At 40.7% G+C, this 71,148-nt stretch overlaps 3 protein-coding genes, 1 long non-coding RNA gene and 1 other non-coding gene across 7 annotated transcripts in view; 2 read left to right on the forward strand and 3 right to left on the reverse strand.

Annotated features, from left to right (window-relative positions):
* Positions 1-4,176: 4,176 nt before the first annotated feature.
* Positions 4,177-5,829, reverse strand: LOC138722342 (skin secretory protein xP2-like). The gene is made up of 2 exons (XM_069860403.1): positions 4,805-5,829; positions 4,177-4,243 (listed from the first exon to the last, which is right to left on the reverse strand). Exons 1-2 carry the CDS (start codon positions 5,827-5,829, stop codon positions 4,177-4,179), a joined length of 1,092 nt encoding a protein of 363 aa, XP_069716504.1.
* Positions 5,830-19,605: 13,776 nt separating this feature from the next.
* Positions 19,606-45,762, forward strand: HYCC1 (hyccin PI4KA lipid kinase complex subunit 1). 2 transcript variants are annotated; one of them, XM_069860291.1, is made up of 11 exons: positions 19,606-19,688; positions 20,609-20,710; positions 24,499-24,678; positions 27,552-27,632; positions 28,049-28,164; positions 28,506-28,601; positions 29,655-29,771; positions 30,519-30,606; positions 31,103-31,262; positions 40,163-40,457; positions 41,315-41,519. In XM_069860291.1, the coding sequence occupies exons 1-10, from the start codon at positions 19,638-19,640 to the stop codon at positions 40,429-40,431; spliced, it is 1,260 nt and encodes a 419-aa protein (XP_069716392.1). In that variant the 5' UTR covers positions 19,606-19,637; the 3' UTR covers positions 40,432-40,457; positions 41,315-41,519. The 2 variants fall into 2 exon arrangements, with proteins under 2 accessions (XP_069716392.1, XP_069716391.1); XM_069860290.1 differs by lacking the exon at positions 40,163-40,457 and having other exon boundaries at positions 41,315-45,762.
* A 15,080-nt stretch (positions 45,763-60,842) lies between these two features.
* Positions 60,843-66,722, reverse strand: LOC138721711 (uncharacterized). Of its 2 annotated transcripts, none has more exons than XR_011337605.1 (4): positions 66,608-66,722; positions 63,543-63,579; positions 62,422-63,067; positions 60,843-61,442 (listed from the first exon to the last, which is right to left on the reverse strand). It is a non-coding gene; the product is annotated as an uncharacterized lncRNA (long non-coding RNA). The 2 variants fall into 2 exon arrangements; XR_011337606.1 differs by having other exon boundaries at positions 62,422-63,162.
* On the reverse strand, positions 63,206-63,293 carry LOC138722379 (small nucleolar RNA SNORD93). Its single transcript, XR_011337693.1, has one exon. It is a non-coding gene; the product is annotated as a small nucleolar RNA SNORD93 (small nucleolar RNA).
* A 1,613-nt stretch (positions 66,723-68,335) lies between the features above and the next one.
* Positions 68,336-71,148, forward strand: part of TOMM7 (translocase of outer mitochondrial membrane 7) — a 5,841-nt gene continuing 3,028 nt past the window's right edge. Inside the window, exon 1 of the mRNA XM_069860292.1 lies at positions 68,336-68,520. Within this exon, the coding sequence (XP_069716393.1) occupies positions 68,418-68,520 (103 nt within the window). The 5' untranslated portion in view covers positions 68,336-68,417. The remainder of the gene's footprint in view (positions 68,521-71,148) is intronic.

The raw sequence follows: 71,148 nt of genomic DNA on the forward strand, positions 1-71,148 counted from the left end.
TGTGCTCCAGGACTCACGGGAGGTGCTGTGTTGTAGTGGACCCTTGCTACCTTTCCCCACCTTTCTCCTCCTAAAAGCAGCCTTTCCTGTTCTTGACGCTGTCGTGGTGCTGTGTGTTTAGTTGTACCTCTCAGGAGAGCAGTTTCCAAGTAGTTCTCTCCCCTTACCTTGAGGGTTTGTTTCTAGGATTCTGCATTACGTGGCCTTTGGTGCAATGGTCTTTCCCAATAAACAAATAATTTTTGTGAACAGCTGCTGTTACAAACCTGCAAATGTGCTTTAAACCTCTGTATTTAAAGTGCAAGGAAGAAATATACAGGGTTTCCTAGCTCTCATGTAGTAAGAATAGTTTGGTTTGTTCATGCTTATTATCATTTGGCTCCTATTGTTTTTTAAACTTTTCCTTAAATTAGTGGTACAGTAAAAAAAGCTTTTTCTGTTATTAAATCCTCATAGTAATTTCTCTTGAAGATGTTATTAAAATTGAGAGTTATTACATTTTATTTGCTAGCGTTGTAAGCATCATCTTTCAGTGCAAAATACTGATATGGAGCATGTAGTTTAGAAAACTAGCCTTCAAGAGCAAGTCAAGTGTGTTTTCACATTTGACTTACATGAATTTTAAACTTTTGGGAAACCTTGGAATAGGAGAATAAATTAACTATTTGCCTTTAGTTCTACTGTACTTCTGTAATAACTATTTCTCTGTAATATTAGCAAATCAAGGCATAGTGGTGTCATGCTAGCGTGTTAAATCTGGGCAAGAAAAACTAAGAAAGTAAACTTCAGGTCAACTCAGGATGCAAGGAGAACTACAGATCAGTATCAAGTATATGATAAAAGCTGTCTTTAGAATAAATAAAACTTGTCATAAATTACGGAGTGAAGGAAATGGCTTTTTTATAGTTCTATGCCAATGTATGATATTTTAAAATGTGAAGTTCTATTAAAAGGACTTTATTCAATCAATTGACTGACAAAATGTTTATGGAGGCCGCCTTCCTTGAACATTTTCCTTTAAAGTGTTTTGTGGTAGTATGAGAAATCTCAGACTGAGATCTTCAGTGTTTCAGAGTCAGACAGATGTTAGTGATTTTTCACTTTCCTGGAAGATCTGGTAAAGAGCTTTCTGCCAGAGTAGTTTTCTGTCAAAACATAAAACATTGATAAAATGTAACTTTTTGTAGGAAGAGATAAGTTTCATTTATGTTTTCAAGAGAAAGTTATCAAAATATTTTATTTATGGTTGAAACTAAAACATCAATAAGTCACAATGAAGCAGCTGATACTGTCAAAATATTTTATTTGCGAGTTTTTTCAGAGCTCTTGAAATAAAAATAGCAGAATTCGGGGTTTTTTGCAGAAAGTGTTCACTTCCTATTTCTATTTGAAAGGAAATGTCAGAGTATCTGGGGTTTTGTTCCTAGGTAAGCATGATTTTCTTACTTTTTTTCACCCAGTTTTTTTATATGCTTTGGTTACTGAGACTGTTTTCATGGAGGGTGTCAGACCAGGAATCTGCAGAGCCTTCTGCATTTGATATGGAGCTGCTGGAACTCTGCTGACTTGAAGAACAACTCAATGCTTGCTTGTAGTCCCAATTAGTGCAGTTATCAAAGACTCCATAGGAGAGCAATGTGAGTGCTGGGAGTCTTTGAAAACGTTAGCTGAATTTCAAATCAAGGCTACGGACAGCTCTTAATTCTAAGCGAGCCTTACTCCATCCCGACCGATTCAGAAGGGCTGCTCCACAAAGGCACCGCAGCCCATCTCGCAGCTTGTGCAGTTGTTACAGTCACAATTAGCCTGGCCTTAGCTGGCACTAGGACAGAGGACCAACAAAATGTCACTTCTGGGGTTTTCTCCCTTCTCAGTGTCTTACAGCCCACAGATTTGCTATGAGATCAGATGACTGGAAATATATGCTATTTTTTTCCCAAGGTCCAGATGTACTATCTTTTAAAAATGGACGGTGGTTGTGGTCATATGACAGAGATTACAGTTGTTAAGTATTTATTTATCGAGGATTTCTATTTTAAAAGAAGCTTACAACTCCATTATAGTTTGCAATCTAAATATAAGAACTTATAATGAAAAGACACAGGCCAAAAATGATGAAGCAGGCAGAAGCTGTAGGTTCCAGATTATGTTCCTGAGCAGTGGGAACGTTTAATGAAATCTAAAGGAAAATTCTTCCTGGAAATTCTGATTCGGAAAAAAACACTGTGCAGCCCTGACTGCTGCTGGGGAAGTGGAACACAAGTTCTGGTTCTTTGTAACCCTTCTCTTACAGGGCAAATTGAAATGGATTGCTAATGTCAAAAACCTGCCATAAACACACGACTAAAAGGCAGTAAGTGACGTGTGCATCTGTGTGCAGAAATCTAAACACAGTAAAGAGTATGTATTCTATACGGTTTTGTGCCTTTAGAATATTTAAGGCCAACATTGTAAGAATGCCTGAAACACTAAAATAATTCAGGAGTTATTAAAATCTGTGGAAGTAATATAAGATGAACCATTTTCTTTTGGTAATGTGACCTGACATTGCAGAGCTGTTGATGTTTGTCATTGCTGCATGTGATGAATTCGCCTGCCTTTTGTTTGTGGATGACTCATTACTTTTACTAATCATTAGAGTTGTAACACATCAATAAGAGTAAAATTAATACCTAATGACAGTATGATTTCAGTACATCTCTTTGCAGTTATCAGGGTCACATAGCATGTCATCTTTGTCATAAGCCACATCAGCACTCGGTCTCCCTTTTGACACTGTATGTATACTGGGTCTGAAGAGGCTGGCTTACAAACTCCTCATGCATGTATCTTTGCTCCCATCACTGGTTTTTTGGTCTATGCTGCACCCAGAACTGCAGGACTGAGCAGTAAACTAGCTCAGGGAACAGAATCGTTAAAAATGAATTGATTTGTTGTTTTGTTTAACTGTTGGATCGCAAAACCCAAGAAGGTCTCAGAAATAAGTGCAGTCAGCACTTACCCTTGCAGTGTTGTTGCCTGAAACAGTGGTGGAAATACAGAGAAACTCAGATAAAGAGCTTGAACCTCAAACCATTAAGTAATCTGGCTGTGATTCAGGTGTATTTTCTTTCTAAGGTAGAAATTTATTATCTTGCTCGTAAAGTTCCATTTGGTTGTTCCTGAGATTATGGCATTTAATTGTCTCTCTTTGTCTTAGTATAACAATGAAGCTCTCTTACACCTTTGTTGGAACTAATATCATCTTTCTTTTCAGGAAAACAGACCTATTTTATCCAGTGTCATAGAAACTGAAGCCAGAATGAATTTAGACTGTAATACAGTGGGAGTATTCTAAAGACAAATGTCTTATAAGAAAGACATTTATATTCTAAAAGCAGGGGGGGTTATGTATTATGATTTGTATTTTAAAAGATCCTTGAAAAATAACCCATATATTTTATTGTCAATAAATTAAAATTATATACTGGATACCTATGGAAACGAATGGTACAATAGCAGAAGTCCAGATACAGCTCAGACAAGAAGTTACTGGTGTACATACACAGGATGGACAGGACATGTTCAAGAAACACCTTGAATCTGCCATTTTATCAGGTTTGAGGCTTCTGGGAAGTCAATAAACTTTTGCTTGAACACATTACCTGTCATTTAGGAAATTAAGACCGGTAAGGCACAGAAGAGCACAGCTTTTAAATGAGTCGTGGTATGGGCCGAGGCTTTGTGACTGTAAGTGTTGGTGGAGCTAATTTGGGCTCTGCCATTACGTGGCATTTGACACTGACTAAATCACAACCTCCCTGCCTCTGTTTCATCACACAGCAATTAGATTACTGATTAATTTAATCTTTATTAATCCTGAAGCTTACCATAAGCGTGTGCTTCTGAGGATTAAAACTTAATCCTCAAAGCATACTTGCAAAGAAACTGTGGTTCTAACAAACAATGTAAACCGAATTTAATGAAAACAAAATGTAGTTAAATGTGCAATACTCAGTTTTATTTCAAGCTCGTTCTTCAGAGCAACCCAAGGATGAAATCAGTAGGAAAAAACTGCAAAGGAAAAAGAAAAGTAGAATCATAGAACAGACTGTTGAATCACTAGGCTGGAAAAGAGCTCTTGGATCATCGAGTCCAACCATTCCTATCAAGTACTTGTAGCTAAAAACAAAAGCCTTAGACTGCTGTGGAATGAGACTTGCCCACAATAGCTCCACTTGGAAGGCCGGTAAGAATCCAGTATCTAAATAAGAAGACAGGCCGGATAAAAATGAAGACGTGTTCGGTTACGAGACATCTTGGCTTGGATCAGAAACGGCGTGGCCAGCAGGGCCAGGGAGGTTCTTCTCCCTCTGTACTCGGCCCTGGTGAGACCGCTCCTCGAATCCTGTGCTCAGTTCTGGGCCCCTCACCACAAGAAGGATGTTGAGGCTCTGGAGCGAGTCCAGAGAAGAGCAACGAAGCTGGTGAAGGGGCTGGAGAACAGGCCTTATGAGGAACGGCTGAGAGAGCTGGGGGTGTTTAGCCTGGAGAAGAGGAGGCTGAGGGGAGACCTCGTTGCTCTCTGCAACTACCTGAGAGGAGGTTGTGGAGAGGAGGGAGCTGGGCTCTTCTCCCAAGGGACAGGGGACAGGACGAGAGGGAATGGCCTCAAGCTCCACCAGGGGAGGGTCAGGCCGGACATGAGGAAAAAATTCTTCACAGAAAGGGTCACTGGGCACTGGCAGAGGCTGCCCAGGGAGGGGGTTGAGTCACCTTCCCTGGAGGGGTTTAAGGGACGGGTGGACGAGGCGCCGAGGGACACGGGTTAGTGTTTGATAGGAATGGTTGGACTCGATGCTCCTGGGGGTCCTTTCCAGCCCGGTGCTGCTGTGGCTCTGTGAGGCGTTCTCCCGAGGTGCCCGCAGCACCCCTCGCGGCGCCGTCAGCCACTGTAACCGCCTCTTTGCGAGGGCTGGGGAAGTTGAGGACCTCCTTCTGCTCCACCGGCCAGCCCAGCGCGGGCTCTTCTTTTATTCCCAAGCGACGGCAGCCGGCTGAGGGGACGCGGGAGGGGGGCCGGCAGCCGGGAGAGGGGGGCCGGCACCGCGCAGAGCCGGCGGGGCTGCCGGGTCCCGCCCCTCGGGGCGCGGCGGGCAGGGTCCGCTCGGCCGCGCCATTGGCCGGCGTGACCGCGCCGCGCGCTGCCATTGGCGGGGCCGGGCCGGGGGGCAGCCCCGGCGCCGCGGCCAGAGCGGTGAGTTGGGGCTCTCGGCTCCGTCCGCCCCGGAGAGAACTTTTTCCCCGTGCCGGGGCGGGGCGGGGGGGTCGGCTCGGGCTCCGCGCCGCGCGGTCGCTCGGCGGGGGGAAGGGGCGGCGGGAGCGCTGCCCGCGGGGGGGCGGAGGGGCAGGGCGGCGGCGGCGGGTTGAGAGGAGGAGGAGGAGGTGTGGGGGGGGGCTGGCACCGGCTCGGTGAGCCCCGCGTCCCTCCTCCCCGCCGCTCGGCTCCTGAGGCGAGACGAGGGGCGCGGGCGAGACAAAGGAGCCGCTCCCGCTCGCTGCGGCGCTCTCAGCCGCCTCCTCTCCGCGTTCTTCCCTTTCCCCGGGTCGGGGGGGGATGCGAGGGGCGGCGGTCGCCGGGGGCGTTAACTTCACACGCCCCTCGAATCGCGGCGACTTCCCGTGCGCTTCGTGCTCCGGGGGCTCGGCTCCTTCTCCCCGGAGCCATCGCGTGGGGCCGAACCCGAACTGCACCCCGAAAAAGCTCCTTTCAGCCTCGGGAGGCGTTTCACAAGGGGAAGATTCGTGCCCCGCGGGGGCTGTTAGCTCTTGTTCGCCTTGGGCTGTCATCGCCTTGAACGGCGCTGCGAGCGCGCGGCGGGACGGCTGCAGAGGAAGAAAACGCGAAAGTTGCCTTTAAATGATCGCTGCTAGGTAGTTTTCTGAGCTGCAAATTCAGATTTGCCCCCTAGGTGCTCTTCTAAAGGCGGCTGGAAGGACTGGCGCTGCAAAGAGGCGAAAAGCGGGTTTATGGAGCGAAGCGTGGTAGTTGGTGCTTGATTTTCATTGCATCTAAGAGGCTTTTCTGCAGTTTTCCTCTCCAGTGGTGCAGCTGGATGCTACGGTGTCTCTTCAGAAGCTTGTGCTCTTCGCAGAACGCCTGCCTTTGTGGCAGTGCCTCGCTTTTGGTGTGCTCTCCACCTTCCAACAAGCTCTTTTACATCGCAGAAAGTAAATAACGTTACAAAACTTGGTCAAATTAACTTCCAGTTTATCTTACAATGAAATAGTCTGGGTGAATGCAATGCACTTTGAAGTTAGTTTTAGATCCATTTGGCACTCTGCTTGCATGTGTCTTTTCCTCCAGAGTGAGAAGACAATATGAAAATGCTACTTTTGAAATGCAAAACTCCGCTGCTTCTCTTCTGTGATAATCTCCTTGTGAGACAAGGTACTTTCAACAGGCCTTTTATCAGAGGGGTGGCAATTTTGAGGAAGTTCACTATTGCCTGGGATGATTTATTAACTGTAGCAATTCACTTCCTTTCAGTGTTGAGCTGCTTTAAAAGTACAAGTTAAATTTATTCAGAATGCTTCCTACAAGGAAAAAGGCTTCATGTTGAACCTCTGCCATATTCTCCTGAATGGGAGGGTTTTCTTTTACTTGGGAGAGTCCATGGTAGAAGTTCACAGGCATAGCTGGGTAGTTAAGTCACTTAGATTCTAATTTGGTGAGGACTTGTGTTGCAAACAAGCGTGTGTGTGAGCTGTTGCGTGGCTGTGCAGTGCAAATGGAATGTCATCTAAATTTTACTTAGCACGATAGGGCTGAGCTGTGACAAGAGACCGTTTATTAATGCGTGTGTTGTGACTGTATCAAATCGAACAGTAAATTGCTGAGTTAAAGTCTGGTGCTTAGTACATATCAGTGTAAAACCTCAAATCCTTCAACCTTCTCTGCATGTTTGTGTCAGAAAATGCATTTTCATTAAATCCTGCCTTAAGGTGAATATTAGGTTCTCTCTCAAACTCTCACTGACCTTAACGTAAGCAATGTGAAAATTGACTTGTCTGGTCTGGAAATCTGTATGAAATCATCAAGTTATCAAATGTTGACTTATGTCTGGATATTTTAATTAGAGAATAAACATACATTCTGTGGCCCAAAGTGACACTATTTTGGTTTGAGTTGTGAGGAAGATACATACTTTGAGAGATCTGCACAGAAGTGCCACAATTCCAGGCTTTCTTTTGGGACAGAGAGCCTATGGAGTACTATATATTTGAGACTTTCAAATGAAACTTTCATGAGGCTTAAGTGTTTGTGTTGATGAGAATATTAAAATGCTGTTAGCACTTGGACTCTTAATAGCTGGGCAGTCTGCAAACAGGCAAAGCCTGTATCAGGAACAGTTTAAACTTAAATCCGTTAGGTGGATTGCCAGGTCAGGTTTCATTCGCAAGCCTTCAGTTGGGCAAATACGTAACTTGGCACGCTCCCCCTCTCGCAAATGCAAGATTGGGTACAGAGCTTATACTTCAGTCTGCCATAGGATTTGTGCGGGTGGTTTTGTTAGCATAGACAGTGATTACACGTATGAATCACTGCACTTGTGTGTTATTTGCAGTGTTACCAGTTACCAAGCAGCCAGTCTTCCAGGAGCAACGTGCATGATGTTTAAGCAGGAGATCCTATCGTACTATATAGGAAATGACAAGCCTGATGATGTGACCTTCACTGTGTGTATGCTCTGCCTTCTTTGAAGTTTGGAGAACTAGAGGAAGAATCGCTTACCCTTTAGAAAAACTGAGACTGCAAATTTATATTAATCTTCTGAGGTGTAGTACCTTGATGACCAGAGTGACTCTGTAATCTCCAAGACTTCTTCGGTATTATGAAAATGCCATGTGCTTAAAACCTGCATTTTATATGCAGTGTGTTGGGTTGTACTTGGCAGGATGTATGCAGAAATATTTCTTGCTTAACAGAAATCTGATATTTTTCCTGCTCCACAAAATTACAGCTTTTGGTTTGTTAATGCTGTTCTGTGTAACTCTGTGAGTATTAAAAAAAAACTCCTACACCTTTATTGGAATTGTGGCCATCATATGTTTTCTTTAAATCTGTATTTTCATTCTTTTGCAAAAAAATGGCCTGTTTGGCAGTTTGCTGTCCTCAGCTGCCAGGATTGAAACATGTACCTTGGGGAATGGAGAACATGTTGGAATGAAAGCCTTGTTTTAGTAGCATCAGTTAATTAGGAACTTAAATTGGTTTAGTTTATTTGAACTGCTTCTTGAGATGGTCTAGGAGGGCAGGAACAAAGCGATGTCAGGTTAAGGACTGAAAGCTGTGTCAGATCAGCATTGTTGACAAGGAACACTGAAGTATGAAAATGGTTTGAATGCATAGCAGCTGCGTATTGCTGCAGGGCTGTGTTTAAAGCTTCTAGGCTCTGTGTGCCATTAAAATGCTTTGCTAGTTTCTCCATTAACCAGAATCTTCCCTATACCCTAGAATCATAGAATGGTTTGGGTTGGAAGGGACCTTAAAGCGCATCCAGTTCCAACCCCAACTCCTACTAGCTCGGGCTTCCCAAGGCCCATCCATCCCGGCCTTGAACCCCTCCAGGGATGGAGCAGCCACAGCTTCCCCTGGGCAACCTGTGCCAGGGCCTCACCACTCACATGGTGAATAAATAATATATGTTATAAGTGTGTGCACACACTTTTAAGATGAAGTACTTCCACACACTGTCAAGTTTTGTTGTTTTTTTTTTTATAAATAACCGAGACTTAAAATGTTAGAGGTTATTTGAAGAAAATGGTGACTTTTAAGAAGTTTTCCGTGAGGCTGAGGGGTGAAAATCTTACGCATTTATTTGTTCTTGTAGTAAATAATCAGATTTTTATCAGAATTTCTGCTGGAACTTGGTTTTCATGAAAACTCAAATACTCCTGGATTAAATTTAAGAAAAAATAGCACCATCTGAAAGATCCAGCAACTATAACAGTTTTCAGTTTACAGCACATCTGAAATAATGCAAGGTATGAAGTGTTTTCTTCTGTTTCTGGGGAAGCTGTTGTGAAGCCTTATTCCTAATTAGGACCGTGTTCAAGAGCAGCAGAATAAAAATAGAATGGTGGCTTAATCTGGGAGGACGACTGTTATTTACAGCGATTTCTTTAGACACATCCCCACGTGAACTTAGATGCTTTGATAACAACTGGAAAGGTAGTGAATGAAAGCAGTGTAACTTACAGCCTGAGTGAGTACTGAAACTGTCTGCGTGCAGCCTTTCCTTGTCATTGCAGTGCCAGAAATGGGAGGTGGTTGTTGTATATTTGTTTATGTGATGAATTAAGGGCTTTACAGAAGGCTTCAGTGTAACTTCTGAATGGTGTACAAATTAAATACAAGTGGGCTCGATAAATAGTTGTTACCAGGAGCATTATTTATTAGAACTGGAATCAATAAACCATGTGTAACTTGGACAGATACTTAATAATCATAACTCTTTATGGAGAGTGCCATGTAAAGTGCGTGCATGTATGCATATATATTTCTCAAGTTTAATTTAAATGACCAGCATTGCTGGAGAATCGTCTGATTATTGAGAGGAGGACTGGAAATGAGTTATCTCTCCAAAACAGATGTATGTTTGTGTTCTTTGTCTCTAACCCCCGATGATATGAAATGCTGTGTGGCAATCGAAGCATAACAAAGAAATTTAGGTAAAAACAATATTACCTGAGTAGTAAAACATGCCTATTGCTGATGCAAAGTCATTGAGTATTTTTTTTCCCATTCTGCTTAGCATAAGAACTCTCATTCTGAATTTAGTGACAGAAACTGGATGTTCTGGGCGCTTTTGATAGCTACTGAAGAGGACTTTCTTAGATAAGATATCCTTTACATTTTGTTACTTGTTTCTATTTGGAAGCTAACCTTTAATTAAAAATAGCATAGTAAGCTCTGAAGCTGTACTGGGTACCAATTAACTCACTTCGGTGCTTAAAACCATGCCGTCTCCTAAGGTTTCCTGCTGTTTGCACTGGATAAATATTTATGCTTCAGCAAGGCATTAACTTCAACCTGATGAATAGTGCATACAGCTTTAATATTTTTGTTAATACTAAGCACTGTGATTCAGTACTATTACTAAATTCTATTGCAATTCCTTTATTTCAGAAAGGGGAGAAGCAACCTGTTACACTTTACACATGCAATGGCAAGTTAAATGTAATACTCAATAATTAAGCTGTCTAGCAGTCTGAGTGTTGTATAGAAGCTAGTGCTGGATAATATGAGGTCTTTGTGAATGTCTGGTTAATGAACAAGACTTGATATATTGTTATGGTTCATTTTCAGGTATTTTAATCTGGTTCTCCTATGTAAAAACCCAATAGTTTCGTATTCTAATTTCTTTTTAATCTTAATGGTATTTGCTGTATTAAAGGAGATGAGTGGAATATGTGTAAAGGCATTAAGCTGACTTTAAAAGTGTTAAAAAACTGAATTCAACAGGTTTTTAGAACCGGCAACCATTTCTCAATATTCGGATACAATGAATAATTTCAAAGAGTCTTATAATGTAGACATCTCTGTCTAAGGAAGCAGGCTATAGGGTCTTCAAGTACAAAAATGAAAGCTTTTTTCCTCAGTAACGCTCCTTCTTAGTGTTTGCTGCCTGAAGGAAATGGTGTTACTCTCCCAGAGTTGAAGTAGGCTCCAGATCACACTGCAACATCATATATTTTGTGTTAGGCTGATGAAGGGAAATTCTTTTGAAAGTCTGAGGAGGTGTGATATTAGGGGATTCCTTAGCTCTTGGTATTTAGTGCTAAAGCAGCAGTTTTATTTTCCTTACAGTAACTTTACACTGGATTTTGCTAGTGAATTTCTGAGTATTCTCCAGTTTGTGCTTAGCAGCACATCTGGCTGAGCCAATTAATGTCTAGTCAGTTAAAATAATACCTTTCTTACTGCCTTTTTTGAGGTCGTGCCAAAATACCTACCCGCTTCATGTCACCTGCTGCAGACATGCTACTGCTTTTACTCAGTTACAGCATTTAGGCTCAACTTGCTGTAGTTTTTCTGCTCACATCTCTCACGTTCCCAATTATTTTGACCCCATATGTCAAGTCTTGAAAGATTAATAGGCTCCTGCATTTTTTTTTTCTCCAGTGCAGCAGCCAGAGGAGCAGGCGAGAGGCTTTTGATTGTAATTCTGCATGTCCACTTACACTTGTGTTCTGTAGCTTTGCCAGTGCTGGTATAGCATTTATCAATTTCTACCTGTCTTGAGAGAATGTGATTTGCATTTAATGGTAAAGCTGAGGAAAAAATGGCAAGTTCCTCTCCCCTCCTCCCTGTTTTCTCAGCAGGCTTTTGTGTCAGTACCGTAAACGAGGGATATTTTCTCCACGGTCGTGGTGTGATGAGATACTGTACTTCAGACAATCAAATTTGTCATTTGACTTAGCGAAACACAACAAAGGGAGCATCTGTTTTACAGACTACTTGATTGTACTGCTTGAAGTACCAGAATTCTGTTGTTTCAGCTAGAAATGGCTAAGTTTTGTTGAATTTTTTAGTTGTGCATGTAAATATAGCAGAACTCCTCTTCCAGCACTTTTGTATCATGTTAGAGATTGAGTAGATGGACAATCTCTGCTACTTTGTTTTTTTCTCTCTGCCTTTGTAACTTTTGTTTGGTGTACCTATTTTCAGTATTATTCTTTTTGTCATATGACAGAATTTGAGTGTCTGAAGCATGTGCATTTGCACTGGTTACCAAGAATTGTTACTAGAATGTAATTGTTATTTGTGCAATGATATTTTACACAAATTGTTGTTACAGGCAAGCTGTAGCTGTACAGGGAAAACTGGTAAGGATTTTCCACCTGAATCTTAACGTATTCAGAGAGGATATCCAAACTGTGCAGTTCCTTGGAATACTAAAGCATACATTAATTCATTAATTCCTTAGGAAAGTAATGAAAATCTGTGATTAATTCCCATTTTCATAGTATTTAAAATGTCTTGAATGTTTTGTCCTGTTCTGGTAAAGAAGTGGATGACAGTTCCCTTGTGTTCATAAAGTTGCAGCAATTCAGTGAAACAGTGGCAAGGACTGACTAACTTAACCATATACAACTGCTTTTCACTGTGGTAAAAGTCCCATATAAATTAAATAGCAGCAGTAGGATGTGGGTATGTGGGACATAAAAAGGAAGAAGGAACACCAAAAAGAAGGTCTCTGCTTGTACAGTAAACAGAGGAACTGCCAAAAGTGTGAGTAGGAAGTTAAGTCAGTGTTGAAATAGGAACCAGATAGTACCTCATTTACCCTTGAAGAAATTCCTTGAATGTGTCTATTGATTTTTAATGACAGTTGTATGATCTTTTTTGTGCCGTGCAGTTATTAAGCTGAGTCTTTTTCCTTCTGCTAAGTAACTGCTAAACTACTTGTCGGATGAGTGCTTCTCCACTTGCTCTAGCTGCAGCTGCCTGCTGTAACTGTAGAAGGCACTGGAATTATGCCTCTAATAGTTGATGCTCAGAGATCTGCTCTACAGCTTCTGCTCAAGTGTCCACAATGCTTTTAGGTCATACTCAAGCTACAGTGCAGCATGTCCTTATGTGTGCTTTACACCAACGGTCTTTCCAAAATCTGAATTACCTGACATCGTTCTTTTTGATATATGGCTGCAAGTTCTTAATAAACTCTAACTTGAGATGACTTGCAGTTTTCACTTAAAAAGGAAAACTTGCTTTTTTTTTTTTAGCTTGCAGCAAACAGACTTCACAAACAACTATATTAAACAAATGACTGTTTGTAAAGGTAGGCTATTGTAGTACTTGAGTTTGAGGAGGCCTGGAACTAGATGCCACAGCAGTCCTACCATAGTAATGCTCTGTGCTCTTGAAAAGACCATTAGTTGGTTCGAGACTTGTATGCCACACTGAAACGAGAGCTGCAACATAATTATTCTCTTGGCATAGTTTATTCTATTTCACTCTTTGAGATTTAAGTTGTCTTTGGGTTTCAGAGAAACTTCCTGACTTCATAGGGATGTAGTGTACTTCGGGAAACTAGGACGTGTGAGATGAGAAGGTTTGCTTGGGGTTCTGTAGAGAATGTTTCTAAGTGGATGACTTGTGCAGCACTGCTTTCCTAGCACTCCTCATGTACTGTGCTATTGCCTGCTCATAGATGCTCTTGAGACAAGTTATAGGAGTGCCGATACACAGAAAACAGATGAAACTTCTAAAGTTTTCTACTTCGTTCTTATCGCAGCATGAAGACGATACCTCTATTTTAATACTGTGGGGTTGTGTGACTAAAACAAAAACTGGAAAACCTGTGTGGATTAGGTCACTTCTGTAGTATTAGCACATTGTTCCCTTTTATGCGTTTCTTTTTTGTTGTTTCAGTTATATTTGGTTAAGCTTGTGGTTGCGATCACTTTAATGTTACTTTAGTTTAAATTCTCTTACTTTATAGTGCATATAGTTGTATAGTTAAACCTTGACTTTTTTTTGTCTGTTAAATGTAACTATATTAATCCAGAATAAGTAAGAACATACTTTAAGGCAAGATTTTTCAACTACATGTTTTTTATTTTATCTGAGACTAGGCTGTTTACATCTGTTCTTTCTTAAAGATTTAATAAGATGCAAACAATATAATGTGCATGGAATAAAACAAAAGAGGAAGCAAATATATTCTGTCTGCTAAGAAAATTAGTTTTGAAAGTAATAGCTCTTACTTCATCTCCTTATAATGAATGTAACTGTTGGTATCTAACAGATAATAGCAAAGGCACCACTTGACGACGCACTGCAAATGAAGTAGCTTGAAAGCGAGCAGGGCTTCTACGAGCTGGAGAATGGAATGTAATCAAAGTAAGTTGGCTTACAGGTAGTTTTAACTGACTCTGTGGTTAAGAATATGGCAGTTGTACTTACAGTGTGGTTTTCTGCAGAAGACAGCAAGGAAAAAATAGTAAAGTGGATTAATAAAGAAACTGAAGCTGTGGAAGTTGCTTCATCTTATTTCTGTTTGGCATCGTGCTCCTAGGGCTGCTTTTGTATTGCTTTAACAACATAAATCTGATTTACTATGGCTTGTATAAATTCAAGTGAATATATCAATGTGTAAACCCATATCTCAGTGAGTTGTTTAACGGACGTGAGTCATCTGGTTGTCTTAAAAGAGTTATCTCCTTGCCGGTTAAGGACAAGGTTAGTTGTGTACAAAGGTGACTTGTAATTGTTGTTTGCTGATCGGAAGTTGAGCAAATATGATTGCCAGGAGTCAATGATCAGGATTAAAATCTCCAAAAGCCTATGCTTATAGGGATCCTACCATCTGCTCAAGACTTTTTAGAAAGCTTCATGGGGAATGTTTTGGGTTTGTTCCCTTATGACTATTTGTCAGCATTGTAGACGGTCTTATGATTTCAACTGTGGGTGGTTTATTGTTATTTATTTTCCTGTTGAGAGAATTGGAATGTTAGAGAAGGCTGAGTTATAGTCTGATACGCCAGGTATTTTGTGTGCAGGTTTCTGGGCTGCAAAGTGTCAGTATTCTATCTTGCTGCATCCTTTGCAGAAAAAACAGTTATTTATAGTTTTCATACAGTCTAGTTTATGTACACTCTTTTCTTTAGACTATTTTTTCCCTTATTTGCTGTCGTCAAAACTGAATTGAGGTCTGTCATCTGTGGCTGAATACAATTAGCTCTACGATTTAAAAAAATTGTAATGGCTATAATTCAGGAGGACTTTTCCATTTGGGCAAATATCCATAAGTTTGTGTTCCAAGTGTAAACTATTCAAGACACACATATTCACAAGATCAGAAACTCTTATTTAAATCTGTATCAATGAACAGTCCATTGAAAAGACCCCTGACTCTTCAAGGCTGGTGTTCCACATTGCGATCTAAAGTGTAAGCTGCAAGTACGATGGTTGCTTTGAGTACTGACAGGGCAGGAGGGATGCAGCAAAACAGAAAAAACATCCTTGGCAATATGAAATTCAAATTGATGGCAATTTCAGTTCCTAAGGTTCGATAACGTTTTTGCTACCCTATTGTGAAGAAGACTGCAGTAGTGACCGGTTTTGAAACCTTGTGTCTGACAGTGGCTGTTAATGGAGGCCTGGAAAGGAACTGGTAGGGGAATCTGGAGGAGTGTTCTCAGGGAGCAACTTCTGACTTAAACTTTCTGAACTGGAAGAGGTGCTTATATATTTAGTGGCTGTGGATGGATACTTCCGTGAATGTGTCCAGCCTTTTTTTTTTTTTGCTGTGCGTTTATGTAAAGTTCTTGTACTGGGGCTTGACATTCAAACACCTACTTCCTTGACATTGTTTTTGCTGAGTCCTTCTGTTTGTCTTGATCCTATCACCTATAGTTTCACTTAATGCTTGTTAGTTCTTCTGTTAGAAAACAATGAACAGCAATCTCTTGTCATTTTAGGCATTTGCTTGAGCTTGAGTCAATGATGCTTGGTGTACTGTAGCTGTCTTGTTGATGTTGCCTGATTTTACACTGAAGATAGCAACTATCAGGAAATATTTGATACTGAGTCTTTGAGCACTACTTGCATTGTGTATTTGAATGGAGCATGTGACTGTTTCAGGTTTAGCACAATGGGGCTTTTGTTTCTTTGTGCAAGCTTGAAAAATGTCAAGAAGTCAGATCTGGCCTTTGTGGTTTCTGAAACTTACCAGGGTGGTTTTTGAGTCCACAGTAGCAGCAGTTCCGTTTCTTGAGAGACTTCGAATGATTTGCTACCCATTACCGCACCTACAAGTATCTGTTTGAACAGGAGAGCTTGACCATATTCAAAACTGTATAGTAAATGAACAGATCACTGTATCACTAGAATGAGTTGTGCGTTAGCGTCAGGAAAATATGTTCTCTTCTTTGGCTATTTATTCAAGAATACACTTGTCTGAGCGCTGTTTCCTGTTCTGAGGCTTCCAAAGGATTGTGTCTTTGTTTCAGAAACAAGTTGAAAGACAAAAGGTTCAGCAATATGCATTTTAAGTGTAGACTGTAGTCCTTAAGTGAACTTGATGTGTGATGTAGATGATAAGGTTTTTAATACTACTTGTACCACTTCAAGGGGTAAGAAAAGTTGAGTCTTAATTGGCCCTTGCCTACTGTTGTATGCAAACTACTACAGAATACAAGATCAGCGTGTGTCAGGGACTCAGTCTCTTATGGGTCTGGTACATCCTGACAGAATGCTCACCAGTTTACTTTGTTCCTTCTCTGGGATGAGTTGACAAATTTGGCTGAAGGTTCATAAGTCTCTTAACTTTCTGATCTGTGTTTCCCTTGGGCTAAAAACATTTTTCTTAGCAAATAGTACAAGCTTCCAAGCAGATATTTTTCAGATTAGGTAAGGACACAGTATATGCCTTCCCTCCTCTTCCAGCAATTCCTGGAGGACAGGACTTTAGCAGTTTTTGGCTCTTGGTTTTGTTTTTTCCAGCGACTTCCACTAGCAAATGCCTAATACTCTGGTTCCAGAGGTCAGTTCTGCAGAACTCAAGAGTTCATTCTTGATCCAAGTCCAGCCTCCTTGTACTTGATCCAGATTTTATTTACACGCATGCATTCTGTGGGTGAATTCTAAAAGGCTGGGTAGCATTTAGGACTAGGATAGCCACCTATTGTGAGCCACCTATTCTTTTGGAAGAACAACATATGCATGTGTTGCCTGTGATTTCATTCAAGGCTATGATTTGACATTACTGTATTTGAAAAGTCTTGAGTGACAGATATGAAAAAGTGAAGCCATTTAATTAGGTGGATCCATTAGTAAGTTTGCCAGAGAATACATGTTAATTCATCCTGGATCGCCCTCCACCAGCTTGGTGCATAGCAGCTTTTTCATGCTCTTTAGTTAAAACCAGTAAGTTCAGTAAGTTCCTATTGTATTTGTGCTGTAATGGAAAAAAGAATGGTCTATGTAGAGACTTTATGGAACTCTTTTCCAGACAAGACTTGCCTTGGTCAGATAAACTTGCTTAATATCCAATTCCAGTTGTACTACTCATCTTGAAACAAAGGAAAAATTGGCATCTCATATGTAATGAGAATTTTATTATAGTATTAGAATAGAGCAGAATCAATTTACAGCTCTTAGAGGCTGCTTATTACTTGGGAACAGATCCAGAGACAGTCTTATCTCAAGCTATGTCAAAACGGATCGCAGACTTTGAGTGGAATGTGGGTTAGACTTACTTTCCTCTTGTTGATGTTAGAGCTTGAGCTGTGCATGTCCTAGGGTTCTAGTGTTAGAGATTAGTGAGAGCTGTGTGGCTTTATGGACGCTTAAGACGTTCTGTTAGGAAAACTGGTTTGTTAAATATTGTTTAGTGTAAGTCCTATTTCTTGCTGCTAATCCACTTTGAGAGTCTTGTGGAAAATATTCCAAAGTGCTTTAAACTCAAAGTTTATAAACATGCAGTTAAATATTCCATGTGTTCGTTGGCTTGCAGTAGCTATGTATGCTTTCATCACACAGCAAACATGAGGTAATGTGAGAAGGCCTGCAGTGAAGGAGTGTTGCCTAAAGTTGCTTTACTGCATGTATGATATAAGTGAAGAATACCTATGTGTCTAATAAAAGTGCAAGAGGCATGTGACAATCTAATGGTTACTGAGACCTGCCACAAATAATTTTGTGACATCATTTGAATCTTTGATGCTTCTTCCTCTTTCCTGCATACGGTCTTCATCAGGACATCCAAATGACTGCTTCTTAATCTCATGGGATGAGAAGCATGGGGACATTGGAAGATGCTCGTCAGTTTGAGGCAGAGTATTGTTTGATTTATGGGGACGAAAGCAATTTGTTGTCATTGAAGGTGTCAAACTCCACTCATCTTTGCATGGACTTAAGAGGAAGAGACCAAGGAAAAAAATCCGTTCAAAGCATTGACTTACTGGTGGGCCTTAAGCCAAGACTTTTTTTGGGGAATGCTGTGTAGTGCTTGCTATATTGTTTGAAATTTCATTACAATTTTGGTATTTATAAAGTACATTGCTAAAGTAGCATGTATTTACTTTATCTACTTTGTTGCTTTAATTCCATAGTAACTGGGGCACCTAATGCTTACAGTGGCCTATATCTTGCAGCTGAATCCACTCAAACGGAGCTGTAATTTAAGGCCTGCTTTTTTAATCCTTTTGGGATTTTTTTCTGTCAAAGGTTAACAGATGCTATAAATTATGCTTATCTTGGCCCACTTTGTGTTAAAACCATTGCAGAGTTACTTTTTGTAAACTTTCTGTGTGCTTCAGAAAAAAAAATTGTATTGTTAACTGAAATTTGTTAATCCTTCCTTTAGAACAATTTTGGATTTGCTGACGCTGTCTATATATTGTTGCAGTCCAACTTGATCTGTTATTTAACTAGTGTGAAATGTGGCATCGTCAGCAAAGCAGTATGTTGTCTGCCTGTTTTAATAGATCACACATACCCAATGTGTGGGATTGAGGCTTTTTTCCTTCTAAGGGGTGATCAATCTAATAGATAATCTTTGTCTTCACAGAAAATAATAATAAAATTAGTTTTCTTATTTGTGACACTCGTGTATTGCTATGGATGCATATGTGCTTGAGGTTAAACAGTGTATTCAGCAGGGTATATGCATTTTTAATGTATGAAAGTAAAATATAGTCTATCTTCTGTGCATCTCATCAGCGTGGAATGCCTCTGCTACTTTAAAAATCAAAGACCCAATCAGCAAAAACTTTGTCTTGCTTCTTTTACTTCAGCTTTTTATAGATTTTAGAATTTCATGCTTTTGCCAAAAAAACCAACAACGTAGCCTTCAAATATACAGTCATAAAAACCTGAAGTATCGTTCTTAGTCCAGTATATAATGCCAGCTAAGGATGCTCTTATTGTTTTCACTATTCAAATAAATACTATGTTCTCTGTCTGGGAGTCTTTAATCTGTGAATAATACTATGGAAAATCAGAAATCAGTTACAAAAACTACTCTGTATCTCTTGTGTTCAAGTTCTAGTACTCTGAGGGTCTTGCTCTGAGTTTGTGCAGGGTGTTGGGCAGGGGAGTCCATCTCCGGCTACATGCAAGGCAGCAAGCTTGTTGTTTGCAGTTGCCGTGGTGGGGCAGGATTGCAAGGTTTTCCATCAGTCTTTATTTCAATGACCTTTTCCAAGTTAGAAATAACAGATCATGAGGAAAAACCTAAACTGTCTTCTCTTCAGTGAGTCTATACAGTTTTTCTCTCAAGTTCTGTAAGCTGAAAAAGAGATTTAAATTGAGAAGGTAATATCTTCTGTTTGCAAATTGCCGTTTCTGCAAATCTTTGACTTATTGAGCTTCCCACACAATACATATTTGGAATTTATTAAACTGCCATACATGAAGACTCCCATGCTTAATGCTTCCAGCAACTTGCATAAGTGAGGTAGAATAAAAGTTCAAAGTAGTGTCAGCGTGTGAAATGTTAACAATAAAAGCATGGTAAGATTCTTTAAATATTCCCAGGGGCTTAATTGTCAGCATCTGCTTAATGCAATGACTACATAGTTTTCACAAACTGTATTTGCTTATTCTTTCAGGCTGAATAACAGATTGGAACAGATGTTGGAAGATGTTAGCTGTGGATACCGGGATTGTGGAGGAGTGGTTATCAGAGTTCAAGGTAATATACAGTCAGATATTTAGCCAGTAGTGTTTGAATTGCTGCTGGAGCAGTATGCAAGAGTGCTTGATTGCTGTGGAAATTAAGAAAAATAGTAAGCTTGGATTTTGCTGAAATAAGGTGATGCATACATACAAACGTCTTCTTGAGCAGACTTTTTTTTTCTTCTCCTCTTTGGCATTACACACTTGCTGATGCAGAGCAATGAAAGTGTATACCACAGATGAATGGCCTTCAGCGGACTAGACTTGACTATAGGTTTTGCTCCTGGCCTGCTTAAATACACTGGGAATGTGTTTTCCTGTCTTTATAATGGAGTATGATCTCCTTTGAAGGTCTGCAGATAAGAAGCACTGTAAGAGCTATGAAGAGCAAATTTAAATGTACAACTTCTGAAGGGTTGTTAAAAAGATTAGATTTTTACCCTCTCAAGTACTGGCAGAAAATCTGTTTAGTGTCAGAAAAGAGCTGTTCATGTCAACTGGAATTTGTGTTCTTTCAGACTGATGTTATATCCTGTAACAATGTTCACTGCCTTTGTACAGTGGGTCTTGAGAAAACTTCTTAAAATATGGACGTGCAAACTGCTAAGTTTCACAGTACTGAAGTTGCACAGTGAAACTTCACAGTCATATTTCAGTGAGGTTACACCTGTGAAGCTCTTGTGTTTTATCCATTTACCCACTGTCTTTACTTTCTGTATGAAACTGACTGCAAAATCATAAAATACAGTTTGTCTTCCAGCAATTTTGTTATCCTGAAAAAACAGTTTTCTGTAGGAAGGATTTCTTTGTGAAACACTTTTTAGATTACAATAAATTGATAAATAGTAAGTCATAATGGATTTTTTTGTTGAAATTGCTGTTTTATTTTAATGATAAATATTGCTTTTTCTGCTAGTTATAATATTTTTATTTCAGACATTGCCAGAAACATCCATATCCAGCTATGCTACAAACTTGAAAGACAAGAGTGCTCTGATTTCATCTCTTTACCAAGTAATTCAGGAGCCACAGAGTGAAGTGAGTATATTGGATCTCTCACACAAAATATCTGACATAACACCTGCAGAATAAAATAGGACCTTGCATGCAATTAATTGTGTTCTATAACTACATGAACTACAGAACTACATGAAGAGTCTTTGTCAAAATGTTTGTTTTAAGCAAAGGCATACTGCCATGGAAACAAATTGATAAGTTTTATAACCTACTGATTTTAGCTAAGCTTGCAGATCATGCTCACGGGCTTCAGGACTTGGGTACAGAATTGAGAAATACATTAAGGAATGGAAAAGGTCTTTGAGACTGACAGAATTCTCTCTCTAATTCAGTATGACTTGAATATGAATCTATAGCTATCAGAAGCTTGTGAGAACAATGTTGGATAGATTTGCAATCTTTTTAAGTTACTGCTTAAGCTTTAGTTTTTTTTTGTTTTAAATGCATACAATATAAATATACACATTTATACAGTGGACTTGCTCTTGCTGACATGATGGCAAATAAAATAAAACAGGGAGAAGGGGGCTGGTTTGCTCTGTACCCGTGCAAGGAATGATTCCGTACCCCATGACTGCCCTTTTTTAAAGTGCCCAGTTGAGTTCAGAACAAACTGAGCTGATTTTAGTTGTGTCTTGTTAACTCTATTGTCTCACTTTCTACCATCCAGCAAACCTTTGTGTATTCTTTTAAAATTCTAAAACTTTAAAATTAAGTCCTTAATTCCTCTGAAAAGACCCAGCATAAGGAACCTTTCCAAAGATTGAGATGGTACTGGTAGTGGTCAGAGGATAAAATGCTTCCAGTATATACATTTTTAGAGAGAATGCTGGTACAGAAATTCACAGGTTCTCCAGCAAAGAAAAAGTGTAATTTTACTTTGCTACTCAGGAAAGCATTCTGAGTCATTCCAATGACTGAGTCAAACATGTCTGTTCTACAGAATTCATATCTACTTGTAAATTAATCTGATGAATCTCCCTGCTGCCAAATGATACTTTCATACATTCATTGATTTCTCACTTCTTCTGGCTATCGCTAGGTTTCTTAGGGACCTTAGTAGCAATGTGGTCAAGGCACTGCGAATTCTGCTCTAAAGGATAATTTTTGGGATAATGCTGGAGGGAAAGGTATTGAAGATTTCCGTGTTGGTGAGACTTGGAATTGAAATGAAAAGCTAGTGCTGACACTGAGTCTTGTGCTGCCTTGGGAGAATGTTCCTGAGATCTTTATTTGGACTGTTCTTCAAGTACGTGGCACTTTGTGGAAAGGGCTACTTGGAGCTTTCCACATTGTGAAAATACTTAGAAACTAGCAGTTAAAAAGATACGTGAATTCTTCCAACTGTTATTTAAGATCTTTTAGCTGCATTGTGTAACGTTAATTTGCTTTACAGTGCGGCATATGTGCTGTTCTTTCGTATCTTGTGTGTAAAGTGAAGGGGAAGAATTGATGCGTGAACATTGCAAATACTGCTGACATTAAAAACAGACCGACAGCCACATCTGTATACCTTTTGAACATTTTTATTTCTAGCACAATTACCTGTAACTTAAAATTGTTATTAATCTCGTTTTGTGGTGTGGGTGCGTTCTTTATTGTAAGTATTTGAAAAGTAACCATGTGTATTTGCATTTCTGACTACATTTTCCAGCTGGTTCGTATTTGCTTTTCCAAAAATTTAATAATCCATTTGTGAGATAAATGAACTACATGTTTGCTACAGCAAAGAAATCCAGTTCAGAGTAGCTTTGTTAGTAAACACTCAGTTACTTTTGATGTTCTTGGGCCACTGATAGGTGAAAAATGGAATGCAGTACAAGAAGAGTCTTCAGTAGATGTGAAGATTTAAAGCACTTTAAATTGATGCAAGGGTCTAATAGTAAAAAAAAAAAAGTAAAAATTGAGGTTTGTTTTGTCACAAATTTCAGTCTTTTTGCTTTCTCCCTTAAGTACTGTTGCTGTCCATTTAGGTAGTAGCTGTGCAGGCATTTGCATTAGGAAACAGAAAGTGTTTGAAGTGTCTAACAAATTTAGATATAGCTTAAAAGGAAGAGGGATGAAATTGCTTGGACGTTATGTTCCAGCATTAAAAATTGTTTCGTTCTAGACACCTTTTTGGAACTGTTTTAGTGTAAAACAATACCTTGAAACAGCAACAATCATTAATGCGTTTTGATATTAGGCTTTAGCATGTGGTGGCATTTTGAGGAAGAAAATCTGGTTTTATACTGATTATGCATTTAAATGTGCTGATGTAAAGCTGTCTCAACTGAGATAACGATGTGAACGTGAATACCTGTCACAGCTCTTTATGTGCTTTTTAAAATTCAGTCACATCATTCTGAACTGGTACTTCATTAAAGGAGGCATGCAAATGGTGTAAATATGTAAGCTGAAAATGGAAAGCACTTGTGCTGGTGAAGTTTTCTAGAAGGATCTTTGATATTCTGCTCTTAAAACTGATGACTAGTTTAGGTTGGCATGATTTTTTTGTTTTTGCTGTAGATTTTTTACAAATGATTTCTGACAGATGTAGCTTCTCTTTGGAAAAGCTAAAAGTTCCTCTTTTTTTGACTGGATCACATTGTCTTAAATTACTTCTAAAAAGAACCAAAACCTGCTGAGGCTTCAGAAGTAACTGTGGGGTAAGAAATGTTGACTCAACTTTCTTTGTATTCAGGAGGAAAAACATAGGAAAGCAAGCAGATTTTTTTCCTAGCAGGCTCTTCTGATAGTGTTGCCTCCTTTGCCGCAGTAAAACAAGGAGAATATAGAAGAACGGGTTTCTTACCTTTTTGAAATCTTGCTCTGTTGAAAAACTGAAGGTTAAGTGTTTTAGTTAGAATACCAAGGAAAATGTGATTTGCATGTTACTAGTGGTAAAGTACATATCTACATTCCAGTCTTAAAGTATTTTCAGAAAGATGTTGAGTAATGCCTGAGACTTCAGTGTCCTGTTCTCCTGACTGAAAGTACCTAGTGTTCTCAATAGTATTTTCCACTTGGTTTTAAAAAGTGTCCTATCTAGGTGACAAAATAAAACCGTATATCCATGTATTCACGTGTGATGGTTAACATTGTTTTGTCCTTGAACAGGGGTAGGTCGTAGCACAAGAATCTGCATTAAGTCCAGAAACACAATGCAAGCTGACTGTTTAATAGTTTAAAAATTTTCTTTTTAACTTGTTCTAGCTCAGTGTATTATTTCCAGTTCAATGTATTACTTCCATTTGTATCAGTTTAACAAATTTGATTATACGATTATCCTTGAGGATTCCCCATTTCTATCTCAAAGCTATAAATACACGGAAGTTTCTAGACTATTTCCATGGGAGTGGAAAAGTGAACCAATTCTGCTGTATGCTCAGTTATTGTAATACTTTGAATTTTATTATTATGCAGCTCTTCTCATTTAAAAAAGGTGAGTAAAAGGTTCTAGCAATTTGTGTGTGTACTGTTAGAGCTCTAGAATAGCCAGACCTTTTCTTCAGGTGCTTTTCCTGTGTATTAGAGATATTGAGGACATGGTATGAGGTGTGGTGATAAGGAGTATCCTCTGGTAATGCCTTTGAGACTGGAGAAAGTGAACTAAATATGAGAGAAAGGAGCTATTGGAATTCTTTCTTCATATGCTTTGGAAGACTCTACTTTCATCACCTGGAAGTATGTTACAAGGGATGAAAGGTGGCTAGGGTGACTTGAGCAGTTAATGCGAGTCACTCCCCTTTTGTCTAAAGGATTGATGCACACAAAGTTGCTATTTCTTGTAATGTTTTATTCATTCACAACTGTAATTTATATTTCAGCTTCTGGAGCCAGTTTGCCATCAGCTCTTTGAGTTCTATCGCAGTGGTGAGGAAAAATTACAACGATTTACACTACAATTTCTACCGGAGTTGATGTGGTGCTATCTTGCTGTCTCAGCCAGCAAAGATTTGCAGAGCAGTGGATGCATAGAGGCACTTCTCCTAGGAGTTTATAACTTGGTTTGTATTCACATGTAATTTTTCAGGTCTGGAAATATTAGCGTGCTTTTTTAGAGTCTTTTACTGGGTGGTAATCAACAATTTTGTTTCAGAGTTGAAATGAAGTGTTTGAGTATCTCCGTTTTGATTCTTCAAGTTGAGGTCCTTGTCAGGAATCTGCAACATGAACTTTTAGTCTTATTTTTGTGACTGTTTTCCCTGTTTTTCTTGTGGTCACTTGAGGATGTTAATGCAGTAACAGGTGAAGGAGCCGAAGAAGTCCTCTTAGTTTTTTATTACTTAATTCTAGGGATGGTGATTAAACTTAAATTCTCCTTGAAAGCTTTTGGAGGTGCGGCTTTTGAAGTTATTGCCCGTATTTTCTGGGGTATTTTGACCATCTTTATGAAAACACAAAAAATCACTCTCAACAAATTCTTTGTACTTGATTGCTTAACAGTTTGGTTAGCTTTGAGAAATTATAGGTCTCCTTTCATTTTGTAATAACTTTTTCATATTTCTGGTATTTTTGTATGAAAAGATACTATTTGTTACTAAATTACTGCTTTGAAGAGCAGAGCTATGAAGGAGCCTTTAAGAACACCGTATTTTAATTATTACAGCAAAATGCCTTTAGTCTTTTTGTGGCTGTTATAAGAAGCTTAGCATTGTTATGTCTATTAGGATTCTCTTCAGCGTGGTTTGTGTGTTCTGGATGTTTTAGGAAGGCTTTACGGAAAGGGAAACAGCCGTGAATTTCAAGTCACCTCTTCCCATTCTGAAAACCTGGAGAAGGCAGCTCCCATCCTTCTCCTAAAAATATCTCAAGTGTCTCTATCAAGGGAATGAAAACTTTTTTTCCCCCCCCCCATCCGAGAGTCTGTAGAAAGACCTGAGTACGTGCTTCGTGTGCTTCCTATGTGCTCAAATGTATCCAAGAAGAAAACTGTTCCTGGAAAGTGTATGCTGTATCTTATGCAATAAGTCAATTCACTTCTTTAATTCCATGATGAAGTCATCTAAAATGGTTGATGGATATGGGTACAATCACTTATCGTTCTCCTAGAAGAGGTTATATTTACAGTTAAGCTTGAAACCAGTCCAGTAACCTCTTCTCTTGGCTGTGAACAGTCTCTTACTCAATTAGTAACATAGCCATTGATCTCCAGGATACTTAGGATTATAATAATTTTACGGCACGCTTCTGTAGGAAGCTGTGGATATACATGACTTTTGAAAACGCTTATCCCTGCCCCTGCTCTGCTTTAAGACATAATGCGTGCTTATGCTAAAGTAATGCCATGTTACTGATGCTGATGTTTTCTCCTCTGTCAACGGCATACACAATTTATTACTTAAACAATCACGATGGTACTGCTCTTCAGTATACAAGGTTGAAAAGGCAGTAGGTGGCTAGCTTAGGTGCTATTTTCTTGTTCAAAAACAAGAGGAAGGATGTAACATAATACAAATAGCAATTCTGCAAATATGTACTGTGGTCTCCTGGAACCTGAGGAAATGAACATGTTCAACAGAGTCCTCTGGTTTCTTACTGAATGAAATAGAAAGATTAAGTATTGCTGAGAATAATTTTAAATTGACTATATTGTGAGTGGTGTTGAACTATTGTAGCTGAACCTTTAGATCATGAACTGATTTGCTCTACCTTCAGAAATAGTGTTAGTGCAGCAGTTGACTTTTGGCTTTCTTGGCAGTAGGTGTTGTTTTTTCCTAAGATGCTTCCGGATCTTGAAGTGCTCTCCTGGAACTTAATTACAAGTCTCATTAAAATGAAGAGTAAAAATACTGATATTTTGAGATTTTAAAAGTTTTAATGTGAGCAGTTTCTCTTCCCTTCTTATCACATATATGGAGGAAGCTGTTTTCCACACTGATGCAAAAGCAATATTGAATATTTAAGTATCAGTGGTTTATGTGGAGTGTTGGGAGTAGCTGTGTAACTCTTCAGATAGAAGAGATTCGTATGCTTTTTTGATACTTCTTTACCACTTCATTTTCTACTTTAAGACATGAGTTTCAATAATTACTATGTGAAGTTAGTCCTTCAGCCTTCCAAGGCACGGATGTTAGGAGATTTTAATCTCTGCCTTCTGGGTATATGAAATGTGATGCTGAAATTTAGAAGAAAAAAATTCTTCTGGGTGGTGTTGGTTATTGGTCAGGTCTACTATGGAATTTCTGATGTTTTTTATTTGAAGTGCTTCAGTGCTCTTCTGTGATACATAGGCACACCTATTTTGCCTTATCCATTAGTTTTCCATTAAATTAGAGGAGTGAGAAGTCCACCAACATACTGCTATGGTGGTATCTTGCAGGAAAGTAGCTTCTCTAAAGCTTTGCATCCATGCTTCTTTTAGTTCTCTTTCTAAGTATGGAATTATCAGACTTAGGCTTTTGCAAATATTGTGATGTCTGCTAGTATCAAATCATACGACACTGCTATCTTTCCAGAGCTATAATGTTTCCAAAACAAATTACTTGTAGAGCCATTACTTGATGGGTAGATAGTTTTTAGAACGGAATTATTGAGCATTAGCCTTCACAATTAGCACATAGTGTATAATTAGAAAAAGATAACACTGTTTAAACATACTGAGATTTTCTGTTAATTTTCTTAAAGTGGACTATGTATGCCAATGCATGTGCCCTTTGCTAAGTATTTGAATAGATTTTAGAAACAAAGCAAATGCATGGTGATAGCAAATACAGAGATAATGTCTAGCTTGTAGCTCAGATTGTTATAGTATCCCTATCTGTTCCTGTAATGATTTGTTTGCTTTCTTTATCTCTTCAGCCCTATCCATCATGTAACATTTTTGAATGTCTGGTTTCTGCAGTGCAGTGTAACCATTGGCATCTTCTGTTTTTTTCAGGAGATAGTTGACAAAGAGGGAAATAGCAAAGTGCTGAGTTTCACAATTCCATCTTTGTCCAAACCTTCAGTCTATCATGAAGTAAGTGACATCCATGGCAAAGCTGTTACTAATTGAGAAAGGCAATGTGCTTTGGGGACCTGCTTGTTAAGAATAAAAATGAAAATTAGTTTTATTGTGTTGCATGGTGACACACAGGAACATGTTTCTCAGTCTTATGAGTACTACTAATTGGTCTCTGAGACCTCTTCAAAACTAAATATTCGTAACTTCATAATACCCATGCACTAACTATGTGTATTTTTTTCTGTTCTGAAGCCGTGTACTTTATCTGATATAAAATAACTTGTCAAATCTAAGGCACCTGAGCAGTCAGATAACCTTCACTCTGTTGAAAATTTATGTACAAATATGATGATGCTGATCGTTGTCTGTTTTCGCTTGCATTGTAGCAAATCTTCATGCAAACGTGTTTTAAATGACCCCTTTTGCTTTAGCCTTCCAGCATTGGCTCCATGGCTCTCACTGAAGGAGCTTTGTCACAGCATGGTTTGTCCAGGGTTGTATACAGCGGACCTCATCCTCAGAGGGAGATGTTAACAGCGCAGAACAGGTGAAATTGCGTAGTAGGATTTTAGTTGAGAGTCACTAATGAATCTTAGCTTCATTAAAAACTACAAGAAGTTAGAGATTGAAGGTGGAAATGTGTATGCTGTGTGTTGTGGTGGGTTTTTTCTGTTTATAAACACATGTAAATGTAGATGCAGAAATACCAGCAGCATATGTTACTGCATGAAGAGAAGAAGCTTGGAGAACCAAACTACTCAATTGTTGATTTTATTAAAATGAGATACCAGATCTGTTAAAATAACTCTTGCAAATTTCTGCTTAAACTTCTTTTCTGTTAAAAAATAAAATTAGTAATGTAATTCTATTGTTTCTTGTAACTCCTAGGTTTGAAGTGCTGACTTTCCTTCTGCTCCGTTATAATGCTGCCTTAAGCCACATGCCTGCAGTTTCTCTTCAGTCATTGTGTCAAATTTGTTCAAGGTAATTTCTGTAGGTTAATTACACTGAAAACTGCTTTGTCAACTTGAAATGCAATCAGTTTGAAATTCTTTTGTTTTTTAAAAAAACCTTCAGGTTCCTCAAACCTGCTTCTAAACTTGACTCTTTTTTTTTCTTTTTCTCTCATAAGTGTTTACAGTTGCATTATTTGCTTTTGAAGTATCTCTTATATAACCTTGGGCTGAGATCTCAAAACAGGGAAATGGTGGCCTGGCTTGTATACAGTGCTGTTAAGTGGAGAAATCAAATGGAGGGAACTGTTTGGTTTTAATTGATGTAGTTGTAGGTTTGTTAACTAAATAAAGTCAGAAATGCCTTCTAAAATCTTGGTAAATTTTGCATTGCAAGCTTACTAACTAGATTTGAATGCCGTGCAAGCTGAAACTTTCTTGAAATTATATTGGATCTTGAAACTAGGAATACATCGATTCTTACTGATGCTTTGGGTGTTGCCAAAATCTGCTGTTAAAAAACCAAAATGCACACTCCCCCAAAATCCCACCTCAGCTTTGATTATTGTGTCTCTTTTTGATCCAGTTCCTTTTTTTTCAAAGAGGAAGAACTGGTAGTAAACTTGTTTATCTTTAGATTTTTGAAGTGGACATTGCATTGAGGAAAAGAATTAGAATGCTCTTGTTAACCCACGAAGTCCAAGAGACACCTAGAAGTCAACTACAGCAGCATTTTACCAGTCATAGGTCCCAAGTTCCGCACACAAACAAAACATGGCAATGGATGCCTGTAAGATTGTCTCTTCTTTAGAGGAGGTTTGAAGGCACTGGAGCACTTGGCAACATTTACAAGTCTTTACAAGATCTTTGTTAGATGCGCCTAAAACTTATTTTAAACTCTGCCAGTAGAGGGCATGCCCTTCTTCCATAATAAGAAATAATTTGCTTCAGCACAGGGTTGTTGATGGATATCTGCCTGTGGGTCTGTTGTAGTTAAAATGTATACTAAACGCTGAGCTTTGTAGAGTTCTATACAAAGGTGGTTCTGCATTATATGCTAATGACAAATCCATGATTTCTTTAGAATTTGTGTCTGTGGATTTCCTCGCCAACAAGCGAGAAAGGACAAGGGAGTCAACAGCAGGATTCCAGTTTCATCTGAATTTATGGTGCAAATGCTAACAGGGATTCATTATGCTTTGTAAGTTGTGGTTTTGGTTTGATTTTTTTTATGTGCATACAAAATAAAGAAATGTCAGCTTAATTTCTACACTCAGGCACGCTAGCTTTGAAATGTTCTGTTTTCTAGTGGACAGATGCTGTGTCTAGCAATAACGTCCTTGGGAAGGGAATGCAGTTCTCCAACTATTTAGCTGAAGTTACCTATGTCATATTGGGGAAGGAGGGCTAGAACAGCACTTAATAGGTATAACTGCTGTTGTCAAGAAATCTTTTTGAAAAAACCTTTTCCAGCCATTGTCTCCTGTCTGCATTTTTGCGTGCTTAGTTTTGGCATCAGTCTAGTTAAGGTAAAAAGTTTTTATTATTTTTTCTCTGAAATCCTGATGTTATCTGGCCTTTGATGGTTATATTAATGTGTGAAGCTCTGTTATTAACAGAAATAATTAGAGACTAGGAACACAGGAATACTGAAAAGATGGAGTAATACTAAAACAATCCTGTTTGGATTGCAGAATATTTCATGACTAGCCGATCAACAACCAATTATGTCATTTTTTACCTGCTCAAGGTGATCAATGAAAATAAAACTTTGTAGATGCTACTTCAGAACAAGTTCTCTAAATAGCTGGCTTACTGCTAATGGACACAAGTAGTTCAGCATCTCTAAACTGAGCTCTCAAGGAATACTAGATCTATAAGGTTATGTGACCAAGAAGGCTCACCTGTTGATAGATGCTTATTGTTATGCATATATTTACCTTTGTAGTTATAATGGAGAATGGGATCTGGCTCATAAAGCTCTGGATGACATTTTGTATAGAGCACAGCTGGAACTGTATCCAGAACCTCTACTGGTAGGTGTTGTATTTCAACAGTTTTGTAAGTAGAATTTTTTGTCTAGGGCATCCTTCCTGTGAATGTGTGTGATGCCACATCACACCAGGAAACTAAATCCCATGAGGTCTCTGGCTAGGCTCGTGTGAATAGCTAGATCTGCAAGTATGCACACATATGCACAGACATTTTCAATGTACACTGTTACTTTTTCATCTTCCCCAGTGAACATCTTATTTTCAATAGAAACTTCTGAGTTTTGAAAGCTCAGGTGGCAGTGCAGAAGCACTTTGCAGTTCATGTTAAGTAGTAGCCACATCTTTAAATGGGAAGCTGTGTTTTAAAATGTGGCAGGTATTAAATGTAACTTAATTCTGGGAGGTAATTGCAACCAACATTCTTTATAACCCCTTTCTGACCTTAAACTGGATTTGTATACGGTATTCTTGGAGTAGTAAGAATCCCTCAACAGAATTCTTCTTCTAAGAACTTAACTGCATTTTTTTTCTGTTCTAGGTTGCTAATGCAATAAAAGCTTCACTGCCTCAGGGTGCCCTGACATCTAGTAAAGAAGGTACAAGATGCATTCAGGTTGAAATTACACCTACTTCATCCAGAATATCAAGAAATGCTGTGACTAGCATGTCTATCCGAGGGCATAGATGGAAAAGGCATGGTAAGAAATACTTTTGGCAATAAATTCTGGCATGAGGAGAGGGGCTTCGGTTTCTTTGATCATGGGGTGGCTCACGCACCCCCAGGCTTTCTTACTAGAGATGGGACACGCGTGTCTCTTAGCAGAGCTAAAGCCCTTGCTAGAAACCTAGCTAAGCTCAAACTGAGCTTTAAACTAGATGTGAAAGGGGAGGAGGATGAGAACAGGCTATACAGGAGTGAGCCTGGACGTGGGGCACTGGTGATTCGGAGATGGTGTGCTGGTGAGGAGCACCAGTATATCACCACACAGTGAGTGGGGGCGATTACATCTGGGTGATAACGCACTCTGGCGTTAGCTACCCCAGTGACCAGGCAATTGGGAATAAACTCTATTCCCTCTAAGAGGGCTGAAGGCTTGGCAGCTCAGCTGAAGTGCATTTACACCACTGCACGCAGCATGGGGAATAAGAAGGAGGAGTTGGAAGCTGTCCTAGGGCAAGGAGCCTATGATGTTCTTGCCATCACGGAAATGTGGTGGGATGATTCATATAACTGGAGTGCAGCTATGGTGGGGTACAAACTCTTCAGGTGGGACAGGAAGGGTAGGAGAGGAGGCGGGGTAGCCCTCTTTGTAAGGGAGGACTTGGACTCCGTTGAGATGGATTGTGGTGATGAGGAGATCGAGCGCCTGTGGGTTAAAATCAGAGGAGCCCGCAAGAAGGTAGGTTTTGTGATGGGAGTGTTACAGACCACCCAGCCAAGAAGAAGAAGCTGATGAGCTCTTCTATAAACAGCTGGGGTTAGTCTCTAGATCGATGCCTCTTGTTTTCGTGGGAGACTTCAATCTTACAGATATCTACTGGAAGTACAATAGAGCAGAAAGGAACAGTCTAGGAGGTTCCTGGAGTGCGTGGAAGACAACTTCCTTGCACAGCTGGTGAGCGGACCGACAAGGGAAGGTGCCCTCCTGGACCTGCTGTTTGTGAACAGAGAAGGCCTTGTGGGGGATGTGGCAGTAGGAGGACGCCTGGAACAAAGCGATCACGAGATGATAGGGTTTTCAGTTCTAGGTGAGGTGAAGAGGGTGGTTAGCAGGACAGTAGCACTAAACTTCCAGAGGGCAGACTTTGGACTGTTCAGAAGGCTGGTTGGCAAAGTCCCATGGGAGACAGCACGTAAGGGCAAGGGAGCCCATGAGGGCTGGGAATTCTTTAAAAAGGAAATCCTAGCAGCTCAGGAGAAAGCCATCCCCATGTTCTGAAAAAAGAGCTGGCGGGAGAAAAAAACAGCTTGGTTGAACAGGGACATCTTGGGATATATCAAAAAGAAGAGAAATGTTTATGGGCTCTGGAAGAAGGGACAGGCCTCTTGGGTGGACTACAGGAGGGAAGTGAGATTGTGCAGGGAAAAAATCGGGAGGGCTAAGGCTCAACTAGAAATCAGATTGGCAAAGTCTGTGAAAGATAACAAAAAATCCCAGATGGGATCCACCCAAGAGTATTGAAGGAGTTGGCGGTGTTTGAGTCACCTTCCCTGGAGGTGTTTAAGGGACGGGTGGATGAGGTGCTGAGGGACGTGGTTTAGTGTTTGATAGGAATGGTTGGACTCGATGATCTGATGAGTCTCTTCCAACCTGGTGATTCTATGATTCTATGATTTTTATGCATTTAAAATAATATTTAGAATTTTGTTATCGTACGTCTTCATTACTAGTAAGCAGGCAGCATTTTGGAGCTTTTTATTTTCTTAACTGGTGAATAGGAATCCTAATGCAGTCCAGGTAAGCATATTACCTATTTCCTTCATCGTGCTTAAAAACATTTTTGTTAAATGGAGCTCTGCAAAGTTATTGTTAATTTAGAGACTGATGTCCTGTTTTCTTCTGAAAAGTAGTGTCTAGTACCTGAAGCAAAGCAAACATATAATAATTTTATGGCAGAACCTCAACTGTCTTAAATTACTTAAATAAAAATAAGATTTAAGGGTGAAGAGGTAACTCGTTATGTTTTGATGTTGTGGCTTAACCCTGGCTGGCAACTAAGTACCACAGAGCTACTTACTCACCTCCTCCCTCAATAGGATGGAGGAGAGAATCAGAAGAGTAAAAGGGAGAAAACTCCTGTGTTGAGATAAAGAGAGTTTAATAGATAAAGCAAAAGCTGTGCATACAAGCAATTCATTCACTTCCCATCGGCAGGCAGGTGTTCAGCCATCTCCAAGAAAGCAGGACTCCATAATACAGTAACTGAGGAGGATAAATGCCCTCACTCTGAATGTCCACCCTTTCCTCCTTCTTCCCCCAGCTTGGTATGCTGAGCATGACGTCATATGGTATGGAATATCCCTTTGGTCAGTTGGGGTCACCTGTCCCAGCTGTGTCCCCTCCCAGCTCCTTGTGTACCTCCAGCCTACCCGCTGATGGGATAGTGTGAGAAGCAAAAATGGCCTTGATACTGTTCTGTTACTGCTCAGCAATAGCAATGCTGTTTCCAGCACAAATCCAAAACATAGCCACATACTGGCTACTGGGAAGAAAACTCTATCCCAACAACAGCCAGCACATTTGGGCAAACTAGTATCAGGGCTTCCACAAAATAGAACAGTCAGAGCTAAGAGGTAGGAAGAAAGATGCTGAATGTACTGCAAAAGGAGGAGCGTTACAGTCCACTTCTACCATCCTGAGATGAGGGAAGAGCTGCTGGCGCAGCGATCAAACTGGCAATGGCTTGTTCTGCTGCATGTGTAGCTCTGATGGCAGGCTAAGCGAGTGAGTGTAGAGAAGAATGCTCTTTTAATAGTTTCAATGAAGATTTGAAAGCAGTGTCATAAAAATCTCTGTATGATGTGTAGTGTATGAGCTTTCATACATGAACACAGAGGGTTCAGTTAGAAAACAATTGCCAAGGTACCGTTTGTAAAGGACTGAGAGGTAATTCAGGTTAGTGTTGACAAGGTGATTTGTAAATATACTGGTACAAGATTACTTTTAAAATAGCGATAGAACTTTTTGAGCAGTAGCGATGTATATAGGTGGCAGTAGTAGCAACAGTAAGCTGCCAGAGGGGATGAGGGGCAAAGAAAGGTGAAATAATAAAACTCCTTTTCAATAGGTTAGAACTGCTTAAAACTGTCAGACAAAGCAGAGGAGCAAACACTGGTGTCTTTAACTTGAGTGAGGTCCAGTAGTGAGTCATTACTGAAATCTCAAGAGAGGCCCATTTTAGTCTTTATTGTTTTCCATTCTTCAGATTTACAGATGGTAAGCAGGGATTATTGACCAGATGAAAGAAAACTGTATGATGTGGCCAACTTTTCAGTGGACAAATGCCCTCTGAAATGAAGCTTGGCAATTTTTTATGTTTAGGTGTTTCTGATGCTTATTCAGGTGAGGTGGTGGAGGGGAACACTGATCAAGGACACTGGTTGCTAGTTCATTCAGAGGAATTGGAAGTATTAAAATAAGCATTCCCTCTGTCTTTGCTTGTACAGAAAAATTGAAATAAAAATGCTACGGAATCGGTATTGGAACCATCTCTATAAGAATGCAATTTTTTTAGCAAATACAGAAATCTAGGAGTTTTAGAATTATTGCCATCTTGCAAGGGATTATGCTGAGTGAGATTCAAAGAGAAATGAATGGGACAAGTATGCCCGGCAGCAGATAACAGTAAGGTGAAAGGGAAATGAGAATAATAGTAGGACTCAGAATTCTGTATTTTGTGGGAGTCTCATAATGACTCAAGTGAGGAGTACTCAGTTTAGGAGTGAGAATTGCAAGACTATGGACATTTGCAAAAAAATTCTTGTCAACATTTTGTTTGAGTTATTGGGAAAACTTTGGACTTGCCTCGATGGTACAGGATTTAACGAACAGGAACACAATCTTTTGGTGTAGGGCAGGGTTAGTGGGCAACTTGTATAGCAGGTTGTGGGAGTGGTGGTGAATTTGAAGGCTATGTAAACATTATGCTAGTTTAAAGGCCAAACCCGAGTCTATGATATCTTTGACTAACTGACCATCCAATTATTTTTTTTTAAATGGTAAGTGTTCCATGAATATATCACTTCAGTTAATCTCCTCAATACTTTCCTTATGAATACTAACAGAATTGTTGTTTGTGACTTGAAAGCCTCTTTAAAGTCAGAGTGGATGGTGTCCTGATTTCAAAATTCCTAATAACATAATTCGGTGCCTCAGAATTCCTGATGAAAGATAAGGAATAGATCTTCAGGGACAGCATGCAGAGAGAATAACAAGGCTTATACTTACAGATGTGTGTTTGAATTAAAATAAATACTGGGACTGGTAGAAATCAGGTGACAACAATGTTCCTCCTGACCAGTGTTCTTTCTCTTGCAGTCTAATGGGAGGGAAATTTATTCAAAGCTTTTATTTGTATGCTTCAGTATAATAAAAATGAGTTGTATGGACAGATGAGGAAGCTAGAGAAGACAGCTGAGATATATTCTCATCTTAGGCGTTACATGGACAGGAAGACCTCTGAAGTAAATTATCCCTTGAGGAAGCAGGAATGGCAATTTTCAGTTGCTAGCTATTTGTGTAAAATAAAATAAAAGAATTACAGCCAATCATACTTCCAGCTGAGATGCATGGTCTTTGTTTTTTTTATATCTTTTAAAAAATTCAGTTTGCTATGAAGGTTTTTAGACATTAGATCTTGCCAGCCTTTGCTAGAACTCTGGATTGAAATCAGTTTGTAAAAAGATTGACTTAACGTTTAATCTTGTTGTGATATTCAATCCCGTATCTCATTCTTTAGAGCTGTTGCTTAGAAGTTTTTAAGATCAAATTGGTATTGTGACTTTAGACTTCTAAGATAAGTACTTTAGAGGTACTAAAGGTGAAGGTCATTTGCAAAATGAATCCATCTATTCACAAATGGATAATATTTATAGAGTGAATTGATATTAGCCACCAATTACCAACAAATTTAATGCTATTGAATTGGATTACCTATAAATCATAAACCGTAAAAAAAGAGGAGCATTAGCTCTTCTATCTAGTGTTATTTTTTTTTTAGTGTTCATGTTTTAAATAAAAGAATAGCATCTCCTTTTGCCTTTCACAAGTAGAGGAAAACTAGAAAATTCGTACAGTGTGTAAGGGCCAAAACTACCTAAATGAGTGGTTATTTATGGGAGCAGGGGCAGAAACAAACAAGCAAGCCCTAGCAACTCTTTCCTTATTCATGTAAAATCTGCCAGACTGCCCTGTAAAAGGATTGTTTGGGAATGCATGTAAAAGAAATGCTGTGATGTAACCAACTGAGTAAGAAGAGCTAAGCAGATGTTGGCAAGATGCATAACACAAAACGAAAGATAGCAACTAAAGAAGAAGGACCAGATGTTATTTTTTCCCCCATTGCAGAAATGTTCTTTCTTGTAGTACACAAGAAGTAAGTATTGCTATTACTCAAAAACTGGAACAAAAAAAGTTCTTCCTTTGTTCCTTTGATTTCTGCTGTGCACTCCGAGTCTTCTTTCTTTGGAGCTGAAGGGTGCTTCTTAGTGCTTTTCTGCCCTCACTGGGGAAGGAACTGACAGTAAGCTCTGTTCTACCCTCTCTTCTCTCTCTGGTTTCCTGGCTCTAAATGAAGTCTTTAGCAGAATTAACTTGTGCATATGGGCATAAGTGGATCCTGGGAAGAATTTCTGCTGCAATAAGGTGCCACTGATGGGGTAGCTGGAAGAGGTTAGAAGATTGCTGTAGGAGAGGCACAGGTACCTCACCCTGGTAAAATTAGACTAATGAGGCTAATCGGAATGTTGATATCTCCTCACTAACCTTTCTGCTCCCATGTTTTTAGAAAAAAGGCTATATTTGATGGTGGTGATGTGATTATTATTTGCTTATTATTACTATTGCAGTTTGCAGTACTCGGTTGTTACTTTTGTTATTGACAATAGAAGATTTCTGGAGAAAGTACTGTTAGGAGTAACACTTGGAAACAGTTCAGACTTGAGTGTCCTGCCAAATATGAGGAAGTTAATTGTGAATAGTGGGAACGCCACTTCCTTTGGGTAGTACAACTCGTTAAATAATGACAGGCCTCTTGGGTGGACTACAGGGAGGAAGTGAGATTGTGCAGAGAAAAAATCAGGAGGGCTAAAGCCCAACTAGAGCTCAGATAGGCCAAGTTGGTGAAAGATAACAAAAAATCTTTCTATAAGTACATTAATAGTAAATGGAGGACCAGGGAGAATATTCAGTCTCCGTTGGATGCAGAAGGAACAACAGTGACAGGGGTGAGGAAAAGGCTGAGGTACTTAATGCCTTCTTTGCCTCAGTCTTTAATTGTAAAGAAAGTTGTTCCCTCTGTGTACAAACCCAGGAGCTAGAGGAGTGGAACAAAGCTCCCATGATCCAAGAGGAGGTGGTCAGAGCCTTGCTAGCCCGACTAGACACCCACAAGTCTATGGGGCCGGATGGGATTCATCCAAGGGTACTGAAGGAGCTGGCGGATGTGCTGGCCAAACCCCTTTCCATCATCTTCCAACAGTCCTGGAAGACTGGGGAAGTCCCAGTGGACTGGAGGCTGATGTTGTGCCCATCTACAAAAAGGGCCGCAGGGAGGACCCAGGAAACTCCAGGCCTGTCAGTCTGACCTCAGTGCCAGGGAAAGTCATGGAGCAGGTGATCTTGAGTGCTATCATACAGCACATGCAAGAGAACCGGGTGATCAGGCCCAGTCAACACGGGTTCACAAAAGGCAGGTCTTGCCAGACTAACCTGATCGCCTTCTATGACAAAGTGACTCGGCTGCTGGATGAGGGAAAGGCTGTGGATGTATCTTCTTGGACTTCAGTAAAGCCTTTGACACAGTTTCTCACAGCGTTCTGCTTTGGAAACTGTCAGCCTCTGGGCTGGACAGGCGCACACTCTCCTGGGTGGAAAACTGGTTGGCTGGAGGGCCCAGAGAGTGGTGGTAAATGGTGTGAAATCCAGCTGGAGGCCAGTGACAAGTGGGGTTCCCCAGGGCTCAGTGCTGGGTCCAGCCCTGTTCAATGTCTTCATCAATGACCTGGATGAAGGCATCGAGTGCACCCTGAGCAAGTTTGCAGATGACACTAAGCTGGGTGGAAGTGTCGATCTGCTGGAGGGTCGGGAGGCTCCAAAGGGATCTGAACAGGCTGGACCGCTGGGCAGAGTCCCATGGCATGAGGTTTAACAAGGCCAAATGCCGGGTCCTGCACTTGGGGCACAACAACCCTGTGCAGCTCCAGACTAGGAGAAGTCTGGCTGGAAACTGCCTGGAGGAGAGGGACCTGGGGGTGTTGGTTGAGAGGATCCCTCCCAGCTAAAAAGCATTAGAGCTGCCACGGTGAGAAATAATCTCTGCATAAATTGCTCTGATTTTGGATTTCATACTGTCAGTTTTTAAATGCCTGCACTGCCAACTTGTGTCACATGCAGTAGCAAACTGGCAGTAGGATCCGGGCAGTCCTTAATCCTCAAGTCTGAAAGAGCTGCATTATGAATAAAACACAGGGATTCAGTTGAGCTTTATTCTGAGCTGTGCCTGTCTGACTGATGGCTTCTTTATATGGCTTCTTTTTTTCTTCTCCAAATCATCGACATGCAGTTTTGTGGTTGTAGAGCTAGTGCTGATAAAGCGATTCTGTATACTTTTAAAATAAAAAACTTCAGATACTGAGAATACTTCAAACACAAAGGAGCTGACAAGTTGCTAGGATTGCAACTTGTTACTTGCATATTCTTGGAATTTCCATGAAGTTTCAACTCCTGTTTTTATTTTCATTTGTTTTCTGTCAAGAGTTCATCCTTCTCAGCTAATGCAGTTAGGCATTTTTGTAGCTGGGATTTATTTTGCCAGGACCTTGGAGGAACTATTGCATTCTTAGCACTGAATTTCACTATTAAATCAGTTGTGTTTGCACACAGCCATCATTCTCACACTTCCAAGTAGCACTGGAGTTTTCTGTTTACTTGGAGATTTTGGGCTGCATCTGCAGGAATCTTTGTCTGTCTTGAAGTAGGTTTTTGGCCAGGCTGAGTACTTGTATATCTGTTAGTGATGACCTACCCAGAAGAAAAGAAGTAGTGTTAGAACCAAGCTCCTTATTTTTTTTTTTTCAGTACTGCAGAAAATTGTGGTGCGTTTCCCTCAATTTATCATCCCTGTTTTCTCAACTGTACTTGGTGTAATACCTGACTCGCGTAACGCGAATAAATTTATGACAACATAATTTAGGTGTAAGCTTACAGAAGAACCTTAGAAAGGCTGAAGAGTTAGCTTTTATGTTATGGTAATATTAGGTGGTAAGAAATACAGAAAACTCCATAGGTTTGACCTGAATAAGTTGATTTTAGTAACTTTCCTGCTTGTAATAATCTTTCTGATTGAAAATAGTTTTTTGATATGAAGAAAGGCAATGGAAGTCTAAGTGTGCTTGAGTTGGCTTTGATGTTCCACTGTGTGTTTTCAGGCTGACCGCTGCGTGGCATCATGACGTTTTATGCGTGGAATTTCTGGTCTTGCATGGTAACACATGAAACTCATATACCATCTCATTGCAAAATGTTTCACTTTAGTGTGGTGATGCAGAGAATATAGTCATAAATGTAAATTATGGAGACTTCTTTGATTTCTGATGTTCTCTGAATGTTTTTCATGTGCCTCAGAAATTTCTGTTTGGAAGGATCGAGCGTGGGGCTTTCCAGTGTGTGTATGCAGGCCAACAATTGCAAGAATGAAGCCTGCAGTTTAGAAACAAAGCAAAATTCCATGCTTGCTAATGTTGCTAATTAACAGCAGGTTAATATATGAACATCTGCTTTAATTCATAATGCTTTAGTCATCTGTATCCGTTGGCTTTTGTTTCATGTTTTGTTTCAGACATCTTTTGTTTTTTTTTCTTATCCATCTTCAATTCTAGAACAACCAGAGAGTGGTAATGATGCTACTGAAATGGGCAACTTTGTCATACCCGAGATTAGTGTCACAAGTGTGGCTGGAGAGAGGACCGGGAATGGGGAAAAAAGCAGAGCACTAGCAGACAATGATGTTCAGCATTTACAGGGAGTACAGGAAACAGCTGCAGATCCTAGAACTGACAGCAAAGGCATGCCAGAAATCAGGAGGCAAAAATCTGTAAGAAAAATGATGGAGGATGGAATAAACTCATCTGGCAGAGTGCAGTTTTAGCAGAGCACTTGTAGCTGCACTCTAAGGTACCACTGTTGATTGAAAGGGTCACTGCTGCATGTTTGAAGAATTAAAGTATGCAGTTAATATATTTGCATGTGTAATAACACAAATGCATGTATTGCACCCAGCTTTGTCTGTGCCACAGACGACGATGACGTACTCACAAGTAGATCTAGTTAATTTGGAGAAAAAACACTGTGAGACTCAATGTAGCTTTGAGTTTCTTAAGCATATTTATTGGGTTTACAACATCTAGTGATCAATGGGATGAAGAATCCATCAAAATGGACGTGTGAAGTACCTCACTGTGTACCTTGGAGTTCCCAAATTCCACCTTTCACGTTATACTGGGGATCTCATGTTGTGCTGGAGTTGCCAGCTCATACTGTCAGACCTATGATGCAGAGTGACCTTTCAGTCCTAAAGCATTCTTGGGTTGCTAAACATGTAGGTGCCTTATTCGATGTCCTGGGGCATTGATCACATACCTTTATAATTAACGAGCTTTGCAAAATCATGTATTAGAGCACTTGGTCAAAATGAGATTTACACTTCTTTAAATTTGTGTGGTATCTTCTAATCTATACATTTCTAATCTCCTGCATGAATTAACAAGACTGCATTTCTTTTCAAAATCGTTACAAAATGAGTTTGTGGGCATGCTTTTCCATCTATTTAATGCAGCATTATTTGCTGTAATTTTATATCCTAATTAACCTTAATTCCAAAATGTAATGGAATAGGTAAGTGTTTTGTCTTCTGTTCTTTGTTCTGTTGCTTTATGGCTTCTTGCTTGTAAATATAAAAATCTAGCAATGCATAAAATTGATAAATGTGAGAAAGTCGCTCGCTAATTCTTTTTTTTTCTTCTGCCGTGCAGGTAATACTGATTTAGCAATTGAAGAAGACCTGGTGGAAGTATCTGAAAATGATGATGGGTTTTACTCTAGGGCTACTTTTAGCACAAGTCAGTCTGCCCTATGTAACAGCAGCAACACAAGCAGTAAGAACCTTCTAGGGAAGAGCCAACGAAGGTCTGGAGGAAGCAAAGCTGGAGGAAAAGAAAAAGAAGGAGAAACCTGCAGGGAACACTTGTCACGAAAACAGACTCAGAGAGCCATGAGTGAGAATCTGGAGCTTCTCTCTCTGAAGAGACTGACACTGACAACTAGCCAGTCCCTGCCTAAACCTGGCAGCCATAGCCTGACCAGAACGACCACTACTGTGTTTAGTAAATCCTTTGAACAGGTCAGTGGTGTCACAGTTCCAAATAATCGTGCTGGTGTATCTGGTACAGAGGCAAACAGGTATTCAGCTTGCAGTCTTCAGGAGGAAAGACTGATATATGGAACGGAAAGGACAGATCTTCCACTGTTAAGCAAACAACCTAATCAGCAGCGGCCTCCTAGTATCAGCATAACTTTGTCCACAGATTGATACGGTTAAATTGGCAGGTATGGAAAATAAAATGTTGGGGTTTATGCTGATAATGGTACATCGGTATTTTAAGCTCCTTAATATGCTATACATTACTTTCTTAAACCTCACCCCCATAAATCCTTAGTTTGCTTACATTTGACAGCTGTAGTAAATAGATAACAGTTACAATTGTTTTGCATCAACTTCTCATAGCTTGGAAAGTTCCTCTTTGACTCACTGTACTTATACTCCTGATTCCTTACGGCTTCTTGTGAAGTTTACGACTCCACCAGTTTAACAGGCATTGGTTGGTTGTTTGGCCACTGACCAAGCTGTGTGACTTTGCAAATGTACAGTATGGGAACAAATAAAGCCTCTTTCCCAGATCCTACTTTCTCTACCACTTGCTGTAGCCCAAACTTGTTTTATTTAACAGAAGTTGGGCAGTATGGGCATGAAATTTTGGAACAGCGTTATAAGGGCATTAAAATTCTGTTACTTAAGTTAGTCATGAGAAAGCTGGGCTTACACATAAGGTTAAAGCTGGTAACATTAGTTCAGTGTTTGATGTTATTGTGGTTTTTGTAATGGTCATTAGTCCACATTGCCCTGTTCGTATTTCTTTGTGCCTGTATAAGTCTGAATTATCAATACATCTTGGTTTTTCTATGTGTCTCTGAAACTGGGCTAAAAGTCATACAGCAGCAGTACTTGTGGATAGGGGTTCCTATCAGTTGCTATAATAGTCACTCTTTAGACTTACAAATTGTGTGACAGCGTCTTTCTTTCTGATTTTTAAATATCAGGCACAAAGCTACTCATTGAAGAGTCAGTCAACAGTATTTCTGTTATTTATGGGGAAGAGGTGTAGGTAACGTAATGATGTTATATAGGTAATAAGGGATGAGCATGTGGTACTGACTCAAGCAAATCAGGAGTGTGAATGTGTTTAACATGAACTTTGAACTTGAGACTAAGAGAATACTACCAAAGGATGTGAACTTTCAGTAACTTCTAAGCACAAAGGGAAAATACAGTGTAAATAAAACTAGCCCTGTAATTGCTAGTTTTTTGTATCTGTTTTCTAGCTTGAAATTCTAAAACAGCAGCCTGTTCAAGGTTACCTGACCTTTAACCTTCATTTAGTTTGGTGACTGTTTGATACCAACTTTTATAATGTAAAGATTTTAATTAAAGGTGGACATCAAATCTGCTTATGCAGACATTTGGAGAAGCAGTAGCTGACAAAACCACTCCAGCAGCCATGCTTAGCTGCTAAATAGCTGATGTATTATTGTGAGTGGAGGAAAAGGATGAAGGTGGTCATTTCCAGCTGTCCACGTTTCTCCAGCTAGGGAGAATAAGCACTAGAATTCTGGTAGACTTTCCCGTTTGCCTGAAGAGAAGTTTAGATACCCATTTTTTACTTAAACTGAAGCACAAGTAACTTTTCAGCAGCTAATGTTATTCAATTTTATAGCAGTTAACAAGATAGTTAAAAGAGATGAGGAGACATAGTTGATAGACAAGTTGTATAATTCTACTTCTAAGACTGCAGGCTCTATGTGGACATTTCTTAATAGGCATCGCAGTGTGTGGAATAGCTGCATTAGTCTGTAGATGTTTGTCTCATGAATGTGCTGCATTTTCCACTGTTCTCTTCTAGTGTAGTATTTCACCTTTTTACAGTGAAGTGTTTTCTTTATTGTACATAAAACCCCCTTACATTCCTAATGTATAAACAACAAGTTTGTCTTGTATAGTGTTTAATACTTTGGCCAGTGAAATAAACTGGTTCTTTCATGTTGTGTGTTTTTGTAAACATTTTGTACAGCAGAACATTTTGCCTCTTTTTTTTTTTCTTTAATTATTTTTTTCTGTAATACTCGTTAGCACAATTCTTTCAGATTCACTAATACACGTGGCAGCTGGAGCTCGCAGAACCATGGGTGTCACAAGGGCTTTAGGCAGCTGATGGCAGATGTTGGCTGGCATTACACATGGTGAATGCAGAGCTTTTCCTTTCCTTGAAATTTCTCTTAAGTGTTACAAAGAAATAACCTGCAGAACTTACAGCTGCCTCTTGGAATGCTCTCGCAGTGTAGCAGTTACGATGATTTTGGAAACACTTTATTGGAATTTAAATTGGAACATAAACTAGAATTGATAAATAAAATTGTGGTTGGCAAATGTTTGTTGTGACAGTGTTAGTTGTGATTTAGTGTTAGAATTTTTACGTAATTCTACTGATTTTGTTCTGTTTTACTTTGTTCGTGGTTGCTTCATTTATCTCCACGGCAGACACTTTGTCAAGCAGGTGTTGGTATAAAAGATGTTTATTATACTGGGAAGATAGAGTCACTTTAGCTATAAATAAGTACAATTTTGAAGGATCCGAAATGCCATAAAATATAGATCTGTAACATAATGTTCATAATACTGTTGGCTACAAGTCAAACAGTGTTATGAGTAAAGTTAGTTTATCTTTTTATTTTATCCAGCTAATTATTCTGACTGTGATCTGGCTTGAATCCAAGACATAGGCTCATATTGGCACAGCTGAAATTAGATAAAGCTTCTTTTTTTTGAGAAAATAGTAAAAGGGAAGGTTCTTGGTACTAAAGGCTCCTGCTTCTTTATGTTTGTGGCTTCATATACTTATGTTTTGGTCTCTGGAACAACTTACACAATGAGTGTGATTTTGTGAACTGAAATTACACCTTTGTTCTCATCAAATCTAAAGAATTTATTTCTTGATGGGAGTAATATAACTCAGCTTTGCTTCTTTCTTTTCTCATAAATGGAAAAGAAAATAAAAAAAAAAGGATTGGAGAGAGGGAGAGCGGACTTGTTTGTTGTCAAAGGTTTTTTGCGGGTGGGAGGAGGGAAGTAGGGCAGGAAGCAGATATATTAATTCTTCCACGCTATCTCTAAAATTGTCGAGCTCTTGGGTTTTGAGCATTATCTGATCGCTTTAGACTGATCAGTGAAAAATGTATATTAAAGAAGTAGAGATCTTCTGACAGTCTAAGGAAAACCTATTCAGACATCCCGTATTGTAGTCTACACAGGAGTGGGTAGTTCTGATGAATACACTCTGAACATCATACATGGCTGCAATGTTCTGCAGGAAAAATATTGTGTAGGAGTGAGTCATCTGAAATTATAATAAGAGAAGTTATTTTAATGCTGACATTTATAACTGACCTTACTGTTTTAAATCAAAGGGCACTGTTCCCAATGATGGCTTTGAACAGCAACGTTTTCATAACTCTTGGAGCTGGGAAGAGTTGTTTTTGTTGTAAGAATCTATAACGTTTGCGCAAAAAGCGTATGACCTCTAAACACTCGCTGTAGAGCTGCAGTGACTTTTCGGAATGGAGTGAAATGTCCTTGAATTGCCTTGAATACCTGACAGATTCGATAGGCACAGAAACACACGGCTATTTTAACCATGATTCTCTCTAAGGTTGTCTCTTCTGATTTCTATGAGGATTCTAGAAATTTCTAAATTGTTAAACCTGGTATCTTTCGTCAGTGTTTGAGGCTTACAGTGCTGTATATAGCTGTGTAATATATTGCCTTTTGTATTTGTATAATTCTGCTTCTAAGACTGTAGACTATATGTGTACATTTCTCATTCACCGACATCTGTAGGATAGTGGTGTCAGTCTATAGATGTTTGTCCTCACCCGAGAGGTGGAGAGTTTAATTGTGTGCCACACTTTCTCATATTCTCCAGTTCTTTGTGCGACACTGTTCTGGGTTGTAGTAACGCGATGTTTCACCTTTTTTACAGTGACGTGTTCTCTTAACTGTACATGAAAACTTACATTCCTAATGTATAAACTACAAGGTTGTCCTGTTTAATGTTTAATAATTCGGGCAGTAAAATAAACTTTTTTTTTTTGAAGTTGTATGCTTTTGTAAATACTTCATACAGCAGAAAATTTTTCCTCCTCTTTACTGGCCTTGTTGAAATGCACATTATAGCGTTGGATCGGTTTCATTATACACTCCTAGAAGTCACAGTAAGGTTTACCGCGTTATTTAAAATATGCCAAATGCCCATTTTACAGAGCGTAGACTCTCCACGTGCAGCCTTGTCAGGTAAGACGCCGTGCTACAAGCACTTGGTTGAGAAACTCTGGTACGGGAAAGGTTCAAACGAGTTGGAAACTGGTGGATGGCAGATTACTGTCTTGGGCAACTTGGTAGTTGTGGTGGTCTTCACGGTGGTTTCGTACACAGCCAGTATCTGCAGTGTGTTTTTATTAGATCTTCTAGCCAGCAATCTTTACTGTGTTTCTGTGACCTGCTGGTGGTCTGGGGCTGTTTGCTGTCGTTGCACAGGTGCTTGTGGCTGGTTCACGTTCTCCTTGTTCATGAAGACCCTAGAGGGAGGTTCTGCAAAGCTGCTTTCCAGCTGTCTGGCCCCTGTGGGTGCTGGTACCTGGGGTTGTCTCAAGACTTGGCGTTGCCCTTTAAACTTACTGAGATTGGTGTGCTGGCTCATGTCCTGCCTGCTGGCGTCCTGTGAATGGCAGCGCCCTTCTGGAGTATCAACCGTTCCTCCTGAGTTTGTGTTACCAGCAAACATGCTGAGGGTGAGCTCTGTCCCATCGCCTGTCTTCATTAATGAAGATGTTAAACTGTCATGGCTTGTGTGTTGGCCCCTAGCGCACACCAGTAAGGCCAGTAAGGTCTCCAGCTGGGTTTTGTACCACTGGTCACAACCCTTTGAGCCTGACAACTGAGGCAATTTTCTGCTCTGAAGGCCTGGGGTTCCTGAGGGCTGCTCTTGCTGGTAACAAGGGGAGCAGAGGTGGCAGCGAGTACCCCAGCATTTTCCGTATCTCCTGTCTCCAGGTCGTCTTTCCCAGTCAGCTGTAGATCCCTATTTTTGCCTAGTTTTCCTGTTGCTGATGATACATCTGCTAAAACTTTTCTTGTTGCCTTTCAACTCCCTTGCCAGGTTCCACCTCATTTGAGCTTTGACTTTCCTAACCCCATCTGTGTGAGCTTGGATAGTGCCTCTCTAATCCTCCTCAGTCCCTTGCTCTTGCTTCCATGTCTTGTGTGCTTCCTTTTCAGGTCTAAGTTTAGTCAAGAGCTCCTTGTTCATGTATCCAGGCCTCCTGCTGCCCCTGCTTGCTTTCCCATGTGCTGGGTGGACCATTCTTGAGCCTGGAGGAGATGCTTCTTGAACATCAACCAGCTCTCCTGGGTGCCTCTTCTCTCTATGATGGTCTCCAGTGGGCGTCTACCGAACAGGTTCCCTGAGCAAGACAATTTCTCTTCTTCTGGAAATCTAGGGTGGGATCCCGTGATTTGTCCGAGGTTTCTTTCCGTTCCTCTTACAAATGTAGATTCTTGCGCAATGCTGTAGAAGAATCTGTATGCATGGAAGAGCACAGCAGCAGTGGGAGACCTTGCAGTTTGGGCACATTGTGTATTTCCTCCTTTATTTTTTTAAGCTCAAATGTCAATCTTGAACCTGTTCTTTTAAGTGGGCAAAACGCAATTTCCCTTCAGACAAATGGGTGAAAAAGGAAGTCACAGATTCCTACTAGTCCACTTGAACAAGCCAAGAGTCGTCTCCAAAGGGTACGTGTTAGGCTTGATGCTGTGATTGTCCAGTAAGTGTGTAAGATTTGCCATTTCAGTTACAGTGCGCGAAAGGCAATGCTTGGAATGGGCTCTTACTTGGTGTCAGGTAGGACTAGTTACTCACGAGTGAAAGAAAATTGATTTGAACACTGCCTCTCTTCCTGAAGTGTGTTAGGGAGTACGAAAGAAAGTAATAGTACCTTAAAATACAGCCCTTGGTGGAGGATAAGAAGACCCAAAAGCCTTTTTGCTGGACAATTCACAGTGAGAGGGACGTTTGAAGGTAATACAACTAATTAGTAACCAGTTAGAGAAATGACATTTGTTTCTACAGACTTTACAGCTAGTTGCCTTCATTGAGTTAATGATAATTATTTTCTGTTTCTTACATTAATCTAGCTCTGTATTAAAGGTGTTTTCAGCGTGGAGGTTTTCTCCCAGCCTACAGCTGCCAGGTAATAAATCCACCTGCTAAATCAGGATACTGGGAAAAATGTCACTGTGACCCCAGACACCTTTGTGAAACAAGCCTTTACATTGCACGGTGCTTGCTTCATTAACTTCTTAAAACAAGGCTGTGTTTAATCACCTGTTACTCTAAATGTGTTCGGACAATACTGAAATGTAATGGTGCGTAAAGACTGGTGGAAGTTACTGAGTCACCTGTTCTTCTGACAAGCTACCTAGATGTTGTTGTTCTCATCATCCGTGCTGACCAGTGCTGGCAGTCCACTCTGTAGGACTTCTTGTTCCGGACGATGGTGGTGGGTTTTTCTCGAGTGAGAGGACAGGTTTCTGAGAAGGTCGGCAGGAATAGCAGCTTTTATCTCCACAGAGCAAAGTAAATGGAGGGTCAGGTACGGGTACATGAAGTCTTCAGTGTGGATGTGATTTTCCAGTCTTCCTGCAGTACAAAGAGTGAAGCAAAATAATGAACAAACATTCAGTGCTTCCTCTGAAAAAATATGTTGTTCGTGCATGAAACTTGAATGTCATCTTTGATTCCTATCAAAGTAGGAACAGAACGGGGACTCACTTAAAACATACAGACAAAACCATGTTATATACATGTGTGTATATACATACATACACGTATATGTATGTACACACACATACAGTTTCCTGTTGAGCTAGTCAAGGTGTGGAGACTGTACAAGTGTTGAGGAGCTGGCAAAAACTTGGACCAGCCCTGCTGTCAATGACCTATGATACCATCTACCATAAACATATCCAGGCACTATAAAATTGTAGTATTGCTGGCTCTATTTGACTTATGGCATTATCAGCAGAGTAAATTGTTTTGAAAATGGTAAAGGATTTTGCACTTACTCTTAACTTTGTTAAAAAAATCACAATGTTAATATTATTCGATTTTGATTTTTCTTGTTAAAATGCATTGTGGTTTCATTATTGTTAGTAACCTGCAGTTTAGACTTTGCTAATAATCAGATAATTGAATTGGGGTAACACTATGTATTATAACATTTTGGAATCAAGAGCGAGCCAACTGTCATACCAAATGTCAGTGTTCAGCAGAATGTCCTGCCCCTGAAATGGTGGTGTTTGAGAAATCTGCTGTAATAAATCACAAAATGGAGATGCTTTTGAAAGGCATTGATATTCCCCAGAAGATTGTTTACTACTTAGTTCACTGGGATTTATATTCCTCATTCCAGCCATTAAAGAAACCCAGTCTAACTGCTGTTAATCTAAGCTATTTATTTCAGCTCTCACTGTACTGACTGGAGAAGGACACAGGCACCCTGAGATAGGAAGAACCTCTCTGACCCCTGAAAGGTGTTTATCCCATCTCTCACTTGTTTTTCATTCTGAACAACTGCTTTAGCATTGCTGCCTCATTCCTGCTTCTTACAGAACTGAATCTGTACATCCTCTTTGCTTCAAATAGTCAAAACAAGCTTTAGCGTCGCATCAGTCTCTCCAGCATAGCTCCAAATGTCAGCAGCTGTCCTATTTTTACAAAGGCCTTGCAAGCAGGCAGACATCTAGGAAGAATAGATCTAGTTTAGCATTATGGTTCTGCTGGCCAGCATGTAAAGATCAGCTTGAAATAATGAGGACAGGTACTCAGGGCTGTGACTCAAACCGGATTTGTTCGGATTATTTGAGTAATCGGGAAGTAGCTACATTTCTAAATGTCTAAAGCAGGTAGGAAGGCAAGAACTGGAGCACAAACCTCTGTAGCATTCCTGGTTTTGCCATTCTTTCTTCAGGATCTCACTTGAAAGTATGTATTATAATAGCTTTAGCATCTTTTGAATTTAAAGGTAGAATAGCAGCAAGGCTATTAAAGCTTCCTTACAACTGAATGATATCTGTACCGCTCTAGTGGAATATTACGACAAATCCAGGGCTTGGTTCTTAACTATTCAGCCTGGGAAGGAGCTTCTTGACTGCCTCACACAGGGCATCAAGTTAATAACTTTAACCTCTTTTTGTTATCCATGAAAGTTTACTTTTTCCTGTTACCAGCTTAGGAAGCCATATGACAGAAGCATTGCCCCTGAATTTAGCATGAACTGAGTGCGCTTCAGGCATTTCAAGTCTTCCCCAGCTAAATGAAGGGCCGTGGAGAGATTTCCATCCCTTCAGCCTTGGCTCAAGACAGGCTTTCTGGCCAACATTAGATGTGTTATAATGCTGCCAGCCTTGCACTGAGACTTTTGTACAGCAGCCAGTTCTATACGAGGCCACAGGAGTGAGGATGGAGGCCAGTGCAATTGCCAACTGGAAGGTTTTTCTGATACTCTGCGTTTGCGTGCGCAGGCTTCTACAGTGCAGAACAGCAGGAGGCTGGATGTGTCTCCCAAATGGGCAGCTGGAGAGGCAATTTCAAAAGTCTAGGACTGGATACTGCGTTAAACCCAAGCAGAGCTTCAGCTGCTGATCTGAAACACTGTGATCCAGCTTCTAAATGGTTTAGTCATCATTACAATCTAACATCATTATCCAAAATAAAATGTGCACATAGACAAATAAGTTAAGAAATTACTGGGTAATGCATTTCTTCAATACCCCACACTGTACGATCCTGTAGCACGGTGTGTGTGCGCTGTCCTCAATGAATGACTGTGGTTTTACCTTAGGAGCAGTATTGGATAAAATAACCCCTCTATGATGCTTGTGAGCACTAAGAGTTTTGATGCCTTCTGGTAATGGTAAGATAAGTAACTTAAATATACCAACAAATTTAATTACTAGGTAGGTCCTTTTATAAGGCATTTGATGCCATAATTTAATTTCAGGCAGAAAAGCAGTGCCTTGGAAGGATCTTTATTCAATCTTGAGATACTGAAGAGCTTTAATATGCTTTGACATTCAGTACCACATTCATAATCCCTGTAATTATTCCTTCCTGCTCTAGGAAGGCACTATACAGTACAAGTACTGAAAGATAGTTTTGTTTCACGCTTGAAAGGAGGAACACGTTGTATAGAGTGCACTTTGTACTGGGCTGTGGGAAAAGAGGTGAATGGAAGACTAAAACAGAAGCTCTAATAGCAGTTCAAAACATCTAGTATGCTTCCTCTCTGCCTGTCTCTGTAGGCAGTTTTGAATGAATTAAGAGGCCGCATGAAATGAAAGCGGCATAAAGCTGAGAGCTCACTGGAGTGGGGAGAGCTTTAGGAGAAAACCTCTTCTCAAATGGCTCCCACTTGACCACAAGGGCAGGTATCTTCCCACCAGGCAGGGATTGTGTTGTGGTGTTCTGCCCCTTCCTTCTCTCCATCTAAAACTTGTGCTGCCGTCTTCTCCTTGTAGAGGAACCCGAGTGCTGGTGCTACCAAAGTAACAAATACAGCACATGAATACTAGACTAGAAGGGCATCTGTGAGCAGAAGTAGTGACTATGATCTGTTCCATAGGTTTCAGTATTGATGATTTTCTTATCATGCTTTGATGTCAAGAATTGTGTAACTGGTACCTGAAGCCAAAGTGTTAGGAGCTTCTGTTTCTTTCAGGGGGTTAAAGAAAAGGAGGAGAGACAAGGAGTGATATGATTATTTTTTTTAATTTCTTAAAGGGTGTGGCCACTAGGCCAGCTGTTGAGTGGCCCCTTAAACTGGAGGGAATAATGGCATTAAGAAGACTTGGTGAATGTACTAGCCACCAGCTGGGTATCTGAGGAAGTTTATGGAAGAGGCAGCACAAAGGCTGCAGCCCGTTGTCAGAATTAACCTTACAAGGTGTGAAGAAGTCAATAAGGATGGAGGGTTGGAAGGTGTGAAGACATCTCAAGATTGGCAGATATCAATCAGAGGAGTATGAGGAGCCTGTGGTTGACAAGGTACACGGAAAGGGCAAGTCTGGTGTGATGAAGGAATAAAACTGCGTGTGTGGCATGGCATAGCTTATCCGTCTGCCCTGACCAGGAATGAGCAGCAGATCTGAATCTATGAGATATCCCAATTAAAAACATTTTTGATCCTCTCACTGGTTTGGCCAGTGTGATGTGACTTAGAAGATGTCTTTTCTCACTAATGCAAGGTGGTTACATAACCACAGTAACAGAACATTCATGCAGCACTATGCAAAAGTGTTTGCTATAGAAATAGCACACTGGAATAGCTTTTATAAGTGGAGTATGAGCATGGAGAAATTCCTGGTACTGAGAAAAGGCTCAGGTAGAGGTCAGGTTGGTGGACTAGTGCAGCACATGAACAATGTGGCAAATAAAAAAGATACAAAGTGACTACATGGTCTTTGAGCTAAAATCTTTTAGAGAAAGGGTTATAAAAACATTTTAGGGAGACAATATTTCAGGTCTGCTATAAGCCTTTGGCAAGATTTTTGTAATCTTGGAAGAGGGATATTAACAGAATTTATCATTAGGAGAGACTTATATTTTCTTGCTATGGATTGGGAGACAATTTCTATCAATAATTGTTGGTCCTTATTGCTTCTGAAAGTCATAACTGAGCACTTTTTCAACAAAACATCCCTGTGCTGAGAACAGGGCATGCGGCTTCAGGCTCTTGGTATCTTTACGCTGTGTACTGCTGGGCAGTGGGTTCCTGGAACTGGGAAAAGAAGTAAATCAGCCCTAGATGGGAACTCTGCTGGTGAAAGGCCCCTTCGAACACAGAAACTGTCTTGTTCAGCTGGGGCTCTGGTATTTCTACACGAGGCTTCATTGTACCATTGTCTAAGTCTTATAGTGATGCAAGAGGGAGTTATTTTATACATCTTTGTTGTTCTTATTGTTTTTGACAAAAAAAAAAAAAGAAAATAGACCCTGAATGAAAAGACTTTTTCTTTGTTTGAGAACTGAAGATTGCTGGACAATGAAGTATACTCGCTTGAGACAAAGTGAAAAAAAAACCCTGGAAGCTCAAAAAAACTTTACTTGAAGGACAGAGTCTCGAGCATTTACACCTTAAGAAGGAGAGAGTGGAAAACTGGCATTGAAATATAATTCCCTTTATAATTCCCTCTTTACAGGTACTCCCTGAGCACCTGAAAGCTGCTGAATGAGGAGGGAGCAGAAGAAAGAACAGTCTAGTGGTATCAGAAAGTTTTTGCGACAGACTGAATTACCAGGAGATGAAACTGAGTTTAATCGTTGCAAAGGGAATTAAAATACTTGTGTAGATTCCTTAACTATTAAAAAGGAACAAGGGAAAAAGCACAAAAGGGGAAGGGGCAGGAAAGAAGGCTGAGGCCAGCAAGTGTAAGAAAGTGTTTTCAAGAATATTTACATTGCCCCCCATGGCAAGCCAGTGCAAGGACAAAGCCGTGCACGTCCAAAAGCGAAAGATGAGTGTACGGTACGGTTATGTTCCTACACTCTGTGTCACAACTGCTCCTCTTAAGTGAAATGGAGAAGTTGGATGTCCCGAGTAGTGCACAGCCTGAGCTGCTCACTGTTCCCACTGCAGGCACCAGGGTAACCCTGGCAGGTTCATTTACACGCTACGGAACATGGTCTGAATGGAGTAGACTCTTTATGCCAAGAAGAATAAGCTGGAGCCTCACAAGGTCAGCAGCTGATCTCTTTTCACAGCAGATCACATTTCCTTGAAGCTCCAAGCAAATGTGAGAGAGCCTCAATGTGGTTTGTTGTGCTGTGTGATATGAAGTACTTGCATTAAACATTTTCTTCACATCTTCCATTACCTGGACAGAAGATGTGAAGCATGGAAGGATTACAATCTGCAGTTACTCAGTGGGTTATTCTGTCAGAGGGAAGATGTGCCATAGCAATCTGACTTGACCATATTTGCTCAAAACTTTCAATATCTACTTGGTGGGCAAGTTGTTAGCTGGCATGAACATTCCTGGCCTTCCCAGTCACCTCTCCTAACCTCTACACTATTCTGACAGGCAAATCAAAATGTCAAGTAACATAAAATACTGGGCACCTGACAGCAGGCTGTCATAGGGAAAACACAGAGAAATCCACAAGGAGGTTCAGGGTACCAGGACAGGCTTTTTCTTATGGACTAATATAGAGCCCATAGGAAAAGCAACAGTGCAACAGAAAATACCAATTCTCATTCCACAGCAAACCTGGAGCACCTGTATCACTTTCACATACCACTGAGACTCTCACGAGCAACTCACTGTCATTGATTGAACTCATCGCAGTTCATAGTTTTTGGGAAAATTTTCTTTTTCTATAGAGTTAAATAGAAGGTGACTGAAGTATCTAAAAAATACCTGCATGGAACTACATGAAAATGTAAAATAAAGTAGAAATGCTGGTTAGCTACTTGGTAAAAATGATAAATCCTAACTTTTTATAAGCTACTGCACTGCATAGATGAAATGATAGTTTTGCTGTCATAGTTGATTTGTGCTAATTACAGCAATTATAATGCCTGTGGAGAAGGAAATTTGCAAAAAAGTATATTAAATGTTCAGTATTCAGCTGCCTGTGAGCTGAAAGAAAGGCAAGTTAATTGAAGGTAACAGTCTATCTTCTTTCTGTTGTGAATCAGTGGTTAATTATAATGTGCAGCTACATGGCCATATGTCACTTGCTCTGGCATAACAGCGATGTGTCACGTTATTGATCACGGCACTGGTGAAGCTGAAAGCTGCTATGCTCTGCGTTAAATGGCTTGCAAAATTCTGATTGGTTTCAGTGTTGCATAAGACTAATCTTTATTTACCAGCAAATATTTGGATTTTTTGATCATGGGTCAGTCTACATGACACCAGGCCTGCTGGCAACAGACAGGGTACACCTGTCTTAAAGGGGAAAAAGACCTTTGCACAGGAGTCAGCAAGGCTCCTTGAAAGGGCTTTTAACTAGATTAGAATGGGGGAAAAGGATAAAAACAGGCTTGTTGGAGATGAGCCAAGGGGTGGCACACCAGTGTTTCAGGGACAGTATGTATGAGATTCAAGAAGGCAAAGTGCTGGGTCCTGCACTCGGGTCACAACAACCCCACGCAAGGCTGCAGGCTTGGGGAGGAGCAGCTGGAAAGCTGCCTGGCAGAAAAGGGGGTGTTGGTCAACAGCAGCTGAATATGAGCCTTGCCCAGGTGGCCAAGAAGGCCAACAGCGTCCTGGCTTGCATCACAACTAGTGTGGCCAGCAGGGTCAGCGAAGGGATTGTCCCCCTGTACTTGGTGCTGGTGAGGCTGTGCCTCGATTACTGTGTTCAGTTTTGGGCCCCTCAGTACAAGAAAGACATTGAGGTGCTGGAGCGTGTCCAGAGAAGGGCAGTGAAGCTGTGAAGGGTCTGGAGCACAAGCCTTCCAAGGAGCAGCTGAGGGCACTCGCGCTGTTTAGTCTGGAGCAAAGGAGGCTGAGGGGAGACCTTCTCGCTCTCTACAACTACCTGAAAGGAGATTGTAGTGAGGTGGGTGTTGGTCTATTCACCCAAGCAGTAAGTGATACGACAAGACCAAATGGCCTCAGTTTGCAGCAGGGGAGGTTTAGACTGGAAAAAAATTTTAGATTGGATAAAAATTTTAGACTGGAAAAGTTTCTTCATGGAGAGAGTCATCAGGCTTTGGAACAGGCTACCCAGGAAAGTGGTTGAGTCATCATCCCTGTGGGTATTTAAAAGTCATGTAGATCTTGTGCTTAGCAACATGGTTTAGTAGTGGACTTGTCAGCGTTAGGTTAAGGGTTGGACTTGGTGATGTTAAAGGTCTTTTCCAACCTAAATGATTTTGTTATTCTATGAAAGTGTAGGAATTAAAATTAAGCCAAATGTCCTACCAGAATCTAACATACATTTGGTGTGTTGTATTAGTGTGTGATTTTTTTCTTTTCTACTGTTGGTGTTTACTGTTAATAGACTTAAATATAAAGAAAATAGATGAAGTGGCAGGAATAGACCCTAGAAGCAGGTACAGATTTACTGAAAAAGGAGCTGTTGCCAAATACAGATTTTCTGTAGACCTCTTGAAGCTAAGCAGAGCTGTCCCAAACTGATTCAATATCCCCAGGTAGCTGAAAACTGGCTACTTTTCATCTGTAGCGGGTTTGGCTGCCCACTTAAAAAATGCAGAGTTGTCTAAAGGACTGGTTTTCTCAGATGTTTGTTTTCTATTTGATAATATACTTGTGCCTGATTGAAAGTACCGCTTAGAAACTTAGCATAGTTTCCACGTTAGTGTCCTGACAGCTTTTCAGGCCAGAGGACTGGGAAAGAAGACAAAGCATTAAACCTGGGAAGCCAGTTGTTGGGGGTGATAGAGCCAGGGCCGCTACCTACATCCACTGAAAACTGGAGGTAATGGCACAGTTACTGGAAAATTTAGAAAGGATAATAAGGAATCTATCGCCAGACATTCCTCTAACTTTCTCTCATGTCGGCACTTTTCATCTGAGAGGATAAATTAGAAAGTAACACTATGCGTTTGGCATGAAGGACAATATGGTGTGGCAGATAAGTAGGATTAATGAAGCCAGCCAGACTAATTGTGAAAGGGAGGCACTTTCCAACACAGATCAATTGTGTCTCCTGTTCTGCTTCAGACATCTCAATATTGGATGTCATGCAAAAATGTGATATTTTGTGATGCCAGGAAAACTATTGTTAGTCCAATTTATTAGACTGTGCATACTGTAGCCAGTGCATTTAAATATCTTTATTCTCTAATAATTAGAATAAAAACTAGTGAATAACATGAGATATTTGGTTGAAAAGGTAAGTAGATTTTTTACAGGATTTGGTTGCTTGAAGGTGAGAAAGGATCCAGCTACCTTTGACTAGAGGAGAAAGCACACCACTTAAACATCCATTTTTCCACTTGTTTCTGGAACACATGGAGTTAGGTCTCTGTCTAAATGTTTGTAGTAGTTTATACTGAGGACTCTCAGCCTGTCACTTGGGAGAAGAGACCACCTCACTACAACCTCATTTCAGGTATATGTAGACAGTGATAAGGTCTCCCCTCAGCCTTCTCTCCTCCAGACTAAGCTATCCCAGTTCCTTTAACCCCTCACTGCAAGACTTGTTCTCCAGCCCCTTCATCAGCTTCGTTACCCTTCTCAATTTAGTAATGCCTGAATTAAGACTCTTAATCCTTGGAGATGACCTAGAAAGTGGATTATTCTTTGTGCTGAGCTGCTGTGACCTGTCTTGCTCAGCAAGTCAAAAGTTGTTGTTGTTGACCCGCTGCGAGGGATCAGCATGGGAGGTCCTAAGCATAGCCAGTGGGGTGGCTTTTGTAGGCACCAGAGGCTAGGCTAGCCTTCTTGCAGCCTCTGGTAGTCAAGTTATCTCCTGCCGCTAGCAGCTCCTGGAGTTAACGTGACTGAGAGTATCCTTCATGTCACCTACTCTAGTGACAACTGGTCCAGCTGCGTGAGGGGGCAAATGAGGTTTAAACCTATTTTGGTGTATCACTTTTTCCTCCCCAATACATACTATTTATTGTCTGGCAGATATGATTCGTAACAAACCCGGCTTTCCCTCTCCCCAGTGCTCATCTTTTGATTTGAGATAAAGCCTGTGCCAAATATATATTGAGGCAGAAGCTCCACAAGCTTTCTAATACAGAATAAAATTCTGTATTAGTTCATTAGTTCATTCTTTTAACCCTTTATTCTGCTGGTGCTTGCATGCACTTCCATTCATATCAGTCTTCATTTTTTGGTTACAAATCTCTACAGCTGCTGTAGATATTCCTGATCCCCTTTTCACTAGGATTTATAATCTCTTAAAAATATATCACTTAATGCCACACAGCTTTTGACAGCATGTTGATGAATGCTCTGTTTAAATGTAAACAAAGCTTATTAATGTTAAGGTATCACAATCAGTGAAAGAAAACTCTAAAATCTGTGTGGGATTCTCCACCCCCTATGCAGGCCAAAGCACAGCCTTATTAAAATGCTGAATTACGTGTAAAATAATCAAAACACTGAAGTGGCCAGTACAAACAGCTTGAAAAAAAAAAAAGAAAATGTAAGAAAATTACGCCAAAATAGTAAAGGGAAAACTAACAATGCGTAGTTCCCACGACATGTGCCGGAGGATTTGGATAGACTGCTTTTATGGGTGCCGTGAAGTTGCTGCTCTACAGTTACTGTTAGTGGAAGAAAGGCAAACGATTCATGGTTTACTATCTTCTTGCTTGTGCCCAGCAATGGAAGTTTTATGTTATTGCTGACAGGAGGTGAAATCCTGACTTCACCTTAACTCTTGAAGCTGAGATTTGCTAGCCCTAATCAGTGCTCGGTATGGAGCCTGCATTTGGCAGCCAGTGTTAGAGCACGTTACCACATCATAGCATTAGACACTTTGAAAAGTAGGATAGCACAGTAAAGTCACTAATTAGTCTTTTGCAGCTAGTTATTAAAAACTAGTGTTGATCAACTGAAAACTGGCCCGTGGCAGTCTGCATGGTCCTGGCTTTTAGCCCTGTTTTAGCTACTCACTATTACTTGGAAGTAGAACCTTGAAATCCTTTTTCATATTAAGCTTGTTCTTCTCTCTGTAACTGGATTCATTTGTGACACCGTGGCTAAGATGTGTTTCCTATGTCAGCGACTTGTGACAGGTGCAGTTAAACAGGATAGCCTACAAGGACAAAAATAGCAAATGCACGATGTAATACCCTAAAGAATTCTCCTCACACTGAAATATAGCAAATCTAAAACATTCTGGGAAACACTGGTTTTAAGCTGAAACTAAGGTTTAATTTTAGACTCAAAATGTGGTATATTATATGTAGCCTTCTCAAAATCATAGCATTTGCCCTGGGAGTATAAAAGAATGTTTTCTTTAAATTTATAGGTAGCAATTTATAATTAGGGATGAACTGAAGAAATTTAACGCTAGCAACCACACTTCTCAAAGCAGTAGTTTTATTTAATTGAATTGTTATCTTTCTCATTTCTTCTTGAGCTAAGGGATACAGTGGTTTACTATCAAATTAGAAAATAAATGCCTTCAATTAGTGGTTATTTTGAGAAGAGGAAAGCTTTCCTTCTGCAGAAGGTAAGAATAATCTTTTCCCTTTTGAGTTAATTGCATTTTCAGGCCTCTGTGAGTTGTGGAAAGTGACAACTATTTGGAGATGTCAACTGTGCAAGGAGTAAAAATACAAAGTACAAGGAGAAATCCTCAAGAATCTTAAAGGAACTTAGTGTGGACTCTTTTAATCTTTTCTTACAAACCTTCACACAGTACTCTTGAACACAAGACTTGAAAAGTCAGTAACAGGATATCATAAAGTTGTCTGAAAGATGTCCCTGAAATTCATTGCTTGAATTTACAGTAAGTTTTGGAATAATTCCCTCATTGTTTGAATTTACTTTAAATCACTGCCAGATATTTCTGACTCCTATTTTAATGTTAGTCTGGAAATACAGCAAAAATGAATAACACCTTAATAGCTTAACAGTGTTCAATGTGGTCCTTTTCATTGACCTCTTAAGAACCAATGACTAATTCCTACCATGAATAAATGTTCACTGCAAATCATCAGCAAGAAAAAAAGGAAAAAATGCACCGTACAATGTGCTCACTCATTCTACAAATGGAGCTTTCAATATGCAGCACCAAATGTTCTGTGGTGTATGTTACACAAGTCTTGGGAATGGCACGCTTTGTAACAGCATGTCTCTAGTCTTCTTGAGAAACAGAAAGAACAGTTTACACTACAGATTATAGATTAAAAAAACCCAGTGTATATTTCCAATTTAAAAAGCTATTATAATGGGTAATGACCTCCTAAGCATATAAAGAAACTGGAATAGTCACACTGCTCCTAGGAATGTTACTGACCACAAATATAGTAAATATGGTGGGCTTGGTGAGTTAATAGGAAGCCTATTCTAGCACTTAAAATTTGAAACACTCATAATTAAAGATGAAGGGAAGGGTGAAACAGGCTATTAGCATCTTAATCCTTCGCCTGTATGCAAATTGACTTTTAACATTTCCTAGAACTGAGATTAGAATGGCTTTAAAAGTCTACATAGAAATACTCGTAATTCCTTAGGAAGAGTAGAACAGAATGACATGTATAAGAATGCAGAGTACTTGTTTTATTAACATAGTACTATTCTTAAAGCAGATCTTTAGCCATCTGATCTGATCACCACCCATCTTCTTGAGGAGAATATTCTTCTCAAGAGCTCCAACCTGTCTGTCAGGTTACCTGCCTATTTCACTAGCGTAAGCTCCTCAGCCTCAGCAGTTTGGGCTGATGGTAATCGTTCCTATAATGTCTGCAAGTTAGACATGTCATAGTTCATCTGTGCAAAAGATATGCTTGAGCACTGAACTAGATCTCAGAAATCTGCATTTTGTTCCAGCTTCTGTAGGTCATCTACATGGGTAACTTGCAAGGCTACCACTCTGTTCCTCAGTTTCTTCATCTGTAAAATGGGGATGATATTCACTAGCTCTTAAAAAACATTTTAAAATATACATGGGTTATTATTAAGTAGCATGGATTCTCCCCTGCGAATAATACACAGCTGCTAATACACTGACTTATCCACTTTTGTATTAGCATCTTTATTTAAACATTCACTATTCTTACTGCGACAGAGCAAAACACTCATTTTGTCGAACAGCAATTGTAAAGAAGCTTTTATCCAGCACAAGTGTAATTAGAATAGTAGAAAAGTGATGAGACTGTCACCAGCTTTGAGCTCGAGGGACTATCTGGTATTTTAAATTCAAGTAACTGAAGTAGCAAAAATAGTTTCCAGTTCAAGTCTGCCCTCCACTGGCTTCAATGAAACACTGCTAATAAATTTTGGATCAATAGTGTCTTTCTCTAATAAAGTGGAGGAACTACATTATTAGAAGCCGATACAATGTATTGAGAGCTTTGGTTATAATTTATTAAAAAAAAATTAATAGTAGTTAAATAATTTATAAATTTATTTTAGAAGTCCCACCGTGGCTTCCTGGCAGATTTCAAAAATTAGGCTTTCAAAAGCCCAGCAGTGCATCATTCATATCAGAGCTGCTGGAACTAATGTACAAGACAAGAAGTAACATTCTGTACATGGTCTTAAAGACATTTATTAGAAAAAATTACAGAAAAATATTTTGCTACCATACATAAACAATGCTAATACATAGTGCTAAATGTAGTAATCAAGTACGAATCACACAAACGAGACCAGTATCAATATAGTCTAGTACTTGGTCACTAGGAGCAGTCTTTCCTCCTAGTATGTGAAAGGAAAGAACAATAACATTTATTACTGTGTCCATTTTAGAGAGACCTTTCCATCACAAATCCCACATGCAATTAACTCATCTCTTAACTCAGGAGGACTCATTCTCCTTTCTGTATTCTAAGTAGGAAGGTAACTGAGGGGGAAGCTATCTTAGTTATACTTACTCACATAGATTGATCTTGTATGATTTCAATCTCAAGGTGACATTTGTGTCTGGAATACAAAATCTGTACCATTATGCACTGCAGGATGTGATCAAGCTGAAAAGCCTCTGGTTCATTTATCTTGTCATCTTCATGCTTCATTACACTTAACAGCATCTAATCTCTTGTGACTGTTACCTAAACCTAAAATAAAAGAGTTTCTGTAGATGTGTACTTAACAAGCACTTGAAAAAAAAGGGAAAGAATAAAAATATTACAGAAATGTCATTTTACTTGGACCTTTCAAATGCTTGAAGATCAGGGTCAGATTCATAGCTTGTGCGAAGTATGCCTAACAGACTGTATAAAGCAGAACATAAGGAACTTTCAAAGTTCCTTGGATGTCCTCTGTATCTGCTAATATTCTTGCTGAAATGGCTATAATTCAACATGAAACTTTTAGGAGTTCATATAATATTTTACAGCAGTGGAAGGCATACATCTAATCTGTCCTTACTGTTTTGGTTTCTGGTTTTTTTTGGTCTTTTTTTTTTTTCTTTCTTTCTTACTAATTGCTTCAGCACGTACTGTTACAAATTACCCTCTTAAACCAGACTCCAAAAAAACAGTATGTGAAATGACAGCCATTCTGCATCTCTAGAAGATTACTGTTTGAGCGTTTTAATAATCCTAACTGAAAAGCAGCAGCACTGTCACACTGACAGTTATTCTCCTGAAAGGTCGCTGGTGTTCTATGAATTCGTGGAAAGAATCTAAAAGGAACTTGCAGGTATTTGAATTAGGCTGTCAACATATAGCAAATATATGCTTGTGTGTGTACTTGACAATAGTTTAAAATTAATAAAATGTAAAAATGTACATATTTTCAGCTCTTATCCTATGAACTCTGCAATTTGTGCAAGTTGGTATAATGACAACACTAAAACCTAGACTATCTTTGAAGTAAGAATTAAAGCTGTGCTTTAAATTCTAGTTAAAGTTATGCTAAATTCAGGTTTAATTTATATATTTATTTTTAAAAAATCTTAATTTTAACAAACACGTTCTGGAGGTGTCAAAGGAAAAAGATACTTAGGGACATGCACAGTAACTATATATATACACCTTTAACAGTTACTTAAGCTAGAAACACAACAAATTCACATTCTAGCAGAAAACCCACATGGACCTGTTCCACATCCATCCAGCATATTTGAGCTCAAGAGGTCCTCTTTGCTTTAGTACTTGTTTTCTCTTTGTTTATAATCAGGAGATAATCAGTAGCTTCTTGTTGTTGTACGCATTTATTTTGTAAAATCTGGAAGAATACATCCAAAAGCCCTATCATAAATCAGTGAAGTGAATGCTCTGCATCAATCAGTTACAATTTTCAAATATTTCATGGTAAGGAAAAGTTGTTTCAGCAGCACGTTTATTTTTTGTAGATGGATGCTGAGAAAAACTATTCCAACAAATGCAGAATATGACTTGATTGTAATTCTTATTTTTCATATGCTTCACTTTTGTGTTCTGTATCAAAGAGAAGTATTTCATTTTCACGTGCAATGCCATCAGGTGAGTGCAAAGACTTACATTCTCAGTTTCACAGCAGCCTCACCTTAATACAACCTACTACCATCAGGATTGGTATAAAAACAAGTACACAGACAGCAGACTGTTTTGGAAATCACAATATATTCACTGATTTCTCATCTTGTTTCAACCACAGTAAAAATGTGCCTAAACCAAGCATCTTTGAAGTCCTTTACAGTCTTTACAGATGTGTGCTGTTACAACTTATTCCTCAGCAACAAAAATGTAGTTAGGATCTGTTGACAAATAAAAGGTATATATTCAAATATCTTTAGAGGAAAATCCTCCTAGAATGACTGAAATCTTCACTTCTCAGATGCTAAAAACATCCCTTAATTTAAAAACAAAGAATGAGTAAGCATGGATATTAGTTTTGGCCTCAGAAAATCCTTAAATCCATCAGATTTTTGCGTATCATTGAAAGAAGACAAGGAATCAGATTATTGTTTTCATCCTCGGCCAAGTACTGCAATCATAAAAACGCGCATTTAAGAACTGCTGTGTTTTTAGAGCAACTACCTCTGGTAAAAGGTATCATTATCTTTAAATATAACACTTCATTACTAAATGAAGATGGGGAGAATGGGAAAGTCAAGTTTCTAACAACAGTAAAATTGTGCAGCAGCTAACATTCAATTTTCAAGCACAACAGCAGTTCTTCTCAAAGATGTGTGAAAACATTTGATGATGTTCTGTTGAACACAGTCTCACCTCAAGACTGTTGTTTCTCCTTCATGGGCCTCAGGATCTGTAATGAAAAATGACATTATTACTGTGTTTGCACTCAGCTGCATGTTATCACTTAGTTTTGTTTCATTTTCAAACAAACACATTGTCTAGTTAATGTACTAACCACACAGAATTACTACACTTCATATTTTGCTCCCACCACTCTGATAATTTGCTAATTTTCTAAATAGGCAACTGATAACACCACTTTTCTTGGAAATGTCCCATATCAGACAGTGACTGGAGTACAGCCAACGAGTATCACTCCGATATTCATATGAAAGAGATTCTAATTTGGACAGATTTTTTTTCAATACGGATTACTGCTTTATATCCCAGACTTGTTTTGAAAACGTGCTGAATGCAAAAACTCAAACATATTCACCCCCAAATAATCCAGGTCTTAGTCTTCTTTATTTTGACCTTAGTGCTTTCCATTTCTATTTGTCTTTTCGTGAAATGTGGTCTCTACAAACTGACAAGTTATGTTTCCCAGACCAATAATATTGCAGTGTAACTGGGATTTAGTAGACTAAACGAATGGGATGCTAGAGCAGAATGGATGAAAAGGGTCATTAGAACACAATTAAAAGAGAAAATTTAATCATAATAATAGAGTGAAACAGAATTTCTGGTGATAATATAGTATCTTTTTCTGGTTTTAATTACACCACATACAGTCTGTAATGGAAATCTGTTAAATATCTCTTCCTTATGTTCTTGTATTGTTTATACTGACTTACAGTGTATCTTCAAGTACAAAATGTCTAACTTGGTATCTTCAAAATGCAAGTTCCTCCTAAACAGAGTAAAACTTGAACTTTGTTCCCAAGCAGATGAATTTAATGCAGTTTCTTGACAGTAAATTGAAGGGGAAATCTCAAAAGAGAGAATGGTAAATACATAATAGAGGTCTGCAGGGGTTTCTGATGTAGTTCGCAGTGATTTTTCCTCCACTTTCACATGTCACTTCACTTTGTCTCCTTCTTCAGCCTTCTGAGCTACATGCACCATTGCATGGCTTTACTTTGTGTTGTGTTCAGACAAAGCTTTAGAGGTTTGGAACTCTTGGACCTGAAATGTATCCTTTGCACCAAACAACTAAGACAAGCTAAAGCTGTAAGACGGAGTAGCATTTCCCTGATTCAATATTGCCCAGAAGAAGCTCAATTCCTTCCCCCACTCATTAAACCAGAAACATTTGGCCATTCTACAATGAGCTTTAGTGGTATCTATTTGCCATGAAAGCACAACACTTGCAGAATTACAGCTAATCAAGTTAATAAAACACTTCAGAGGCAGCTCTGTCTTTTATGGATGAATTTATATTACTAACTGCCCAAGACTGCCACAGAAGACTCTTTATTAGCATGTTCCATAAATCCGGATGTTTTACTGATAGTGTTCCATAACTCTGGAGGTACTATTTTGAAGTAAAAACATCTCTGTTGCTTAACAACAAAATGGAAAAAGCCCTACTTGCATGACGATACTGGGAACACTTTATTTTCTGAAGTGAAATGAAACTATCTAGCTAATATTTTTCTACTTATCCCAGCAGCTTAACTGCTGCAGAGTGGAGTTAAGCCAGAACTGGTTGTTTGAAAACTTCCTAAAGCAAAACTAACTCTCACAAAGCCAACTGACACAACATGTGCTTTCATTTACTGGCACACACTTTCTTGCTCCTCATGGCTGAGAATGCATAAAGAAAATATGTCATGTGCTATTTGTCATGAAACTATATTCTTCTGGGGAAGGTGTGGGCTCACATTCCAAGGCTCATACTTATGTTCACCTGCTGATGAACTACAGCACTGGGACAAGCTATTCAGTTTATAAAGAAGCCACTCACGAACTCTAAGTCTCCACTGTACTTATTAGGTATCACTAAATATGTCTCAGCTACATGACTACAAATACCCCATCAACATGTTTTAATGCGTATGAGAGCACAGTGTATATGGACTGGTTTACCTGTGCTATTTGTGCGTTCTGTAACATGACAGCACGTTCGTGCCACCACATCACCAAAACACTTTTTTATCCCACCCCCCCTCCCCAATTTTGATTATTGGTAGACTGTGGCAAAAGCACACTGTGGGCTGCCAGAATCCCTCACATGGCTTGCAGTTTGCTACTTTGCCATACCTGGAAAGCAATGAACAAACTATAAGCTCTTATTTTGATCATCTCAGAATGGCAGAGCAGGCATCCACACATCAGCAGAAGAAATGAGGTATTTGTACAAGTGTTATTTATTATAGCCCAGGATTCTTTTTTTGACCGGAAAGCACTGACCTGTTGATATTCTTAATATGACAAAATGGCTACAGAACTTCATAATTGCCTTAGGCAAAGCAATACATTACACGCAGAACTTTAACCGTGTCTGGTAAGTAAATCCTGGCTATGCACAAAGCCGAGCAGATCTCCGCACTGTCACAAAGAGTGACTTCAAAGAACTTCTCTCAGAGTTTCCACGTGCAATTAAACTCCCTGCAGTGTAGGACAGGAGTCTGATACAGCTAGCAGATATGATACAAACTTCCACTGTTAAATACAGTGGTTGCATCAGTAATACTGGGAACCTGAAGACCTGGATCTGGCATTACAGCAGCAGGCAGCAGCCAATTTGAGAAAGAATGAAAACATGGTACAGATATAGCATAACTAGCTGCATCAACGGCACCGATGTCACATAGCAAGACGTTTTAAACGTGGTGTCAAAGGCAGTAGCTGCGGCGTGCAGACATTGCAAGGGGTTCTTGTAGAGACCACTCATTTATTAGTTAAAAAAGAAAATGCCTCAGTACTCACTCAGGATTTGAGTTTGTAATGACAACAAACCCTAAGTGCTGTATCAGCATTTTTTAGATATTGCGTCTAAAACCTGAACATCTCTACCCATATTTCTAGTCAAACTTTCACTCCTATAACTCTGCGTTTCCACAGTCTGAACATATCGCACAGTCTCATATCAAACATGGAGAGGCATTTCCAGTTTCAACCCAAAGCATTTTCACTCCATCCCTCCTTGCACTTACCAAAAGGCACCTCTGGAAAGGTGCACATCTGGAAAGCTCCTGGAAAGAAACACAAACACATCAATACAGCACCTACAGGAAGACAAAGGCAACACACAGCTTTTGTAAACACACCCACCTAGGACCCCCATCTACCCCCACTCTATCTTCCCCAGCCTCCCTCCACATCCACACATCTCTCCAGCCCCAACATCCACGGACCCCTCCATCCCCCCACCCCCTCCCATCCACATACCCCTGCACGCCCCTCCACAACCCCACTACATCCACACACCCCTCCCATGCCCTCAAACAACCTCCAAACGCCCCCACACCCCTCCAGCCCCCCACACCCTCCGTTCCACAAACCCCTTCACTCCCCCACAACCCCCCTATATCCACACACTCCTCCAGGCCCTCAACCAACCTCCAAACGCCCACACCCCCACTCCAGCCCCCAATCCCTCCCATCCACATACCCCTGCACCCCCTGCAATCCCCACTACACCCACACTCCTCCAGCCCCCCAAACAACCCCCCACCCACACACCCCTCCAGCCACTCAAACAAGCCCCCTCAAAACCCACACACCTCTCCAACCCCTCCCATCCACATACCCCTGCACCCCCACAACCCCACATCCACATCCCTCTACGCCCTCAAACAACCTCCAAACGCCCACACACCCCTCCAGCCCCCCAAAAAACTCCCCCCAAACCCCACACACCCCTCCAGCCCCCCATACCCTCCTACCCACAAACCCCTGCATTCCCCTACAACCACACACCCCTCCATGCCTTCAACCAACCTCCAAAATCCCACGGCCCCCCCCCAACCCTCAACCCTCACGCACCTCTCCAGCCCCCTAAACAACCCACCCAAAACCCACACCCTCCATGCCACACACCCCTACACCCCCCCACAACCCCCCTACATCCACACACCCCTCCAAGCCCCTCAAACAAGCCCCCCCAAAACCCACACACCCCTCCAACCCCCCAACCCCTCCCATCCACATACCCCTGCACCCCCCTCCACAACCCCACACCCACACCCCTCTACGCCCTCAAACAACTTCCAAACGCCCACACACCCCTCCAGCTCCCCAAACAACTCCCCCCAACCCCCCCACACCCCTCCATCCCTTACATTCCACACACCCCTTCACTCCCCAACAACCCCCCTACATCCACACACCCCTCCACGCCCTCAACCAACCTCCAGACTCCCATGGACCCCCCCAGCCCCCTCAACCCTCACGCACCTCTCCAGCCCCCTAAACAACCCACCCAAAACCCACACCCCCCTCCATCCCCCCACACCCTCCATTCCACACACCCCTACAACCCCCCACAACCCCCCTACATCCACACCCTTCCACGCCCTCAAACAACCTCCAAACGCCCACACACCCCTCCAGCCCCGCAAACAACTCCCCCTAAAACCCACACCCCCCTCCATCCCCCCACACCCTCCATTCACAGAATCACAGAATCACAGAATAACCAGGTTGGAAGAGACCCACACCCCCCACAACCCCCCTACACCCACGCACCCCTCCAGGCCCTCAAACAACCTCCAAACGCCCAGACACCCCCCTCTAACCCCGCCCCTATCCACACCCCCCCCAACCCCTGAAGCAGCCCCTCACCCCCCTCCCCTCAAGCAGCCCCCCCCCCATCCGGGGCAGCCCGGGCGCAGCGAGTGCGCATGCGCGGCGCGCGGGCCCCGCCCCCTCCCCGCTCGGCCCCGCCCGCCGCCGCCGCGTCACGAAGGCGCCCGGGCTCCTCCTCCTCCTCCTCGTCTCCCTCCTCCGTCCCTCGCCGCCGGCATGCCGAAACTGAGCAAGGAGGCCAAGCAGCGGCTCCAGCAGCTCTTCAAGGGCGGCCAGTTCGCCATCCGCTGGGGCTTCATCCCCGTCGTGCTCTACCTCGGTCAGTGGCGCGGGGGGGGGGGGGGGGAAGCAGGGAGCCGGGTTGGGGGGGAGGCGGGAGGAAGGGCGCGTGCGCGGGGGGGGGGGGGGGGGGGGGAAACGGGACCTCACGGCGCATGCGCGGCCGGAGCCTGAGGGACACGGGGCGGGGGGGGGGGCAGAGCTGCGCTGTAGCTTTCATAGAACAGGTTAGGTTGGAAAGTTGGAAAAGGCCTTTGAGATCGTCGAGTCCAACCCCACAAACTCCCTCCCCCACAGCCACTAAACCACGTCCCTGCGCTCCTCATCTTCTAAACGCCTCCTGGGATGGGAACCATCTGAGGTTGCTCAGAGCCAGCCTCGCCTTGGATGTTTGCAGGGATGGGGCATCCACCAGCTCTCTGGGCAACCTGTTCCAGTGTCCCACCACCTTTCGTGAAAAAAATTTCTTCCTCAGTGTCTAGTCTAATCATAGAATCATAGAATCACTAGGTTGGAAGAGACCCACCGGATCATCGAGTCCAACCATTCCTATCAAACACTAACCCATGCCCCTTAGCACCTCGTCCACCCGTCCCTTAAACCCCTCCAGGGAAGGTGACTCAACCCCCTCCCTGGGCAGCCTCTGCCAGGGACCAATGACCCTTTCTGTGAGGAATTTTTTCCTAATGTCCAGCCTAAATCTCCCCTGGCGGAGCTTGAGGCCATTCCCTCTTGTCCTGTCCCCTGTCACTTGGGAGAAGAGCCCAGCTCCCTCCTCTCTACAACCTCCTTTCAGATAAACTTTTCTTCTAGCTTAAAACCATTACTCCTTGTCCTATTGCTACATACCCCAAGTTTTCCCCCCATTTTGATTATGTTTTTTCTTTTAAAAAGAGGTGTTTTGTGCCCATTTCCCTTCCTGGAAGCTGTTCTCATGCTGGGAGCAGGTGATGAGGTGGCTGCGGTGGGTAGGGACCCTCTGGGGAGCAGGCTTAGCCTGCACCAGAGCAGCTCAGCAGCATGTGAAGCTGTGGACTAATCACCGATCAGAGGCTGCCAGGTTTGGTAGACTGACCTGTGTGCTTCCTGCCATCAGGAGTTGGTGCGTGAGGAGGAATTTACCTGGAGTCCTGCATTCAGTTCTGGAGTCCTCAGGCTGACTTGTGTGCTTCCTGCCATTAGGAGTCAGTGTGTGTGAGGAGGAATTCACCTGGAGTCCTGCATTTAGTTCTGGAGTCCTCAGCACAGGGAGGATATGGATCTCTTAGAGCAAGTCCAGAGGAGGGCCATGAAGATGTGCAGAGGGCTGGAACACATCCCGTATGAGGACAGTCTGAATGAACTTTTCAGCCTAGAGAAGAGAAGGCTCCAGGGAGACCTTATAGCAACATTCCAGCACTTAAAAGGGGCCTGCAGGAAAGCTGGGAAGGGGCTCTTTTATCGAGGAGTGCAGGGACAGGATGAGGGATAATGGTTTTAAGATGAAAGAGGGGAGATTTAGACTAGATATTAGTAAGAATTTTATTACTGTGAGGGTGGTGAGGCACTGGCGCAGGTTGTCCAGAGGAATGGATGCCGTGTCCCTGGAGGTGTTCAAGGACTGGTTGGAGGAGGATTTGATCTGCCCGAACTAGGGGGAGGTGTCCCTGCCTATGGCGGGGGTGTTGGAACTGGGTGATCTTTTAAGTTCCCTTACAACCCAAATCATCCTATCAAAGCTGCATGTGGCCAGGAGCTCTGCTTCGTGATGCCAGGAGTTGGCCAGCCTCTGGCTGAGGTTGAATTTCTAGCTAGGTGCAGGTTACAGTCTCTCCCAGAATGGTGTGTCTCCTGTTTCTGATCTTCAGTGGAGCATCAGCCTTGGCATCGTGCCTGGTGCCCAGGATGTATTCGACTTGCTTCTGTTATGGAGCTGGCTGGGCCACGGAGTTTGCGCTGTATGCCATCAGCTGTCCTTGCTCAAGAGCCTGACCTACTTAAGATAGGCACGTGTGCAATGGGCCTGATGCTTTTGTTCACTTCTTTCATAATAAGAGGTCCCAGGAAGGCTGATCCCCGCAGTTCTTCTGCCTTACTTTCTCTCCTAATTCTGTTGGGCTTTTTGGGAAAATCATCTAAAAGAGGCAAGCATTTTGCCCTTGAGTGCAGACATGAAGGAGCTTGATGTGTTTGCAGTCAAAGTTGGTAGGTTGTTTTAATTAATTGAAAGGAATGCAGTGCCCAGTTTGAAGGGCTTAGATTCTTCATTTAGTAACAGTCAGGAAAAAGTTGGTCTCTGCAACAGTTACATACGTGTTTTAACAACTACAAGTAACGGAGGTAATTTCAAATACTATGAAGAAAACTAACTGGCAGTATTAGGTTTAATGTTTAATTGCACTTCCATTTTTAGTTTATAAATTATTTTTAGCTGATAATTTTTGGCTGGGAATTTCAACAGTGTTTTGGGATCTAATTTTTATTTTACTTTTATGGCAGTATCTATGAATATGGGTAAGATGCTCTTTGTTCTGAGGAACACCAGAAGATATTAATTAAGTTACTTCACATCATGTAAAGTCATCTTATTGTGCTTACAGTTACGCTAGGCATCCTGATATTAGTGTGTTTCTGTTATGTAGTGGTGAGAAACTAATTTGTAGCAGTTTAACCTCACACCTCCAGACGA

The sequence above is a fragment of the Phaenicophaeus curvirostris genome, chromosome 6 (genome assembly GCF_032191515.1).
Source record: "Phaenicophaeus curvirostris isolate KB17595 chromosome 6, BPBGC_Pcur_1.0, whole genome shotgun sequence".
Lineage (NCBI taxonomy): Eukaryota > Metazoa > Chordata > Aves > Cuculiformes > Cuculidae > Phaenicophaeus > Phaenicophaeus curvirostris.

What these genes read in the sequence shown, in the direction of transcription:
- LOC138722342 (XM_069860403.1), bottom strand. Translation starts at nt 5,829, where the DNA reads ATGACAGCCCAAGGCGAACAAGAGCTAACAGCCCCCGCGGGGCACGAA. An exon ending in TTCCTATCAAACACTAACCC is followed by an intron (nt 4,244 to 4,804) that starts GTGTCCCTCGGC and finishes CTTCTTATTTAG; the next exon opens with ATACTGGATTCTTACCGGCC.
- HYCC1 (XM_069860290.1), top strand. Translation starts at nt 19,638, where the DNA reads ATGTTAGCTGTGGATACCGGGATTGTGGAGGAGTGGTTATCAGAGTTC. An exon ending in ATGTTAACAGCGCAGAACAG is followed by an intron (nt 28,165 to 28,505) that starts GTGAAATTGCGT and finishes TGTAACTCCTAG; the next exon opens with GTTTGAAGTGCTGACTTTCC. An exon ending in TGTATCCAGAACCTCTACTG is followed by an intron (nt 30,607 to 31,102) that starts GTAGGTGTTGTA and finishes TTTCTGTTCTAG; the next exon opens with GTTGCTAATGCAATAAAAGC.